We start from the raw sequence: 71,569 nt of genomic DNA on the forward strand, positions 1-71,569 counted from the left end.
TCCATGTCATGCGTTTATCCAAACCCATAGCATGTAGAGCACCAAGAGTGAACCCTCATGTAAACTATGAACTTCGGTGTAAGTTTACTGATGGTTACAAATGTACCACTCTCGTGGGAGATGTGGGCGATGAGGGAGCCTGTGCATGCCAGAGGGCAGGAGTATACAGAAAATCTCTGGATCTTCTTAATTTTGCTGCAAATCTAAAACTTCTTTTAAAATACTCTATCTTTAAAAATCTGGTGTTGAGTGTGAGAGAGGGGTAGAACTGAGGATTTTCCCGGCTTTCTGTATTAGGAGGTTAGGTAGATTTCGATGTCATTGGTGGATTTAAGGGCTCCCAGGAGGATTGTGTTTGAGCAAAAGCTGTCTGAGAGCAGGAAGACTATGAGGTCCTTTTTGGGGAGTGGGGCCAGCTGGCACCAACTCTCCCGTATAATAATGCAGTCTTCACTGATGAAGCCAGTGCCATCTTCCAGCACCTGAAGAGCTGAGATTAAAGGGGGTGAGGGAGATGGGGCCGATGGGACACTCCACAGCTTTTCCGATGTGAACACCCTGGGCCCACCGGAGAGTAAAGAGCCTTCTCCTTCCATCTGCTGCTGGGAGGAACCCACCCAATTGGTCCTGATTTCATCTCAGATGAGCAGGTCAGGCTACGGGCTCTCTCAGGCATACTTAACAGTAGAACACTGCTCTCTGCAAGAGTTGCCTGTTATTTGCTGAAAGAGAAATGACAAATTCTAGGATGTCAATTTTTCCTAAGGACCTGGTGTGAGAGTTCCAAAGCCAAATAGCATGATATGTTTCCCTGCGTGTCGTGCTTCTGCATGAGTAGAATGGGCTTGATGGGAGTCTTCACGCGCTTGCATGAAGACAGTGCCGTGTATGTGGGGGTGAGGGTGGGAAGGAGAAGCATCAGTAGGACTCCTGGCTCTCCCTTGCACTGGAGGGAAATCTCAACCAGCAGCTGTTCCTCAGTTGGAATGAAAATACAAGAAGGGCGGCCAAAAAAAAAAAAAAAAAAAAGTTAGGAATTTCCTAAGGCTTCATCCTAATTAATACAGCGCAACTGTGGGTGGTTAGGAAATCTCAGAGGGTTAAAAGCCAAGCTGAGCCCTATAAGGAACAAAGTGCTTCATTTTGTGCAAAGGTTTCTGGCCAACCTCAGAAAACAACAGAAGCATCGCAAAACAGAACAGCAAAGACTCCAGTGAGTGGTTCTAGAGGTATGCCTAGCAGATAACGCTAAGCACCCTCAGATTTCCACTTCCCAGGCCTTCGTCAGTATTGTTGGTGTTCCAAGACCAAAGGCTAGCACTGTGTTCATGTGTACTCCAGGGAGCTGGAATCCCTGTGGCACCCGCAATGAAGATCAGGCACCCCGCTTTCTGGGGCTGCAGATCCCCCTGTAACTCCACGACAAACAGTATTCTCCTCATCTCTTGTGCAGGCTCTTGCCACTATGTAAACCCAGGCAGTGCCACAAAGTGGAGAGAATGTGGACTGAAATTCCTAAAATGTGATTCTATCATAAAAGGACCCAGCTGAAGGCAATGAAATAATAATTACTTAAATTGCCGGGTCCTTCTAGCTATTGAAAATAAAAGTGATGACTCTTCACAGGGAAATGAAACATAAATGCAGAATGAAATACCACCTTGCACCCTCTAGGATGGCTATAAGGAATATAATTCGTGTTGGTGAGGATACGGAGGAACTGGAATCCTCAGACGTGGCTGATGGGAATGTCAAATGGTGCAACCACTTTGGAAAATAGGTTGGCATCTTTTTTAAGTGAAACATATATGTACTATAAGGCTCAGGAATTCTAAGAGACATAAAAACATATGTCCACATAAGACACACGCATATGTGTCACTATGCACACTATGTACAATAGCCAAAAAGTAGAAACAATTCAAATGTCCCTCAACTGAAGAGTGGATAAACACTAGGGCTGTATTCAAACAATGCAATGGAATGCCGTCATAACACAAGGGGAGCACAGTAGTGATACCTGGTACAACACGGATGACCCTGAAAAGCATTCAGTGAAAGAAGCCAGGTGAAAAGACGCTGCTATATGATTCTACTTATATGAAACGTCCAAAAAAACCCAGCTGTAGAGACCAATTAGCAATTGTCTTGGGCTGGAAGTGGGAGCATGGAGGGGATGCAGGTGAGCAGGAAGGAGCTTCCCAGATGGCAGAGACGCTCCATAGCCACACAGTGGTGGTGATGGCTGCAGAACTCTGCACAAGTACTGAGAATCATTGAATTTATGCCGAAAACACAGGGAATTTCATGGTATACAAATTATACCTCAATAAATCTGCTTAAAAATGATGATAGTCAGGCATGGTAGCTCATGCCTGTAATCCTAGCACTTCGGGAGGCCAAGGCAGGAGGATCCGTTGAGCCCAGGAGTTTGAGACCAGACTGGGAAAAATAGCAAGATCCTATCTCTACAAAAAAATTTTGTTTAATTAGCTGGGAGTGGTGGCGCACAACTGTGGTCCCAGCTACTCAGGAGACTGAGGTGAGAGGATGCTTGGCCTAGGAGGTAGAGGCTGCAGTACACTGTGGTGATGGCACTGCACTCCAGCCTGGGCAACAGAGTGAAACCCTGTCTCAAGGTAAATCAATCAATCAATTAATATATAAAAATGATGATGACTATAACCCAGTAGTCTGAAGACCTAAGGTATGGAAGATCTATGATCCCCCTTCCCTTATAAAGGAGGCATGGGCCAGGCACAGTTCCTCACATCTGTAACCCCAGCACTGTGGGAGGCCGAGGCAAGAGGATTGCTTGAGCCCAGGAGTTGAAGGCTACAGTGAGCTAAAATTGCACCACTGCCCTCCAGCCTGGGCAACAGAGCGAGACCCAGTCTCAAAAAAAAGAAAAAAGGGAGGAGGCATGAGGCTCAAGAATCTGTATCCTCTCGTCATACAGGCAGGAGCAGGAGGGGCAAGAGCTGTTGTCCTGCGTTCCTGGTTGAGAAACTTACTCAGGCCTGCAAGATGATGAGATTAAAAGCCTTCAGGAGAAAAAGAAAAATGATAGGATCCTGTGCCTTGGCCCACTCCTGTTCCTCTGCTATGGCTCCCACCCTGGTCCTTTTGGGAATCCTTATGGACATTTGGAGTGCAAGACCTCACAAGCGGCCCTGGGACTGTCCTTCGTGAGGGCAGCAGCAGAGCCAGCCCTGGCAGAGGCCGGTGGGGCAGGGCTAGTGGAAGGGAACAGACGGTGATGGAGATGCAGCATCTCCCTTTGCACAGAACCCGCTGGAGAGATCTGCCTGATGGTTTCCCTCACCAAGGAGGGCTGCGCCCAGTTTCTCCCATCTTTATATCTTGGACACCAAAGGAGAAGTGCTCAGTAGTGCTCTGGATGAATGAATGAATGAATGAACTCCTACCAAGTTCAACTTTATTACAGAAAAATGAACAAGGCTGGAAGATCACAGCAGATGAAGCAGTAAGTCTTTCAAAGTGGTCCAGTGTAGCCGAGGCTGCATCTCTCTCCTACGTCCCACTCAAAAGAGCAGCTGCAGAGACCAGACAGAGGCCAGGACTCCCATATCCAAGTCTCTTCGGGTAATTCTTCTTTTTAAAAAAGACTGCTTCACTATTACGCAAATAATGTGGGCTTATCTGAAATAAAATTAGAAAACTGACATAAGCAAAAAGAATAAAATAAAAATCACCTGCCATCCCTCTACCTGGAGATAACACTATCAACATTTTCATGCCACTTTTCAGATTGTGTGTGTGTGTACATCGCATTAAGTATATGGTGTGCTTTAAAACACCAGTATGATGAAATCACATGGAACATAATGTTTTGGAACTTGCTTTTTCTCTCATGATATCATCAACATCTGCACTGGTCAAGACTCTTTCTGTTGTAAATGACAGAAACCCAACCCAAACTTGCTTAAGCCACGAAGAGAATGTATCATTGGGTAACTGGAAAGTCGACAACTCAAAGGGCGTCCTCAGCAGTCAGTCTCAGTTCCTCCCCCTTTCTCTGCGTTGGCCTCCCCTGCAGCAGACTGTCCCCTCATGGTGACTCTTAGCCACCACCTCCTCAGAGCCTGGCCATCTCAGCCTGAGAAGCCTTCGTTCTTGGCTAGGATTGGCCCACTGGGGTCTGGGCTGCCTGAAAATGAGAAGCTGATCTCAGCCCGGGGATCTGGGGCCCACCCCGGGCTGGTGCTGCAGGTGGGGTCAGAGCTTGGTGTGATTCCCCAAGGAAGCTCTGTGCAAGGAGAAGGGGAAAAGGCGCAGGATGAATAGAAACGACAAATTTCTCCCGTAATATATTTCCTGTCAACGTACATCTCACATCACAGTTTTTATGCCGGCATCATTTCCCACCGACGGAGGACTAAGGCTTATTTCACCTGTCCTCATGGGGCACAGTAGGTAGGTTACTGCCAATGTTGCTATTACAGACTCTGTTCTAAAGAGCATCTTGATGCTAAATCTTTGCCTATATCCTACAAAACTTCCTAATTATCTCAAATCAGTGCAGAACAGCTCATAAGTTTTACAAACTAGACAGTTTCAGGGCCCTAGGCAAAACTGCAAAATAAACCTTTCTTTGGTGTCAGCCTAAGCTGCATTCTCCACCTTGTGCTACTACTTTGGCGTCCCCCCACCCCCACCCCGCCCCACTTCTTGGAGCTCTGTCCTCTGGCTGTAAAGGGCTCCCGCTGACAGCCACAGCCAGGATACCCTCTCCCTGCTAACAACCCTCAGGCTTGCCTCAGACACAAAATACCTTCTCCTTCTCTAAACAAAATTCTCACTTGAAAAAGGGCTGATCTCACTTAAGAGGAAAGCAAGGTAAGTATCTGGATAAAGGTGATGTAATTGACCTTTGTAAAGTACGGGGTGTGGTTCAGGAGAGATGGCTTGGCTAGTCCTTTAAGGTCTCTGCTTACTCTTCCTCCACCTCACTGGTGACCAGAAACTTGCTCCCCTTCTGAAAGAGGACACTATTTCTTTTTCTTTTCTTTTCTTTCTTTCTTTTTTTGAGACAAGAGTTTAGCTCTTTAGTCCAGGCTGGAGTGAATTGGCACGATCTTGGCTCGCTGCAACCTCCGCCTTCCTGGTTCAAGTGATTCTCTTGCCTCAGCCTCCCAGCTGGGATGACAGGTGCCTGCCACCACTCCTGGCTAATTTCTTGTATTTTTAGTAGAGACGGGGTTTCACCATGTTAGCCAGGCTGGTCTTGAACTCCTGACCTCAGGTGATCCACGCCTCTCGGCCTCCCAAAGTGCTGGAATTACAGGCGTGAGCCACAGTGCCTGGCCGAGGCCACCATTTCTTACACTCTCCCCACTGTGCGTGTGTGGTAGCCACTGTCCTAATGGGGCAAAAGGGGTCGCAGCAAAAGTGAGCATGAACTAAAATCTTGTTCTGATTATAACGCTTGCAAATGACTGGTAAAGTTGGTAAATGCTGGAAAATTTCTTGGCCTGGGGCAAGAAACGGCCATGACATGTATACCTTCACGTGCTCACGTCCACAAGCTCACAGAAATGTAGGAGCGTGAGCATGAATAACCCTATTTGTCTGGGCTATCCCCGGTCAGGAAACTATCGAATTTTACTTTGTCTTCCAGTGATAGCTTATGAGCAAAATAGTCCTGTTCTGCTCCCAGTCACAAGGTCAGATGTCAGGAGATGAGTTCAGAACCCATAGCTTATGAGCAAAATAGTCCTGTTCTGCTCCCAGTCACAAGGTCAGATGTCAGGAGATGAGTTCAGAACCCAGGTGGTGTCTTCAAAAGTTTTCCTGACCCTGGGGTGTGTCTGGGTCGTTCAACTTCTCCTCAGGAAATCAGAAATCAGAAATAAATGCTTATGTGTGAAAAGCACTTTCTCAAGGACAGTTCTTCAGGGTACTGGAAGTTTTCTGATCTTGCAGAGGAAATGCTGGTACCCATATTCCATCATTGATGTAGGAGACATTTGAGACAGGTGCATATGAGGTGCTGAGAAGAAAATAAGGTCCTACCCTGAAGGCTCCTGCCGGCTAATGGAGGAAATAAATGAAGAAATACCACTTTATGAACGCAAGCCAACCCTCATTACACCATGTGTCCACACTGGTGCATTTTGGCAGGTGCCCAAGACTAGGGCACAGGGGTGGGTCCTGAGTCCTGGGTCCGAGAGCCCTGGCTGCCTTTCATCTGCCTCCAGGACTGTTGGCTCATGTGGTTCTACAGAGCTAACTTTCCATTTCCTTCAAGGCAAATGAAAACTGCCTTGCGAACTTCTGTTTAAATTAACTTTGATATTTTGGTTGGAGGGATCACTATACTCAGTCATTTTTAATATTATGACTTCCGTTTTCATAGTTTTGGGTAAGGGAGTAGGGAGGAAGCCATTCTTGAATTGTATACTCTCTTTAAGGAGTCAAAGCCTATTTAGATCAACTTGATGTGACGCAACACAGGGCCAGGCCACTCCCCCAGCTCTGCCCACACCCTTCCTCTGATCTGCAAACCCCCACTTCCCATGGCTGCTAGTCATCCTGAATTATGTGGAGCCCTGCTGGTGGTAACAATGTGCAACAAATAATGCAATTATTTGTTTGTTTATTTTTTTTACTGCTCTAGGGGAATATCTTTAGTACTGAGGTATGTAAGCCACCTTTTGTGAATAATAAATTTTAAAAGCTCCATTTAGATAGGCAAAATAAAGCTGCCGCTTCTAGTCAGCTGTCCCTTTCTGCCTCCCTCCTCACTCCCAGGAAAAGGCTTGGTGAACTGAGCCCTGGTGGACTTCAGCCCCACCAGGTTTTGTGCAGTGCACGGACCATACAACAGGGAGGCAGCCTCGTGTAGGGCCTTTGGTCTGAAGATTTTATTTTCGCTCTAGAGAGTACTATCACTTCTGTGTTAAAATGGTGCTAAATATTAAAAGGATTTCTTTTTTGTGGGATTATACTTTTATTTTCTTCTGAATGCTTTATAAAATGCCAAAACAAGTATACTTAATAACAGATTTTTAAAACCCACAAAAGCAAAACAACATGTAGATCTTAATGGGGCTAATTTTGATTTCAAGTTCTGCTTTTCCCCGTAGTTTCCATTTTTATGTTTTAAAGGATAAGAGGTCACACCTCCTCCTCTCATTCTTCCCGTTCCTGCATGCCCTCTCCCCACTCCAAATAACATTCTTGGGAAAGGGAAACAACTTCACGTCAAGTTGAGATTTCTTTTTTTCCTTTTAGAGACAGCGTCTGTCGTCCAGGCTGGAGTGCAATGGTGTAATAATAGTCATCGCAGCTTCAAACTCTTGGGCTCAAGCAAGCCTCCTGCCTTCACCCCCAGAGCTGCTAGGACTATAAGCCCACACCACCATGCCCAGCTAACTTTGTTGATGATTGTAAATATATATATATATATATATATATATATATATTTATTTATTTATTTATTTATTTTTGCCCAGGCTGGTCTTGAACTCTTGGCCTCAAGCAATCCTTCTGCCTTGGCCTCCCAAAGCACTGGGATTGCAGCTGTGAGCCAGCAGCATCCTAGGACACTTTCTATGCTCCACACCTATTTTGAAATGAAACCACAAAGTTTCCATACAGTCAGCCCATGAAAATATTCACACATGGTGCTTCTGGCTTGGCTGTGCTGGGATGGATGGAGGTGGGGGAACCTTCACACAGAGGGACCTTCACCTGGCCTTACTCCTTAGTGCTCCTGAGTGAGTGACATCCAAATCCTAAAGGTCTGTTGCCTTCGGGGAATATTTGTAGTGTGCTCAAAGTGCTTCCTGGGGCTCAGGATTTGTTAACCTGATGGTCATTCCTGGGGACTCCTACCACCGAGCCAGTCATAAAACAAAGTTAAACCAGCAAGTTTGCGGAAGAGACAAGGGCAAGAAGCCAGCTCCTGTGGGACAATCACAGCACACTGTCATCAGGGCACGTTTCTATTATCTCTAAACCCGGGACCGGGTCATGTGAAATTCAGGCGCAGGGCAGGCGAGAGGGCGACCCGGGATGGGCTGCCCGGTACCGGGCACTGAATACGCTTTTGTTCGGTGAATGCAGAAGCCGCGGGGCGTGGCGGCTTTCACGGCCCCTCAGCTGTGACAGCTCCCCCGGGGCGGCGCCGCCTCCCCCTGTCTGGAGAAAGGCGTTTGGGGAGTGAGAAGCATCCCTGGGTGGGGTGGGAGAGGGGTGCTGGTGAGAACCTGGGACGCCCTGTGGGCCCGCGGCCAGCCTGCTTTACAGAACGATTGGGATGCGAACACCGTTGCCTGAGCCCCCGATTACTCCGCGAATCTGTAAATACAGATTTAGACACACGTGGTAGACGTGTCCTCCCCGGTGACAGGGAGTGTTTCCAGAGAGCAGCTCTTTGTAGCCCTGAGAAGGACGCCCGCGAGTTTTCGCAGCCTGGGAGACGGCGAGGGGTCTGATTCAGGGGTGCCCGTGGGAAGGGAAGGGCTGGGTCGTCCCAGAACTCCCTGACTGTCCTCGACCCCCGACTCTCCGAACGCTCCGGATCTCACTGCCGGGGCCGGGCGGGGGGCGGGGGTGAGCGGGGCGGAAAAACTCACGTTGGGGTGAGACTCAGTAGCGCGGTTCTGGTGGAGAGGTAAACGGGTGGGGACGGGGAGCAGGTGCGGTAAAAAGCGCAGGGGGCAGGGGCACCAGGCGGTCGCTCAGGGGAGAAGCGGGGTACAATGTGGCAATTAAAGATATGTAGTCAGAGGAACCAGTCCCCAAAGAGAAAGGGGATTCAGTTTACCAGGATTCCGTTGAAGTGGGGAGCTCGTCTTCCTGGGAAGAAAGTGCAAAAAAAAAAAAAAAAAAAGTGGGGAGGGTGGAGCAGGGGGTGCGGCGATTGGACCCCTAGCCGGCGCCCGGGCGCGCGGGGTGTCGCCGCTGGACGCCCCTCCGCCACCTCCGCCCCAGGCGCGAGGCCTGCTCCCTCCCCTCGCGCGGCCCCTCCCCCGCGCCCTCTCCCCCCCGCGCGGGCCTGAGCCGCGGAGCCGGGACGCAAGTGCGGAACGCGGGGCGCAGGCGGCGGCGGGGCCGAGGCTCCGGCCGGGCTGGCGATGGCGCGGGCGGTGGGAGAGCGGGGCCGGCGCCGGGCCGGGTGGTGCGGGTGGCACCGGCGCTGCGGGCGGGGCGCGCTCCTCGCCTTTGCCGCGTGGACCGCGGGCTGGGTGCTGGCGGCCGCGCTGTTGCTTCGCGCGCACCCGGGCGTCCTCTCCGAGCGCTGCACAGACGAGAAGAGCCGGCGTATCCTGGCCGCGCTGGTAGGTCCCGCCGCCGCTCTGCCCCGCGCCGCGCGTCTCCGGAGAGGGGATCGCACCCGTCCCGGCTCCCAGCCTTCCCCGGGGACTCGGGTGGCGGTGGCACCTGCCGGGTGTGTGGGATCCCGACACAGGCGTGGAATGCCAGAGCGCACGCCCTGGTCCCCCGAATGGGAACGCAGCCGCGAGTGCTCCGTGGGCGCGCGGGGGGTGTCTCTCCCCTTTTCGCCAGAATCCGCCCTTCCTCCCCAGCCAGCCTTTGAGTCCTACTCTCGCTACCCCTGAGCCCGAGCTCCAGAAGAAAGTTTGCAGATCTGATCCGAGTGTCCAGGTCTGCTCGAGCCTCCGGGTAGCCCCCTCGGTGCCCGCCTCCAGTGTCGGGCGGCCGGGCTCGGGGCACGAGCCAGTGCGGGGTTCGGGATCGGGGGTGCCACGTCTCTGTTTCTGGGGTCCTCAGCGCTCCAGCCCAGCCCGCGTTGTGTGATTCCACCCCAGGCTGCCAGGTCACCCCCTACCTCGCCAAGCCCACGCGCAGGGATGGTCGGGCCCCTTCCTCGGTGCGCTCCGGAGCCCAGGCTCTCCAGCGTCGCGGTCTGTGGGAACCGATGCTGAGTGCTCGCTGGCTGGCGGAGCGCTCTGCGGAGGCGGCTCAGACAGGGCGGATCCCGGGTCCTGGGGCCGAATGCTCGCACCCAGCAGCTCCTCAGCTGAGCGGGAGAATTAAGGAGAGAAAGAAACATTTGGCATTTTATAGACTGCCGCGTGCGCTGAGCTCAGATCCTGTGAATGAAATGCTCATCTTGAGTTGATTGGAAACGTGGCTAGCCGTTCCCTCCTGCGCAAAGGAGACTTGCATAAAGATGGGAGTCCCCTAAATCCCGGAAAGGGGAACATAGTAGCAACTACTCTAACATGACTTCTTAAGCGACTATTCACTTCCTAAAATAGTGACCATCTAAGCATTTGGTTTGAAAACTGATGATCTATTTTCTAAAACATTTCAAGAAACGCATGGGAAGTTTTCAGTCCAATGGCTTACATCTGGGTGGGCCTTTTGAGATTGTAGATTTTCCAAATGTGGGATCACGAAGGTTTTTAAAGTAAATGATTGTTTAAGTGAGATTGGAAATGTTTTTTAAATGAGCCAGGTATACTAGCTAAAACAAGTTATGCTCCCTAATTCACTCTGATGCGTGTGTCATCGTGAATTGAACCTATGTAGGTGAGACACTTACAGATTCTTTCCATTGACCCCTTCTACTGTTACATGTTTTATCAAGTTTGTTTGTTTATTTATTTATTTATTTTTGAGAAAGAGTTTCACTTTTGTTGCCCAGGCTGGAGTGCAATGGCACTATCTCAGCTCACTGTGACCTACACCTTCCCGGTTCAAGCGATTCTCCTGTCTCAGTCTCCCTAGTAGCTGGAATTACAGGCATGCATCACCACTCCCAGCTAATTTTGTATTTTTAGTAGAGATGGGGTTTCTCAATGTTGGTTTGAACTTCCGACCTCAGGTGATCCACCTGCCTCACCCTCCCAAAGTTCTGGGATTACAGGCATGAGCCACTGCACTTGGCCAGTTCTATCAAGTTTTAAGTCGCCAGAGCTCACTAATTTTTCTTAGTAACCCATAAAAGTCTTTTTCACTTATAAATTCCCCCCCTGGTTTTCTTGTCGTGGGGGAAGGGAGTGCTGATAGACTAATTATAGCAAACTAACATTGATGGTTTGGCTAAAGTGGAATACCTGTTTACAAATTTAATATAGTAATCCTTTAGATTAAGATAAAAAAGAATACCATTTTTCATTTCTTCACCTTTGGTTAAGTGACGAAAGGCCTAATGGAAATTAAATCGTCTACTATAATTTAAGTAATTGCTAATCATAACTTTCCCAGCATTCCAGGGTTGTAAATTAAAACCAGTTCTGTTTAGAGGCTTTATCTTCAGTGGCAGCCATATGGAATCTTTTCTAGTCAGACATAAAGCTGGAGAGATTGGTTCTGGCCCTGAAGGCCCTCAATCTTTCCTACAGCCACAAGAAGGATGTCAGAGGCCACCCCATCTCCCTAGGTGTTGATGTGGTGCTGTCTGGTGAACAGCCTTTGCCTGCAGGCCCTGTTTGAGTTCCTGACTCCTGGAACAGTCTCAGAACTCTCCCCCTGCCCCTCTTCCTGCCACTTCCCTTTCTGTCGTTTTCATCCTGAATATGTTGATGCAAGACCCACCACACAGCACCCTGGCTCAAGTTTTACCCAGGATACTCTGAGTTAGGACAGGGTTTAAATACAACCCCAATCTTCACAATCCCAACTCTGCTGGGCTGAGTTGCAAAGTAGAGGTTGGCATTGTGGCTTTCAAGGACTTGAGCTGAATTGAGCCTCTGTCTCTGCTCCCCTGGCACTTCCCGATTCATTCTGCCTGGCTTTTATCCGTAATAATAAAACTGGTTGTTATTTTCCTGATGCGCCTCCAGACTCTCATTAGCTTTCACTCTGAATACCGGAGCACAGAAGAAACCACTTTGCCAGCTGAGCCGAAGGGAGACTTTCTGGCAGGACCCAGGGAGTTGTGGTGGGTTCCCTGCCCCCCAGTAGGCTCGGCTGCCAGTGTTCCCGGGCTCCTGCCTGGCATCACAGGAAAAAGCTTAGACGCGAGTCAGGGGATGGGGGTCAGAGGTCTTCATGTTCTCCCCAAGCCCACACCCCACCTCTGCAGGGAGCTGACCAGTCCTACCTACAAGTTCCTAGCAGAGCCAACCTGAATTGTTCCAAAGGATTGAGCCCTGGGTCTTCCAGCTTGGATTATTCCTGGTCAGACCTTAAGGCTCTCCTTAATGTCAGCTTTAAGAGGAACAACGCACTGTGAAATAGGTGCACTCAGGTCTCTGGAGCCCTACTCTTCTAGTGGGCTGTGTCAGGAGGCCAAGCCAGCTGGGGAGCTAGCTTGGTGCTGGGTCATTGATACACCTGGCTTCTCATTCATTCCACAGGCTGAGCTCTTCACACTGAGGCGGAAGATGCGGGCTGCTGCCTGTTGACTCTTCCTCTGGGAATGCACTGTGCAAATCGTTTCACGGGGCTTATTTCACTGAGTTCCCTCAACAACCTCTATGAAATATTTGCTTTCAGTATCCCAGTTTCATAGATAGCAAAACTGAGCCTCAGGGAGAAGTGACTTGCCCTGCTTCACAGTTAATATGGTGAGGGGCCAGGATACGACCCTGGATAGTCTGACAGTAGCGATGACATGACAGTCAGTGGCTTCCCTAATAATGGAAACGCTACATAACAACTCATATACTTAACCCTTCCATACCATGTCATTTCTTAAGGCATGTCAAAGATATTCTCACAGACTGATATTCTGAAGGCTTAACTGGCTTTTTCGGCTAGTGAGATCTTGGTGGAATTTCATGTAGCTGTCTACATTAGAGATTCATTTTTAATAGGGCAGGCTTATGTTTCTTTGCTGCTGTGATAGAAACTGTCAAGGTCCCAATGGGACTACAGCATCCAGGGCACATACCCAGAGAGATTTTTCAGCAGTGAATGAGTGCCTGAGTGCTCAGCCACATTCCTAAAAGCAGAGAGGGGTTACAGAGTGGACGAGCTAACTGTGCTGAGATTCTGCAATGCACAGCATAGCTGCTTAGGGAGACACTAGCACTGTCAAGTATGAATGTTGCTAACTGCAGAAAACAAACACACAAAAGAAAACCCAGCCCTCAGACATGACCTTGGAGACCTTATCAACAGTTTTCTAGGCTAGAGTGGACAGGTTTTGTTTTTGCCTGAGAACCATGACATAAATTGGAGAGATACTAGGCAACAATTGCAAAGAGCACTTCTTACAAAAGTGGCACTGATGTAATGGGAAGGTGCATCTGTGTGGATATTTTCACATCCATGAGAAGCACAAATCCACTGCAAACGTAATTAATTTGGAAAGCACGCCAGAGTTAGCTGCAATAAGACCTTAACTTGTTTCTTCAGCTTATTTTTAAACCCCAATACCTGTGGATTTTATATGCATACACATCTGGGTACAGAAGTGTACCTGTCTTTAAACTGGCCTTAGGACCTCCTCCTATGCACAGAGAAGTCTGAGAAAGACTATTTTTTTTTTTAGGTGGAGTCTTGCTTTGTTGCCCAGGCTGGAGTGCAGTGGAGTGATCTCGGCTCACTGCAACCTCCACCTCCTGGGTTCAAGTGATTGGGACTATAGGCGCATGCCACCACGCCTGGCTAATTATTTGTATTTTTAGTGGAGATGGGGTTTTACCATGTTAGCCAGGATGGTCTCAATGTCCTGACCTTGTGATCCACCCGCCTCGGCCTCCCAAAATGTTAGGATTACAGGTGTGAGCCAGCGCTCCCGGCCTAAAGACTGATTTTTAAAATGGACCTACATAAACTACTTCTATTGAGCTCAATAACAACAACAACAAAACCTACGTCCTTCAACAGGACAAGGACAGGCTGCTAATAAAATATTCCACTATTATCTTTAACATGATGAAAGTTTTTGGGTTTTTTGGTCTTTCTTGAGACAGGGTCTTGCTCCGTCACCTTGGCTGGAGTGCAGTGGTACAAACAGGACTCACTGCGGCCTCTACCTCCCAGGCCAATCAGGCCTCCCGTCTCTGTCTCCCAAGTAGCTGAGATTATAAGCATGGCCCAGCTAATTAATTTTTTATTTTTGTAGAGTCGGGGGTCTCGCCATATTGCCCATCCAGACTGGTCTTGAATTCCTGGGCTCGAGTGATGCTCCTTCCTCAGCCTCCCAAACTGCTGGGCTTACAGGCATGATCCACATGTCTGGCCTGATGAAAATTTTAAATTCAAACTTGTAATTTGTATATTGACTGTTTTTTAAAATGCTGGATTAAGTCTTTTTCTGCGCTCAGCAGGCACAGACATGCAGAAGGATGCTGCAGGCTTAGTTTTACACTGGTGAGAAGGAGACAAATTTTGTGTTCTACATAAGAAGAGTAGGAATTGAAATGCCAAAAACACTTCATTGTAAAGGACATCAAGGAACGTCTTTGCCGTAACTACACTTGTATACAGATGGTTTCTGACTTACGATGGTTTAACTTGCGATTTTTCAACTTTATGACAGGGTGAAAGTGAGATGCGTTCAGTGGAAACTCCACTTTGAGGATCCATACAACCATTCTGGTTTTCCCTTTCAGGGCGGTATTCAATACATTACATGAAATTACATGAGAGAGTCAACACTTTATTTTACATAGGTGTTGCATGAGGTAATTTTGCCCTGCCAGAGGCTAATGTAAGTATTCTGGGCATGTTTAAGGTAGACGGGGCTAAGCTGTGATGCTCGGTATGTTAGGTGCGTGAAACGCATTTTCAACTTACTCTGGGGCTGTTGGGGCATAACCCATCGTAAGCTGAGGAGGACCTGCGTCGTTTTCAGGCACGCTTTGCTTTAATGTAAATGCTCTCTTAGGACAAGTGGGGTGACTGGGGTACTGAAAAGTTAGGTTATAAACCCAAGACCTTACCTGTGGAAGCTGGCAGGTCTGGTCAGGGCTTTGGTCCTGCTGCCCTTTCTGATACATAGTGTCACGGCAAGAAGCAGGCGTCGGGGAGGCAGGCTTACAAGCCAATGTGCTGATCTTCAGAAAAGCAGCCAAAAGGAATGTTTTCTTCCAAAATCCATAGGCTGGATGCCAAATTCAACAGTTATACCATTGTTCTAAACGTCTCACAACTCCTGTTTGGAATTGCCCTCAAAATTCACAGAGGCAAATCTCGTATAGGTTTATATTTTATTGATGAGGCACAGTTGTGTATTAGATATGGTGCTGTGGGGACCTGACCCAGTGCCGCACTCACATGGCCATGACTGAATGAGCCCTGGGGTAGGGGAGGGAGACAAGAATTCCACTTAGGGGTGGTGCTGGCTTTGGGGCAAAGGTTGATTTGGCCAGGCAGGGTAGGAAGCATTGAAGTCCCATGGAGACACCCTGAATGACATTTCCAACAGAGCAGCTCAGCCTGTCAGCAGGTGCTTGCTTCAACTCCGCCCTCTATTCCCAGGGCCGTTTCTGGTTCTCTGAACACACAGGGCTACTTTGAAACTCAGGGCCTTTGCACAAGTTCTCTGTGACTCAGCTGCCCTCTCCCTCGCAGATTTGTAATTCCTCTCTCAAAATTGAGCTCAGAGGCATCTCCTCCAGGAAGAAGACACCCTGCCCCCCCAACCCTTTCCTAACCAGGGCTGGAGAGAAAACTGACATTGAGCGAGCCACCTTAGGCCGGGCACTGTGTCGGGACTGTCTCCCTGTGACCTTGTTTGACTCCGTGACGCAGTACCATTATCCTCATTTTTCAGACTCGGAAGCGAGCCACACAGCAAGGCAGGGGCAGAGCCCAGAGGCAGACCCAATCTGTGCCAAGCTTAGCCTCACTGGGGCTCTGCCCTCTCACTCTCATGCCATTTAGGAGTTTTGAAGGCTGTCCCCTCTGCTATGTGAACTCCGGAGCCTGGCAGCCGTGATCAGATGGTGGCCCGTCCAGGCTTGCACACAGCTGGGCTTGCTCTGGAAAGCTGGAGCTATTGATTTGGGGGTGGCCCAGTCCCAATCCCAGTGGAGCAGAGAGGAGGTGGCTTCTTGGCCGGCACGTGTCTCTCATGGCTAGTGGCGCTGGTGGCCACAGTTTAGATGAAAGGGGTGAGGGCCCTGGCAGTCACGGTGGGTACCCTCCTCACTCTGCTAATGGAATGGGGCCCAGCGTCTCTGACACTTCTCTCCTGAGCCTTCTCTCTCAGTTGCAGCCAGGACCACGTCTCCCCGCCCGCCCCTCCTCAGCACTGTGGGACCCTGAAGTTCCCAGCTCAGAATCACAGCTCTGGCTCCACTGGAGTTCTACTGTGTGCTTTTCTTTCCTTTTCAATGGTTCTCTATGCAAAACTACTTTTGATTAAATGAAATATGTGATAACACTATAAAATTTTATGGGAGTGAATCAAACTATTTTGGGTATCATACTTGCGGAAGTTTTTTTAATTTAAAAAATCAGAAAACAATTTTTTTTGCCTTTTCTTACCAGATTTATAAAGATGTGAACCTCTGTAAATACCAGGTAAAGTAGGAGGCAAATGCCAACCAGTAAAACGAACAGCCCCTACTGCTTCTGCCAGCGACATCTTCTTGCTCGTGGGGGCTTCAGTTCCTATCATTCATCCTCACCTCACCTCTCAGGGCTGTCCTGAAAGGTCTTGGAGGAGCCTGACCAGCTGCCGTGTTCTTCCGAAGCGCGGTGTGGAGGCCACGGCAAGCAAAGCGTGCTGGACACAAAGGGTCCCATCCCCCCCATGCGCCTTTCATGACCGCATGCCTTGCAAAGAGTGGCCAGGGTTAAAGCCAAAGAATGACATTTTACCACGATTCTCTTGAGTTAAATTCCAAGATGAACACAGCAGGTGCACAATATGTTTAAAGCAGCTGGCGAGTGTATGTTAATACAGCTTCCTTACAGGTGTGGGTTTCCAAAGACGCAAAGCCCCAGGCAAACAGGGTGGTGTCACTAGCTCCAGGGCCAGGTTCATGGGTTTCTATCTACTCACGATAGAAACTCTCTCACTGGCATCACTGTGCTGGCCAAGCAAGACCCCACACCCCCAACCCAGGGCATTATAGAGAGATCCAAAATGCAGTGACTGGCAGGAGCACCCCCTTCAGCTGGAAGCCAGGGAGCAGCTCAGACAGCTCGGCTTTGGCCTTTTGGGCTGTTGTACTACCTGAAATAGTCCTGACAAATATCTAGATACTTCTTTTAAGCACTGGGACTGTTTCTTTTCAATAAGCACTTTGAACAATTAGCCTGCAGTGTTTATAAAGGCCCCCAGTCCCTCCCTTATCAAATGTTTTGGGGCCAGGTGTGTTTCAAAATTCAAATCTTGTTGAATGTTAGAAAGATCATATAGTACCTTATATTTTGCATATGGGGCAGTGCCAGTAATCAAGTTAATAATGCTGTAGTAGAATGTACGCAAGTTCATACCGCGTCAAACACACATAGATACAAATAGGCTCACATCTTTTCAGCTGGGTTTTGACACCATGTAAGGTCAAATGAGTCATGAAAAACTTGTAGTTTTCAGAGGTCGTTGATTTTGATTTTTTTTTTTTTTTTTTTTTTTTTTTTTAAGACAGAGACTTGCTCTGTTGCCCAGGCTGGAGTGCAGTGACACAATTTCAGCTCACTCCAACCTGCACCTCCTGGGTTCAAGCGATTCTCCTGCTTAAGCCTTCTGAGTAGCTGGGACTACAGGCATGCACCACTATGCCTGGCTAATTGTTGTATTTTTAGTAGAGACAGGGTTTCACCCTGTTGGCCAGGCTGGTCTCAAACTTCTGGCCTCAAGTGATCTGCCAGTCTTGGCCTCCCAAAGTGCTGGGGTTACAGGGGTGAGCCACCATGGTAAGTTTGATTTTGGAATTATTTATATATCTAGGCACTGGAGGTCCAGCTTTTGACTTCAAGGAGCTGCTTGTAATCTGCTTGGGATGGGTAAAGCTGACCTACCCGGCCACCTGTGAGGCTGGGCAGTGTCTGGTTAGGAACCCAGGGCTGTTCCCGGGCCTCTTCTGTTGCCTGGCTCGTGCATATGCTGTGGCGTCCACACACACTTGCCACTTGGCTGGTACAATTACCATGCAGGGAGGCAGGGGCACGACGCAGGGAAGGAATGTGAAGCCTGGGGCAGGTAAGGATGTGGCAGCATGGCTGGACCATGGAATCCAAGCTCAGGGGCTCTTGGCCCCATCCTTTGTCCCGGCACCATGCTGCACTTTGCTACTGCTGAGGCTTCAAGGTCCTTTCTCATAAATGAAACGGGGTGAGAACATGAGCTTTGGGATTTGGTATTTCTTATGAACTTAGAAGAACTAGGGTAACTCTGTGGTTTCATGTGCTGTAGAATTTCCAGGAAGGAAGAGAGGCCTTTATTTGCTGATGTGGAGGAAGATATTTGTGGGGGAAATGGGTGGGATTAGGAAATATACTCAACCCCTAATCAAAATGGTCCAATGGTTTAGCGTTTCTGAAAAAGAAAAGAGAGAAGAGGATGACAGTCCTCTCCTTCCTTCTACTCTGCGCCTCTTCCTTCCCTCCCTCTGGCAAGATTGTCAGGCTGGACCAGCTTCTTAGGGAATTTGTGGTGTGGTGGGGAAGGCTGCCAGGTGCCCTAGTGGCTCCATCCTAGGTCTCCTGGAGTTTAGAAGACATACCCCATCTGGGGGCTCTTGGACAGCCTTGCTCACTATCGCCTGAATGCAAACACACCCAACTCTTCCAGAATGCATCCTGCATGGGCCCTCCTTGGTCCCTCTCCTCTGCAGCTCACCAGCCGTGAGCCCTGTTCTCACTCGTGTATCCTCTAGACACTTCTCCTCTAAACATCTGCAGTTCTCCAGCCTGCAAGCTTTATAGACCACTCCATTTCACGTGGAAAACAGCAAGGTCAAGGAATGTACCTGCAGGACGGGTCATTACTGTGGTCAAGCCCGGGGGCAGATAGGGCTCCCGGGGTCCTCTCAGCTGAGACCTGACCTTGCTGCTTAGATGCAGGAGTCAGAAGCTCTCCCAGTGACCCTAAAGTGTAGCCAGAGTCAAGAGCTACACCTGGTCCAGCCCCTTCCTCTGTTGGTTTCCTGGTCTCTGGCTTTCCCAGAGCCACCCAGCTGGATGATGGGAAGTCAGCTTCCTGGCTGCAGGTGTCCTGATTCTGCAGACCTGTCCCAGGCCTGACTGAGTTGTGTAATGACTGTGAGCAGCTCCTTTAACCCTACCCTGAATTACTCACTGGCTGGGTGGCCTCTGCGGTCCACAGGGCTAAGATTTCTCTGCACAGCTGGATTATCAGTGTCCTGAGGGCAGACCCAGGCTGTCCCTTTCTCCGACCCCCAGCCGAGAGATAGACCTCTCCATGGTGACTGACTGTCCCCTTCCTTCCAGTGCAGGGACTACCGGGGCGGTGCGCTGGCTGGGGACCTCTGCGAGGACCTGTGCGTGGCGGGAAAGCTGCTGTTCCGACGCTGCCTGCACTACAACAGGGGCAAGAAGGTGCTGCAGGCCGACTGGCGGGGCCGGCCCGTGGTCCTCAAGTCCGAGGAGGAGGCCTTCTCCAGCTTCCCGCCCCTCGGCCTGTTGGAAGGGGAGGGTGGCCAGGATGTCCCCGAGGCGGAACTCCTCCTGATGGTGGCCGGGGAGGTTAAAAGCGCCCTGGGCCTGGAGCTGTCCAACAGCAGCCTGGGGCCGTGGTGGCCGGGCAGGCGGGGCCCGCGCTGGCGGGGAGAGCTGGCCAGCCTGTGGGCCCTGCTGCAGCAGGAGGAGTACGTCTACTTCAGCCTGCTTCAGGACCTCAGCCCCCACATGCTGCCCGTGCTGGGCTCCTGCGGCCACTTCTACGCCGTGGAGTTCCTGGCTGCAGGCAGCCCCCACCACGGGGCTCTCTTCCCCCTGGACCGGGCCCCAGGTGCCCCTGGGGGTGGCCAGGCCAAGGCCGTCAGCCACATTGCGCTCAGCTTCTTGGACATGGTGAACCATTTTGACAGTGACTTTTCCCACCGCCTCCACCTCTGCGACATCAAGCCAGAAAATTTTGCCATCCGGAGTGACTTCACAGTAAGTGGTGCAGGGCGGGTGTGTTTATGTGTGAAGAACGGAGTTCTCGGGTCTGGTGGGAAGGAAATGAGAGGGTTTCTGAGCTCCTGGCCTGAGTTAGCAAACCACTGTCACTTCTGTAGTCTCAAAGAACTCAGAGAGCTCCCACTCACCAGACCACTTCCTCTCGGATGTTAGCAAGGAACAGATGCATCTGGAGTGAGGATTTGAATGGACGGAGCCCACAGTGGGAGGCAGAGGGCCAGGCCAGGTTCGTCCTCCCAGAGGGCTGTTCTGGTTCCTTCACCTGAGCCCTGTAGCTGCTTTGAGTAGCCTCTCTTGCGGGTCTGTTTAAGTTGAGCAGAAAATAGTCCGCAGGAGGCGAGGGGCTGCAGAGGGTGATGAGGGAGGGTGGCCTTGTGTTGGGGTGCTGTTCTCAAGCTGCACACGCTCTGTGACCCGGTGGCTTTTTTCTGGAGAGGTTCCAGTTAGTTTCCATTCCCTATGTAAGACTTCTAGAGGAACAAATGGAGCTTTCATGCATTCCGCAAGGGAAAGACCTGCCCAGGTAGAAATATCTGCCACTGCGCCATGGGGCCCATGTGTGTTCATCTCCTGCCCTGGGGCCGGCAGCCGCGTGAGAACAGCAGGAGCGGACAAGCAGCGGTGGGAGCCTCAGTGTCTTCGTGTAACACAAACCCCTCTCCCTTTACCTGACTGGGCGAACACTGATGTGTCAGAGTAATGCTGCTGCAATGATCCCAGTGCCCTCACGCTGTGCCAGGCGCTGGGACCCTCCGACAGGAAGTGGTAATAGGGCTGGCAGGGATGCCGCGGGTGCGGGATGGGTTTGGGGAAGGCGGCGTGCTCTGCTCCCCACCTGCTGTAACAAGTTCATTCCTACGCGGTCAGTGCCGCCAACCGAACAGCCAGACCAGCTTAGCTCCAGTCTGCTGGTCTGCGGGGCCTGCTGGTCACTGTGGGGCCTGGTTCATGGTAGGGTCATGCTCTTCATCATGGTCGTAACATAAAGGGACAAAAAACAGGCACCGTTACTGCCAGTCATGGCCTCCAAGGCAGGTGACACAGGAGTGGCATGGCCTTCTGAAAGCAGCTGGAAAACTAAATCTGCTGCCAGTGTAAACCCTTCTCCAACCATGCCCTCAACCCTGTGAAGGGCATCATACATCTCACCTTCAATGCTCTGTCCTAATGCCTCGGCCCCTGCTGCCCTGCCGGGGCTGACAAGCCAGGGGTGCCTCAAAGTGTGGCAGGGAATGAGCTAGGAGGTTCTGGGAGGTTCCAGGGGGTCTGTGTGCTGGGCTGGGAACTCCAGGGGAACTCAGCTCCGTTTGCAATACTCTGAGTGCCATGTGCATCTCCCAGACACTGTGCTGATATGTGTGTGGCGGGGAATGACCCACAGGCACACTGAGGCCTTGGGGAGGAAGTCAGGGAGTATCCACGCACAACCCCCCAGCTCCGGGCAGCTGCGGGCCAGGGGGGCCTCTCAGTCACCCCCTTCTTCCTCCGGCAGGTATCAGTAAGCATCAGTGAGTGGGATCCAGCAGGTGCCATAATTGTTGAGGGAATTTCGAGGATATTGAGGGAATTTCGAGGCTATCTGCTTCCTGAAGGAGCTGGGTCTCATGGGGTCTGTGAGGCCGAGTGTGTGACATCAGATGCTTTTATCTACACGCTTGTCGATTGTCCAGTGACTGGTTTGTGGGAACCACCTAAGTTGTGCCTCCAATACCTTGCACACCATTGGCACAAAACATCTGCTCAATGAAATAATGACTATGTGGCCTATGCCTAGCCCTGGACTGTGTTTTGTTGGCTGGTGCTGCACCGCTCAGGGCTGTTACCGCCACTGCAGCCTTGGCATGGGTGAGAATAGGGAGGGGAGGACAGGAGTCATCCCCTTCATCTGTCCTGCTGCTCTGGACCCTTCTTGCAGACCCTGGGGTTCAAGGAGTTATTTTACCCAAGCTTTTATAACTTTTAAGTGAAAACGAGCAGTATCTGCATCACCAGAGAGCTCATTAGAAATGCAAATTCTCAAACACCACCCAGACCTACTGAAGTTGAAACAACGGGGGATGGGAGCCAGCAATCCCTGTCTTAAAAACAAGCCTCCTAGTTGATTCTCATGTGGGCTCAAGTTTGAGAGATGGTGAGCTCAGAGTCCGGCAAGTGGGTCCTGCCTTTGAGCCCAGGTTGCTGGGCTGCCCCTGCGGAAGGAAGGGGCGCCTCCCAGCGGATGCCCACTTGCAGATCTTGAGGGTGTGCCCAGTGTCTGTAAATGAGTAACTAGGAACCATCACGACTTCATGATCCTAAACTGCTGCCCCCAGTACTCTTTTCCAGCAGATGGTACCGTTTCCTACTCCAGGGCCACGCTTTTTGGTGAAGAATGAAATAATTCTTGTTCATTTTCCTATTCTGATGCCAGGAGGAAGTTTGAAGAAGATGAGGCAAGTTGGGTAATTTCATGCAGGAAGGATTTTATGATTCTACTGATATTAAGAAACATGATGCAGGTTTTTCTGTTCTTTTTTTTTTAAATACTGTTCTTATTTTAGGTGCATAGGATTACGTTTATAAGAGCTGTAATCCATTGTAGACCTCATACACTAAAAATTAAGAAATAAATCTGGCTCTCCTTGAGAGATGAGAAGGAAACTATCAGAAATGGGAAGAAGTTGCAAGAAGCTAAAATTCTAATTAGGGGCCCAGGGGAGGCTGGGGAGTGTGCCAGAAACTGCAGAAAGAAGAGTCGTAGCCCCAGTAATGAATTATAAAGACGGGAGAGTCATTAGCATAGCGCTTCTTCATTCTTAGTGTGTTAACCAGGGCAAATAATGAAATCAGCTATTTGTTTTGGCTAAATAATGGGATAGGAAAGATTACAATGAGAAGTTGTAGCGCCCGAATTAGTAATTAGGCAAAACCCCTTAAATAGAGAAAAGGCCTGTATTGTTTATTTTCATTATTCTCCACATATTTTGAAATACAACTCCATTTTACCAAATAATCCCCAAGAAACTTCATTGCCTTTAGCATCAATCCTGAATGGAAAACTAAAACTAAAACCCAAACCAAAATGTGCCTCCCAAACTGCATAGAACTGAGGAGGAATGACCAATGAATGAAACGCTGTTTGAAACACTCCCAAAGGGAGAAGGAAAGACTGCAATTTCGATGCTGACCTGTGAAGGCTTGTGAAATGCCACCGACTCCATCAAATCCATCAACTTTCCTAGTGGCTGTTTAACACCCGAAGCTATAAACGGCTTGATTTGGGCAGATTCCAGGTTTTTTCAGGTTTGAGCTCATCTGTTTGTGTTGTTGCATCCAGGTGACAGAGGAAGAGCTGCATATTTTAGAAGTTCTTCTGTTTTTGAAGTCTGTTTGGTTCAATGCCAGGGAGATAAAGCTGAAGTTCCAGGGGTCATCGGGTTCTCACGACGACAGTGAACTCAGGCGTCCCTCCTGTTCAGGTCCTTTGCATATCAATCTTTTTTTTTTTTTTTTTGAGACGGAGTTTCGCTCTTGTTACCCAGGCTGGAGTGCAATGGCGCGATCTCGGCTCACCGCAACCTCCGCCTCCTGGGTTCAGGCAATTCTCCTGCCTCAGCCTCCTGAGTAGCTGGGATTACAGGCACGCGCCACTATGCCCAGCTAATTTTTTTGTATTTTTAGTAGAGACGGGGTTTCACCATGTTGACCAGGATGGTCTCGATCTCTTGACCTCGTGATCCACCCGCCTCGGCCTCCCAAAGTGCTGGGATTACAGGCTTGAGCCACCGCGCCCTGCATATCAATCTTAATTCGAGAACTTTCCTCCACTTTGTCAGTCCCAAACCAGCTGACTCAGGTAACAGACATGCCATGAAGAGAACACAGGCACTGCCCACCTGTTTCTCCATCACACCCGGAGACCTGCCTCTGGAATGTGGATTGCTTGGATTGCTTGGATTCACAAGGATAGATTCTCAGTATCTTACAGTTTTACAGTCCTGACTCTCGACGGTCAGAGACCAAAGTGATAAAGGAGCGGAGGGGAATTTCATTTACAAGACATCTCAGAGATCCTACTGGCAAAGCTGAGAAAATGTCTAAAGATGAAAAGTGATATTTGTGGTGACAGTTCCGAATCCTGGGCTTTCACCAGTGGCTGCAGAGCTTCTTTTTGCAGTTAAAGCCTTGCAATAACTATGACAGTTGCCTGTGTAAAAGAAAATGCATGCAGACACTTTAGGGGAGCAGTCCACTCCCCAGGGCATGGCTGGGGCTTTCCTCGTGGCTCGCGGGAGTTCTGGGATCACCTGTGACCTGGACAGTGGCACCCGCACGAGCTGAGCAGAAGCTGTGAACAGGCCCCCTCTCCGCGGAGCTGACCTGCAGCCCTTTGATAGCCCTGTGCTCTTTTGATTACAGGTGGTGGCTATTGATGTGGACATGGCCTTTTTTGAACCTAAAATGAGGGAAATCCTTGAACAGAATTGCACAGGAGATGAAGACTGCAATTTCTTTGACTGTTTTTCAAGATGTGATTTGCGAGTCAACAAGTGCGGAGCGCAGCGTGTCAACAACAACCTGCAGGTAAGCAGAGGCCGCCAGGGCCGGGGGAGGGAGGGTGCTCTCCCGCTGTTCCTGCCCTAGCACTGCAGATGCCCTCTGTGGAGCTCAAGGGCAACCTTTTCAGGCCGTCCATCTGGCTCAGTCGATGTGGTCAATAAAGGCAGGACCGCGGGGATCGTACAGTCACGTGCTCTTTGTTGCCCGCCCCCAGGGTTGTTGGTCAGGTGACCCAGGGGCTTCTGCTTAGGGGCGCGCCCTGCAGAGCTGGCTGCTGGGCTTCCTCTTGCCCAGGCCCCACCCCACATATCAACAACCTCTCATGGACATGGGCACACACACGATGAGAACCCAGAGACTAATCCACCAAAGACAAGACCGAGAAGGGTGCAAAGCAGTCCTGAGACACTGGCCTCACTAGAGGTTGGACAGAAAGCACCATCCAGACAGGCCAGGAGTCAGGACCAGAAGGTAGTTTAGAGTGGAAGAAATGAGCCGAGTCCAGAAGATCAGCCACAAGTGGAATGCACGCAGGACTCGGGCATTCAGAGGCAGTGAGCCTCAGGCTCCCCGTCTGGGGTTGAAGCATATCCCCTCTTGTGGCAGAAGTTGTTTCTTTCTGCCCTCACTGAAGCTTTCATGGAGGGTGGATGCACCTGGGCCCACAGGTGCTCATCATAGCCGGAGGAGGCCCCGCAGCGTCCAGGTGGACTCCCCGTGGCCTGGTTGCATGTGATCGCTCACGAGGCTCTGGCTTCACACTCTCCAACCTGCTCCCCTAGTGGGCCTTCCACTGTAGCTGGTCCTCCTCCTTCCTTGAACCTGAAAGGCCAGTGTGAGTCCACTGCAGACCCAAAACGCAGGTTACGTAGGAGCAGGAGAGAGGAGCCCAGCGTGGTGCTGCATGAGCCGTGATGGGGATGATTTGGGAAGGCGGGGACAGGTCTGCTGTTAACCTAGTGGTCCCAGCCAGGCCAAACAAACACCCCGACTCTACCACCCCAGAGTCTACAGAAACCTTCTGGGCCAAAGAATCACTGAGTACTTCCCCTTTCAGGAAGCCTAGGAACGTGGTGGCCTTCAGAGGCATCTCCAACCCAGCCTCTTTAATGTGGACTCACACCCTTGGTGGAGTCTGTCATGAAATCATTCTTTTTGAGCTGTGGGAAGAAGATAATTTTCACCTGAGCATCCGCTGCCTTGTGATCCCATCCCACAGAATGGGAACACAAACACCTGCTCTTTGCACTATAACGAGAGGCTGAGTTTACACCTTTATGTAGAAAGGGCTCTTACTGATTCATTAAGGGGCGGGAGGAATACAAAGAAAATTGACCGAACAGTCACCAAATACACAAATGATGAAATCCAAATGGCCAAACAACTTGGAAAATTAGTTTGTCTTACCATTCAAAGACATGCAGGTTAAAATTCAATGATAATAAATTTCACTTACCAATCGGGAATAGTCATTGAAATGCTATTAATTAACAGTTGAGGCTTCAGGGAAATAGAGAAGTGTGTATATTGCTAAGGTGATTGTGAATCACTTCTCTCTTGAGGGTGTGTGGCTGTTAGACATAGCCCTGCTCTTTAGTTGAGCAATTTTATTTGTGCACATATCTGATTATTGACTTTAAATAAAGTCCTAGAAATGAAATTACACTTTTTATTAGGATATGAGAAAATATGAAGCATTAGGTGAAAAAAATGCAGGTTACAAATTAGTCTTTACAATACCATCCTATTTTTGTTAAACAGTATATGATCCCTTATATACCAAAATGTCAAATATACCTTTATATCTCAAAATGTCAAAAGCAAGTACTTCTGGAAGGTAGGATTACAGATAATATTCTTTATTTTATATTTTCTTAGTTTTTTACTTTTTATTTCTATTTTATTTTAGAGACAGGGTCTCGCTTTATCACCCAGGCTAGAGTGCAGTGGCACCATCAATCAGCTCACTACAGCCTTGAACTCCTGGGCTTAATTTTCTACATACCCAGCCTTACCCAATTTTCTACATTTTGAATCCAAAATACCCAAAAAAATCTTGCTCTCTATAAATTTACAAATCAATAACATGGAATAAAAACTGTCTCAGAAATAGACCTATGAAATACAGGTATTTAGCCTCCAATAAAGGGGGCCTTTTAGACCAGGGCAGGGAGAGCTGGATTGCCCAGTGAGCAGTGCTGGTAAACTGGCTGGCTGAGCACGACAAACACCATGTTAGCTCCCTACTCCTGACCTCACACTAGATTCCAGATGACTCAGATACATGAAAAGATGAAACCCTTAAGGTACCAGAAAAAGCTGGGCGAGTTTCAAATATTATTCTAGTGTAGAGAAGGCCTTTGCAAGTATGAGACAAAGCCAAAGAGGAACCGTTGATAAATTTAATTATCTTTCAGAAGAAAATCCATGTTGGTGTAAACAAAATTACACACACACAACAGAGCAAATTTAAAACTTATATGAGAAAATTTGCAAAGCGTTTGTGGTTCTTCTCATAGACCAGGGATGCAGAGGTTGGAAGGGGGCTCCTTCCGGCTGCTGGGGCTCATTCTCCCAGGACTGGCTTCACCAAGGGGAGACCCACTCTCCAGAGGCAGCATCTAGTGATTGGTTCAAGAGGGTGAACCAGACACCAAGCCCCCTGTGCCTCACTAAGGGTCAACTCCACAGGGACCCCCCAGCCCCACACATTTGCTTCTTCCTCAGTTCCATGGAGTGTGGTTCCCAAGGACAGGCCTCAAAGAATCCCTGCCTGCAAACCTCCGTCTGCAAGTCGACTTCCTGGGGAGCCTACCTAAAGCAAGGGCAAGGTCCTTAAAATATAAAGAGCATCTACGAATGAACACAACAAAGGCCAAAAGTAGAAACTCAACCGTTCATTGAAAAGGAAGCACCAATAGCTCTCTAACTAAGAAAACTGCAAATGAAACCATTTTCACCCGTCTGTTGGCAAAACGAATCTGTGACACTGGTGCTGGAGAGGCTAAGGGAGGACAAACATTCTTGGATACGTTGCCAGGGAGTAGAAATTAGTAGAAATTTTATGGGGTCAATTTAACATGTTTATCAAAACAAAAACGCACATGCCATTTAACCTGGAAATTCCATTTCTAGAAATGTAGTCACATGCACAAAATGCAATAGCATATATCTGCAAGACATTTATTGCAGCATTGTTCATAATAGAAAATGTTATTATGCAACCTCAATTCCATCAATAGGGAACTGGTTAAATAACTTATGATACAGGCACACATTTCACAAGTGGCCATTCAATCACATGGAATATCCTCATAAGAACCGATTTGGAGGGAATGGCTGGGCGAGGTGGCTCATGCCTGTAGTCCCAGCGCTTTGGGAGGCCAAGGTGGGTGAATCGCTTGAGCCCTGGCATTCAAGAACAGCCTGGGCAACATGGCAAAATCCTGTTCTGTACAAAAAATACAAAAACTAGCCAGGCATGGTGGCACACGCTTGTAGTCCCAGCTACTCAGGAGGCTGAGGTAGAAGGATGACTTGAGTCAGGGAGGTCAAAGTTGCAGTGAGCCAAGATGGCACCACTGCATTCCAGCCTGGGTGACAGAGTGAGACCCTGTCTCAAAAAAAAAAATCAATTTGGAGGGATCTCCCTCATATAAATGGGGGTGGAAGTTTGAGAGCAGCGGGTGTAATATGCTACCTATGTGTAAAAGAAAAAGAGAATATGCATGTCAAAGACTGTCTCATTCTCAGAGCGGGAGCTGAGCGGCGGGGTGGGGTGGAGCCCAAGACTGCAGTCTGGCCTTAAGAACATTTTAGATTTTGCATATGAAAATGTATTCTCTATTAAAAAAAAACACACAATTAGGTTTTGAAAAGAATCCTTGCCTTTGCAGGGATTGCGAGATGGAAGTTGAAGTTTTTGTCCTCTGTGAAGCAGTAGCTCTCTACAACAGAGCCGTTTGTTAATGAATCTGATACCGAGTGTGATACAGAGAAGTCAAGCAGGAGGAAGCATGCAGCTCCCACGCATTTCTCCCCAGGGCGGGCAGCTGGAGGAGCCATAAAACAAACATGCTTACACTGAGAAATTTCAAGAGATCCTCAGCATCACTGAATTTCATACCTGATTAGAATGAAAGAGAGTGGCTAATTCTTACTTCTGCTCCTAGAATGACATGTTTCACAGAGCCTTAGAAAAGCCTTATGCCTGCAGCCTGTTCCCTCAAATATACCTTTATTTCCATGAGCCTTAAAGTGCGATACAGGCAGCCACTCAAGTTCACACACTTCTGCCTCACACACTGTTTGGCCCTTCAGACGACCTGGTCGGGGGTCATCGTGGTCACTAGGACCAGCTTGTGGATAAGAAAACTCATCTCCAGGTGGTGACGGCAAAGCTGGCCTCCCTCAGGCCTGCAGAGGACAACTCTTTCCACAGCAGTGACTGCCTGTGACTTCTGCTTCCCGTCCTCCCTAGAAATGTGTCCAGTCCTTTTTCAGTGTCGCCCAGGACTTCCTCCATCTGCTGGGGGGCTGGAAATGGAACTTTCTGTCTCATGCCAAGGTTGGCTTCTCCTCTCGGAGGTGTTATTTGTTCCTGGTGCTGAAAGGTTTAAGCTGCAGAAGTGAACGCATGTTTCAGAATCGGATGGTCTCTGAATTGCGCTCCCTGAAGGATGGGGGTAGGGTGGGAGAGAAGCCGAGATCTGTTTCAGAACCCATCCTGGGCTTGGGAAACTTTCAGGAGGATTTGCTGCCCTAAATTAACTGCCCACCCTTCTTTCCCTCAGGTCATCTGTGACAAAATATTTCGCCATTGGTTTTCGGCACCTCTCAAGAGCTCTGCAGTCTCTTTCCAGCTTCAGCTGCAGTTACAGGAGGCGGTGCAGGAATGTGCAGACCCTGTGGTCCCCAGCAGGAACACCCAGACAGCAGCCCCCAGCATGTTCTGGAAGCTTCGCAGACTCCTCCAAGCCACACTGAGGGAGCTGCAGGAGGCAGAGAAGTAGCCACTTTCTGGCCTTAAACAAGCTCACACAGGAAAAAAGAGACCTTGATGGATTTCTTCTGCCATCGTTTTAAAGATGAGCCATTTCCCTGTGCAAACCAGTGATCTCTGGGGTGCTGTTCTGGCCTCCACAGTGTGGAGTGCCAAGTGCTGCTGCCAGAGACGTGCCTCCCTCGCTCTGGTCCTGCCCTGGCCTCTGACCTGTTGCCTGGTGTAAAATGAGATGAGGGAGGGGGTGGGCTACAGAGCGTTTTACTGCAGGGCTCTCTGTCAGAAGACACAAACCTGTGTGCAATTGCTCAATGCAGAGAGCACTTGGACCTGGTTATCCCAGCAGAGTTCCAGCTGTTCTTTAAATCGTTACCACATTAAAGTGTGTGTGCATGCAAATGAACGCGTATGCCTGTGCCTGGGTGCAAATGAGCACGTGAGCATGTGTGTGCACACATGTGCCCATCAGTGTCTGCATGTGTGTGTGTGCACAGGTGAGTGTGCTCGAGGCATATGTGCGCCTGTGTGAATGTGTATATGAGTGTGAATGGGTGTGCACATGAGTGCAAGGTGTCAGCATGTGTATGTGTGGGCACATGTACATGTCTGAGTGTGAGCAGGTGAGTGTGTTGGGGATGTGTGTTAGGGTGGGGAGTGGTGCTTTCTCTAGTGTGTCCTCTGGAACAGCTTGTCTACCTAGCAAAGAAGTGTGACCTTTCTTTTGGAATACAATAAAAAAAATACATCTTTAGGGAATGTAGTTTGCATTGCCGAGTGTGTAATGGCTGGCAGCTTATAGTATTTTTCATTTTGTGGAATCCACCAAGGTTACGGATGGGGCTTGGGAGCCACGTATTTTATACACCTTCCCCTGGGCAGGAATTGTAGGTTGGCTTGATGCAGCGTTGTCTTCCCACTCGAGAGAAAATCTAAAGTAGAGCGAATGCTGAGGTCAGCTTTGACTCCAGGCAGGACCAGAGACCCGCACCTTTCTTTTGATGGATTGCTGACGAAGTGATAGGCATCAACTCATACTGCAGCATGATACGCGCATCAGTGGTCGTTCCAAGGAAGCTTTCCCAGCAAAAGACAGACGGGCATGGTCACGCAGAGCCAGCAAGCTTTCACTTAAAAGGACCTGGTTTCTACTTACACCTGTGACCCACGAGTGCTCAACAAACCGACTGATCACTCCTTTTTAGAAATCCCATGAAAAGGGAAATTGAGAAAGATGGGAGAATCCGGAAATCATGTTGACGGGTTATACATTGGAGAAGACATATTAATCTGATGTTTTAAAAGTCACAAATCAACACATTCTAAATGATCTCTTATCCTGGCCTGCAACCCCTTTCCAAACCTGAGAAAGGGGAGTGCCTTCTTCCGCACTTTGGGATCACCTTTACTGACTCTGCGCCTCAGGGCACTCTGAGAAATGATGTGTGGGACTAGGTTGATCAGAGGCCCCAGCTGTAAATTCTGCCTTCCCCAAGGACCTGTTGGAAGGCCCGCGGCCAGCCGCTGTTCTTATCCATCACCACTGGGGATCTTCCAAAGGACGCCGAGTTCCACAGAGGACCTCCTCTCATCACGGACAGGAAGACTGGCTTTGCAGTTGTATTCTTGTAAGAAGAAAAAACCCACGTCAGCCACCCTGTGGCACAAGTAAATGAAAACCAAAGTTCCAGGGCGAGGCCTAGGACTAGTGGATTCCACAGGAAAGGGGGCTCTGGGCTGTCGGGCGGAGGCTCCTTTTCTTTCCCGAGCTGCGCTGGGTGTGTTGCCATTCTGTGGCGGTCGGGGCATACTTTGGGTGATGTTCACCTTCTGGGCAGGTTCTCTACAAGCAAAAAGGTTTACAGGAAGATGGGTGTGAGATGGAGGGAGGGAGGGAAGGAGGGAAGCCACCCGGCGTTGCCCTCTGTGCCCTTTAAACAGGGGGTTTTGCTCTGGGAGGTCAAATGGGTCTCTCCTGGGTGGACTCTGGGATGCCAGCCATTCGTTAGTGGCCTGAGCTCACTGACCAGGCAGCAAAGCCAGCCTGGAAAAGGGAAAAAGTTAGTTTTCCTTTCAACCAAAATGGAAAGACATGTTTTTGTTTACTATGGAGACTCTGCAACATATAATTACCCAACACAATTGTGGTTTTATTGCTGAAAGGGAGCTGTTTTATCTCCCCTGTTATGTTTGGCTACCAAGTTATACACACACACACACACACACACACACACACACACACACACACCCTTTTCCATCCCTGCCTGGGAATTCCCATTAGGGCAGCAGCTCTTAAATTGTGGTGAAGCTTAGTTTGGTTTTTAATTTTGAAACCTTGCAAAATAATGCTTTTATATAATGTAATAAATTAACACTGTGTATATCAATATCTAGTATTTCAAATATGGCAAATGAGTTTTCTTCTGGCTAATCTAATTGGGCAACAACCCGACTCATAGAGGAAATGTCTCCCTAAATGATTTCTTTGTTTTGTTACAATAACACATGGTAGACAGAACGCTCTCAGAGACACGTCGATGGGATCTGAAAAAGATTATAAAGTAAACTTATCAAGCTCAGGCTATTTCTCTTTAAGTTTTATCCAAATGAAAGCAGATGGGGCTTTATTCATCTCCAGCTCTTCATCAGGATTCCTTTGCCACAGTTTACCTAGATAAATTGTAGTTAAAACGTCATTTGGTGAAAAGAAAGATTTCCATAATTGTATAATCTATTGGCTTACAGGTGACAAACCCTAACACATTGTGGTTTGTATAGAAATTGGAGGTGGCTCAGGCTACTTGCTTGTGGATACCTGGACTGATCAACAAGTCAGTTGGCCGACATCAACTGGCAATGTCACATAACATCACAAACGTTTACAAACACTGCCAATATTGCTAAACCCTCCTCTCAATTCTCATCTCATATGAGGCAAATAAAAGCTAAGAGTCCAGAGACATGCTGCCTCCTAGAAGCCCACCAGGCTTAGCCTCCCATGCCTCCTGGCCCATCCTGAAGCCCAGCCTGCTCAGCCCTTCTGGAGTACCTCAGATGAACATCCAGGACATTGCCTTAAATGATTGGAAGAATGACTATTTTTAAAACTTGATTTGGAAGCTGTTCTTTGAATAGCGGTAGGTGGATGAGTTTGGTTGAAAAATTTTTAAACCAATGACGGCATGAAGATGCTCTTGTGTTCACCACACTAGCCCCTGTGGTTGGCAAACAAATGCCACTTTGGCTCTAACATCTGTTAGTTCAGGGAAAACAGAGCTATGGAAAGATGTGCCCCCACCTGGTTCACCTTCACGTGCTGCTTCTCCTTAAAACCGGCCTTTTACTCCTGTACCTTTAAAGAGCAATCTCTTACAGCTGAAGCTGATGGAGTTGGTTATTGATTTTCATTTAAAAACCTACCTCCCAGAGTCCGTTCCTTACCTTCTAAATTGGGGATAACCACCTCGCTCACAACCTGTTGTGAAGATTTAAGGAGATGATGTGCACCAAGCTCGTGGCACAGGGCCCGGTGCAGAAACAGGCACTGGAATCTTCCACAAATGCCAATGGGACTCCAGGTAGGGGACCAGCTTCGGAGTCCCACTACACCAGCACTAGCTCAGGAAGACCCAGCGCTGGGCTTTAACTCTGCACCCAATTGTGCCTGGAGCCACTCTCTGCGGATGCTGGTCTTGGCTAAAAGGTTCGTCCAGGTTTTCCTTAATGACTTAAAGCAGCCGTCCCCAGCCTTTTTGGCACCAGGGACTGGTTTCATGGAAGACAGTTTCTCCATGGACAGGGTGGGGAGGGGGTTGGCTTTGAGATGATTCAAGCTCATTACATTCATTGTACGCTTTACTTCTATTATTACCTTGTAATATATAACGAAAAAGTTACACAGCGCACCATAACGTAGAGTCAGTGGGAGCCCTGAGCTTGTGTTCCTGTAACTAGATGGTCTCATCTGGGTTGATGGGAGACAATGACCCATCATCAGGCATTGTATTATCAGGAGGAGCACGCAACCTAGATCCCTCATATGTGCAGTTCACAATAGGGTCCGCGCTCCTATGAGAATCCAATGCTGCAGCTGATCTGACAGGAGGCGAAGCTCAGGTGGTGACGTGAGTGACGGGCAGCAGCAGTGAACACAGACGAAGCTCCACTCACTCGTTCACTGCTCACTCCTGTGGTGCAACCCAGTTCCCAACAGGGCCCAGACCAGTGCTGGTCCATGGGGAGCTGGGGGTTGGGGACCCCTGAATGAAAGGAGACCAGAGAGTGGGCACAACTGGACGCTGCTCTCAGTGGACACTGACATCCTCAGCCAGCTTCTGTTGCTGGGCCCCAGCACGTTTTAAGGCTAGGTGTTGACAAATCACAAAAATCGGATATTATGGGTTGATTCCATTTCTGCCTATTTAATAGGAGTGGGAGACATAGATCTTATGAATTCGCATTTCCACGTCACTGGTGAGGCTGTGCTCGTGTATTAGCTACGTGTCTGCTTTTGTGGTGAATTGTGCACATACTTTGCTCATTTTTCACTAGGTCATCTTTCTAAAAAAAAGATTAATCCGGTATATATGCTGCAGATCTTTTCCAATGCACGGTCTGTGTAATTATTGACTGCCACTGTCAGCGACTTCGGACGACTGAAGCTGGCTACTCTTTTCTAAAAACTACTTTGTTTTCTTTCACTGTTGAGTACACTTTAGGGTAAAAGGCTGTCTGACCGCTTTTTCCCCCAAGTCTAACGGCTTTCAAGTTTGCTTTCTAAAATGCGTCCTAGAGAGCTGTCTGCTCCTGAGCCGTGCCCTCTCCCAGACTGGCCACTTTTGCTTTGTGATGTGAGAATACCCAGGACCGATCTGTCCCATCTTTTGGATTCTGAAACCTGCCTTGAAGGGCTTTGATCCCCAAGGTTGGCCTTCCTTCTGCTCCTTGTATTTCGCCAGTGGGGTGTAGTTCGCTCTTCTTGTGTGTTGCTGAGGCTCAGCCTTTCAAGAAATCCTACAGGACACTTTGAAGAGCAGAGAAAGGTGTTTGCTGGGCTCCACTTTGAGTGTCTTGTTTGAGCAGCTGGCGTGGCCCGTTGTGCTGGACCCCTATCAACTGCGGGAGGGCTGGCAGTAAAGCAGCTACATTGTCTGGGGTCTATATCCTGGGGTTCCTTGTCCTGCCAGGAAAATTTAAGACATGGGCACACACGAGAAGTTTAGGAGCAGAGGTTTAATAGATGAGAGAGAGAAACAGCTCTCTCCGTAGAGAAAGGGGTCTCCGAGTGGAAAGGACCAGCTGCTGGCCAAGGCGCCAGTTTTTACAGTCTGGTTTGAGGGGGTGGTGTCTGACTCACCTCGGACTCAGACTGGCTGGATCGGGTATGGCGTTTACATAGTGCATGGGGGAGGGGGAAGGCTGGTCACCTCACCCTAATCTTATTAGGCAAATGGGCTTTCCAGTGGATCGGGCCATCTTGTCTGCTCGACTGTACACGTGGCTGGCATCCTCAAGCTGTCTAGTCCCTAGTTCCCGCCAGCATTCACTCATGCAGCCTCCCAGCTTGCTCGTCTCTGTCTGCAGCTTGACTTTACAGGCTGCTCGTTGCTAGAAAATGATTTGGGGCTGTTTTTCATTAAAAAGAAAAGCCTTACTGAGGACTCCCAGGCCCTCACTATCTGCCTAAGTAATTGCTTCTTAGCTCCTGTATCAGCAGGTTTGGGAGGCTGAAGGCAACACCCAGAGCCAGCACACCAGGCATAGAGTTCATGGAGGGATTTTATACAGAATGACCCAGCAGTGCTGGGCTGGACAGGAGAACAGGAGTCGCTTGCAAAATGCATGCAATTCATAGAGCATCTTCAGTGAGCGCCCTCCCATGATCACCTTCTACCCAGCAACCTTCATTTAACCTGCCACAAAGGGCCTCTATACCTGCTATCGCATTCTGTGGTGTGGGCTGGGGGCGCAGATGTTCCTCATAGATAAGGAATGAGTCTCTGGGATGACCGCTCCCAGATTTCTTGGCTCAGAACAGAACGGAGCTGACATCATGCATCCATGGCCATTCTCAGGGTGTGTTTAAGTTATCACTGTCAAGTGTGTCTGCCACATGTGGCCAGGAGTCCAGGAGCTCACAAGCAGGGCACTTCCTTCCTGTCTTCGGAAGGCTCCATGCTACAGAAACTCACCCTTCTCTGCTTCTCCTGCCTCTTCCTTGGGCTCAGACTTTTTCTTTTCCTCCTCTAATGTCACTGGCAGGCTGGGCGAGGTGGCTCATGCCTGTAATCCCAGCACTTTGGGAGGTGGAGGCAGGTAGATCACCTGAGGTGAGGAGTCCAGCCTGGCCAACATGGTAAAACCCCATCTCTACCAAGTATACAAAAATTAGCTGGGTGTGGTGGCACACGCCTATAATCCCAGCTACTCGGGAGGCTGAAGCACAAGAATCACTTGAAACTGGGAGGTGGAGGTTTCAGTGAGCTGAGATTGTGCCACTGCAGTCCAGCCTGGGCGACAGAGTGAGGCTCTGTTTCCACAAAAAAAAAAAAAAAAAAAAAAAGAAAATTGAAAAAATTGAAAAATTAAAGTTACTGGAATCCATTGTATTTCCCACATCTGGTGGTTGAAACATGAGCTCTGAGATGAAAACCTGAAATCTTTTCTCAGCAGCACCATCTAGCAGTTTAGTGACACTGGGCAAGTGACTTAACCTCCCTGTGCCTTAGTTTCCCCATCTGTAAGTGCATTAGTAATTTTAATTGCCCTATCTCACAGGGCTGTTGTGAGGATTTTCTGGGACAGTGCACATGTAACTGATTACAAGCTATTTTAAGCCACAGGGTTGGCTTTGGTGTGGGAAGCAGTCTCTCCTGCTTCTCTCCTGACCCCTTCTCACTGCATCCTTAAACTCCTTTCTTGGCACAGACCCTTTGTTCAGTGATCTCACGCTGCAGTGACAGCCCCATCCCCAGCCCTCTGGAAGCCACATCACACAGGGTGAATCCAAACATGGGCTCCAGCTGATGCAGGAGGCTCCTCAGCCAGCAGTTTGGGCCCCACCTCCCATCTCAGGGAAGAGAGCCTTGGGGGTGGGGGAGCCTGGCACATGTCTTTCTATCACATTCCACCGGTGATTCTGATGCACATCGCCTGTCTGGGACCTGGCTGAGCTTCCCTACCTGAGAGCATGGTGGGCTGTGCTGTGCAGTTGTGCGCCTCAGAGAACCTTCTGGCTGAGCAGCTGAGAACTGAGTCAATGCAGGAACTCCTGGCTCCTGCTTGACCTCGAGCAGCTGAGGTTAGCAGATGGGCAAAGGCTGTGGTTCCTCTCAAGTGGAGGAGGTTGCTTGTTGTAAATGCCATTAGCTCTGTAGGCAAGAGCCAGTGGTCCCCGATCAACTTGGGCGGCAGAGTGGAGGGTTTCCCTGCAGAAGGGGCTTCGCCAGCCTGCACTCACTACGTTCATTTCTCTCTCCCTCATCTCCTTGTTGGGCCACCTTGGCTGCTCATCCTTGGAGATGGGCAGGAGGTCGATGTCCCACAGTGATCACAAAGCTTCATCACTCCAAGCAGGTTTAGAAAGATGTTCCCAGATGGGCTCAGGGAGGGAGGACCGTGGGCTGAGGCCTTAATACATGAGATGGACCAGAGTACAGTTGTGGGAGAGGCCTTGGGGTACCCGATAGAGACCCTGCCCCTGATATGAGGGGGCCATGGCTCCCAGATTCTGTTTGGAGGCCAATGGGAGCCACATGCCGGTGAAGCCCTGTCTCATTAGGGAAGGTGCTGACTTTGAAAGAAAAATCAATACCCCTAAACTCATTAGCCAGCAACGTCATGAACATTTAGAACAAGAGGCTTCAGCTAACAGCTAGTGTGGAAAGGGCAAACAGGGAAACCTATTTATGAAAACTTAAAATAGTTCACCTGAGTTGTAAGAGCTATGAACTTCAATTCACTGTGGAGGCTCAGAAATCCCGGAAAAGAAAAGCAACATCTCTACTAAGAACATTTTATAGGCTGGAAAAAATAAATAATCTTCTGCTTTTCATAATAACATAATTTATGCAGTCTCTTGGGAGGAAAATGGCCAAATTCTTAAATGCTTCTTAATAGTATAATTTCAGAAGTGCTGTAATCTGGATCGTTGAGGGGTATTTATAATCCAGTTTGCTAAGGGAAAGAGTGTAGCAAAGGCTTGGTTGGGTCTGTGGGTATCCAGGAGCAGGCTGACTCTCACGGGCTCTGACCAAGAAGGTTTTCTTTCTTGTTCGTGATCAGCAGTGGGACCACAAGGCCTGGCTGGACCGGGGCATCATCAATTCCGAGAGCATCTCTGTCAAAGTGCTCCAGCCCGTCAGCATCTGTAGCATTGCCTCTGGTTCCCTCCGTTCTGCTCCTGCCGGAGTTAGAGCCCCATGTGCTCACTCCAGCCTGCAAGGCATCATCCTGCTCTCTGCTGACACCAGGGGAAGGGGGAAGCAGGCAGAGAACCCAGGCCTGCGCTTGACTACTTCTGGTTAAGAAGCCACCCTCAACCCCAACACACACACACTCACATGCACATTTATACATACAGACACACTTGTGCAAGCCCACACATGCACACACACCATCACATTCATGCACGCATCCTCCCTCTTACGTGTATGCTCACACACACACACCATCACACTCATTTACACATTATTCCTCTCACCTGCATGCTCACACACACCCCATCACACTCATGCATGCATCCTCCCTTTCACATGCGTGCTCACACACACACCCCATCACACTCATGCATGCATCCTCCCTTTCACATGTGTGCTCACACACACCATCACACTCATGCATGCATCCTCCATCTCACACGCAGGCTCACACACACACACCATCACACTCATGCATGCATCCTCCATCTCACACGCATGCTCACACACACACACACCATCACACTCATTTACACATTCTTCCTCTCACCTGCATGCTCACACACACACTATCACACTCATGCATGCATCCTCCCTTTCACATGTGTGCTCACACACACACCATCACACTCATGCATGCATCCTCCCTTTCACATGTGTGCTCACACACACCATCACACTCATGCATGCATCCTCCATCTCACACGCATGCTCACACACACACACACCATCACACTCATGCATGCATCCTCCATCTCACACGCATGCTCACACACACACACACCATCACATTCATGCATGCATCCTCCATCTCACACGCAGGCTCACACACACACCATCACATTCATGCATGCATCCTCCATCTCACACGCAGGCTCACACACACACACACCATCACATTCATGCATGCATCCTCCATCTCACACGCAGGCTCACACACACACCATCACACTCATGCATGCATCCTCCATCTCACACACAGGCTCACACACACACACCATCACACTCATGCATGCATCCTCCATCTCACACACAGGCTCACACACACACATACCATCACACTCATGCATGCATCCTCCATCTCACACACAAGCTCACACACACACACCATCACACTCATGCATGCATCCTCCATCTCACACGCAGGCTCACACACACACCATCACACTCATGCATGCATCCTCCATCTCACACGCAGGTTCACACACACACCATCACACTCATGCATGCATCCTCCATCTCACACGCATGCTCAGACACACACACATCACACTCATGCATGCATTCTCCATCTCACACGCATGCTCACACACACATAATCACACTCATGCATGCATCCTCCCTTTTACATGCATGCTCACACACACACACCATCACAGCCATGCACACATCCTCCTTCTCACACACATGCTTACACACACTATCACACTCATGCACATCCTCCTTCTCACTTGCATGCACACACACACACCAGGAATCTAGTCCCACAACTGCTACTTGCCTCTGTGGCCCTACCACCATCGGGATTCCATGAATCAATGGCCCCCATCCCATTCTGCCTCTCTCCTTCCCACATCATGAATGATACCTGTTTACCCTTCATAACAGGACTGGTACCCATTTCACTTACACAACACTTTGCCCAAGTCACTGAAGGTTTTCTGTCTGTGGAAAAACAAAGGAAACCTACTTTTGAAAATTGCAGATGGTGGAGAGTCACCACAAAAATGAAAGTCTGAGTTTTCTCTAGTACAAAGCAACGGTGCAGTCACGCATTCCGGAATAATCAGCCCTTTACAGGATTTGGGTGGGAAACTAATAACATTAGCGTCCAGGATCATTGTATAGTTCATGACACGTCGCCCTCGTCTGTTTCCCTTTGGGAGCACTCACCAAGCTGATAGCGTGCGGTCACTGCCCATCCAGGTGGCACCTACAGACCCCCAGGCTCTCACCCCATCACTGCCCATGAAGTCCTATTCCATGTTCAAGGTGAAGCCAAGTGTAATTTTATTTCCTAGTCCCACCCCCAGTCCCATGAGAATCAATCTTCCTTCTTCTTTGGTTCTTAACAGGCTTCACAAACTCAATTCTACAAAATGGAATGCATCAGCTCCCTAAACCAGGGGCTTCTCAGAGCTTCCAGACCCCTGTGCCCCATCCTGAAATGGAGGATCATCAACACCATCCCTTCCCCCTCATGCCCAGTCCCCCCCAAGCCCATCGGTGCTGTCCAGTCCACCTGCATTCATTCACCTCCGCCTGCTCTGGCCCAGCCCCACTGTCCTCTGGTACCCGGATCCATGTGGCAGCCTCTTCGGCAGCCTCCACAAACCCGTTCTTAGGCAGAGAAGTCCAAGGCTGTGTTCACAGCCTCCCCAGCTTCAAATCTCATTCATTTCTTCCACACATTTTTATCGATCACCTACAATGTGCCCAGCACCCTGGGGACAGATCAATGAACAAAACGGGACAAAAATCCATGTCCTCAAAGAGCTAACGTTCCGAGGCAGGGGGATGGGTGGGCAGAAGGCAGGTGATGACTAACAATGTAACTAACAGCAGGTTATGTTGACCTTCAGCTAAAACGCGCTGAGGGCTCTGGGTGGAGGCAGAGCTGGGTGGCGGTGTAGGCGTATTGCCCAGGGAGAAGAGCGTCCAGGCCGGGCACAGCCTGGCAGAGGCTGTGAGGCTGGACTGTGGAGGTATGAGCGGTGTGGCAGAGGAGCTCTCTGGAGGCTGGAGGCCAGAGATGAGCGGAGGATGATGAGGAGGTCGGGGGAGCTCATCCCACAGGCTGGGCTCTGATTCTGAGGGTGGGAAGTGGAGTGGGTTTGGAGGTGTGTCGAGAACAGGCCTGGGGGAGGCAAAACAGGAAGACTTTGGCGGGGGCTCCTGGGCATGGCTGGGCCCAGCGAGGCCCCGTGGGGGAGTGACAGCCTCTGCATAGAATCTGCTGACATGGCCAAGAGAGGACTCTGGCAGCACCCCATGTTTTGTGGCCACTGCAGTGAAAAGACACAGCAGTTCTTCACTGAGACCTGGTGTCGCTGGGGAGATCAGGACCCTCGCTGAGTTTTCAGCCAGGCAAGTGTGGGTGTCTGTCCACCACCGAGGCAGAGGTATTGAGTAAACTGAGGGGTATTGCTAGAGACACCAAAAGTGGTCAGCGGAGGACAGCGTGAGTCCCCAGCTGTGACTTGCCCATTGCCCCAGCACTGGACCGAGACAAGCCCTCTCTGTGTTACACTTTCTACCGTAAACCCCACTCACCTTCTCCATCCTCTCCCTGGGCCCACCCCCCCACCCCAGGGAAGTTCTCCCACGCAGCAGGCTTAGCTCCTCTGTCCAGGGCGGCCTCAGCTCTGACGCTGCCTCCATAGGACCACACCGTTGGTCACCACTTACTGTAAGAAGCCACGCCAGAGCAGGAGCCACGTCTGTTTGCTTTTCTTTATATCCTCCCACCAGGCACGAGGCCTGGCCCAGAGGAGCTGAGCAATAAACACAGTGGCTAGTGACTGCGATGAGGAACCTGCGGCAAATGTCTCTTCCCAAGATCCATGAAACTCAGGAAAGTCCCTTGCTAGGCTCAAAACAGGCATCGAAATGTTCCCTCCCTGATGGGAAACTGACTTGCAGATGGGTGATTTCTAGGCCTGCACGCAGCAGAACGGGGCAGAGGGACGCAATGTGAGGGGTACCATGATGATTTTCATAATTTCAGGATGGCCGCACAGTTTTCACTCCATACCTCCAAATGCTGCTGCTTGCGCCCCGTCCTGTCTCTACTCTGCAGACTTCTTTCCCATTTGAAGCCCGAGTTTGTCCCACAGAAGGGGCTCCCCACATGACCACAGGGTTCAGGAGGCTGTGATTTGGGGTTTGCCCTGCCCTGTTTACAGGGTCGCTCTGCCTCCGGTCTCAAAGGTCGGCGTCTCCTGCCAGCTCTCACTCTGTTTTAAACTTTGTTTCTTGGAGCCCAAGGAGTTTGAGCAGGCATAGGGAGAAAAGGGGAAACTGAGGCCAGTCTCTGCGCCCCTTCATCCTATTTCAGCCAGAACAATTTTTCCGATGTTTTTGTTTTTAGATAGAGGTGGCCCAAGTCAGCTTTTACTTGAAAAGGGATCTTTCTGTTTTAAAATAAAAAGTTGGAAACCACTTTCCTAGAGCTTGGAGGCCCACTCTCCATGACTGAATCTGAGGCTGGAAGCTGCCTCCTGAGGCCAGCTAGGCTCTCCTTGTCCACAGAGTCGTGCCATGCTCATCCTGTCCCATACTGAGGGACCCAACTCCATTCCAGAGACAGACTTGCCCAAGTCAAGAAAGCCACACGCACAGGAGACTCACTGCTGCATCTCACAATCAATAGCTTACTCACCCCCTGTGAACTGTCCCTCAGCAGGAGATGGGTAAGCAGGGGGCCATTGTCCCAGCCACACCATGGATGGGAAAGTGGGGCCTCCCAAGAGAAAGGGGACACAGAAATTGAAAGACGTCCAGGATACGTCATGACATGGAAAAAGCAAGCCGCAGAACAGTTGGTAAATTCCAGTTCCATTTTGCTAAGGAAAAACAACGTCTGTCGGTGAGTGTGTATCTATACAAATAATCTGTCTCTATAATTAAACCCCGAAAGAGTTTACACACCAAACTACTGATTCCAATTGTCTCTGAGACAGAAAAAAGGGTGACTATTTACTTCTTAAGTCATAATCTTCCATATTGGAAATTTCTGACTTTTTTGGTAATTGAAAATTGATAATAAACATTTTAAAAGTCAGTGTTTTCAAAGATAGGAGTCAGTTTTTGAAGTTTCCCAGGGAAACTTATTTTGAACTGTTAAATTTAATAAGATTATGGGGCAAGGCCTTGGGAAAAAAGTACAAGTCTATAAAAATCAAGCTTATTTTTTGCTCATATCCTTGGTACAGAACTGTTCTGTGAGTTGGGAAGCAAAGCAATTCTGCTCTCACTTCCAAAATATGCACTACTTATCTCTGAATAACATCAGAAGCACGTTCATATTTGTGTTCATGTAAGAGGCTGGATTTCATGTTGTCAGGAATATAGAACTTGTATTTGTGACTATAACCCTGAACAGACACAGCTTCTATGATGTACTATGCTCATAGTTGAAAAGAAAATTCCATTATTTGAATCTACTGCTCATTCTCAAAACGTTTTAAAGGCACTATTTACTCACATGTTGTCGGGATAGAATTTGACTTGACTTCTGATGTTGCACTTTCTTTATGTTGTGCAGGTTTTTGGATGTAATTAATTTTCTGTTTTATTTCATTTTTTTGAGAGAAAGAAAAGCAGGTAACAAGGATAAGTAGGCTATGTATCTGAATATAAGTAGAGACAAATGATGTGTCTTTAAAGTCTCTTTCTCTCTCTACGAAAATGGGGTAAGTCTGTGGTTGCAGCATAATTGATGAAGGACATTGGATCACTGCAGCCTTTTTTTGAGACTCTAAAGATACAGATAGGAAAAAAACTGAGATGTGTCAGGCAAAGAAAGTAGGTTTGTAAAATGTGTGACAGTAATTTGCTAAAATCTCTTTCGAGTCTTCATTTCTTCCTTTTGCTTTGGTTTCATTTTAATTTTTCTTCCTGAGGATAATTGAGAAAATATATTTACTCCTAAATTGTGAACAAGGGCTGTAACATAGTGATCTATCTTAAATCCTTTTTGGACTGAGGAGAGGGATGACTAAACACATCCTTTAGGTCCAGCATGAGCCGTGTAGAGGAGCCTGTTGGAAATGTGCATAAGCACATCTGTGGCTTGGCCTTACCTTTTGTTCTTGGATCCATCCTTGTGACTCTGTTCTCCAAATCTTCCTGGGACTGTAACCGCCACACAGGGGGACCACATGGGAGGGGCTCATAGGAGAGCAGGAAGCACCATATGGCAACTTGGAAAGTTTATGGCAGGGTGGGTGAGGAAATTTCCACTTGAGGTCAATGGTGCAACTGATTTTCAGGCCCATCGGCAAGGACCTCAGAAGACAGCTGTTCCTGCTGCTGCTTCCAAGGGTCCATATGGGCTCATAATAAATTCTAACGTGGCTTTTCCTTGGAACATATATGCCTGAGATTCCTCATGAAGTTGTCGATGAAGTCGTCTCCTCCCCAGCTTGATTGAATAGCTGAGTCTGAAGATTAAAACGGGGGGGCCCATTTTCAACTAATGAGTAGTCAGAAAGTTTAGGTACCTGCTCTAAGGAAATAGCTGGCATGTGTTAGCTTTAGAGAGAGAAGCTACTATCTTAGCTATCCACCTATCCATCCATCCATCATCCATCCATCATCCATCCATCCATCATCCATCCATCATCCATCCATCCATCATCCATCCATCCATCATCCATCCATCCATATCCATCCGTCCATCCATCCATCCATCATCCATCTACATCCACCTATCATTTAGCTGTCTTATGACAGTATTGACTTAAAAAGACATTCCATAGAAGCTCTCTTATTATGAAAAGAAAATATTGAGTGAGATGGTACCATTTTTGAGAATTAACATCTACAGTGATGCTGAAAGTATACATGACATAAATTAGTATAGAAATTGGAAACCTTTCACAGTTGGAGTTCCAAGTCTTCATAAGTGTAGTGGTGGAGCCAATATGCTGCAAAGCTTGCAGAACACTCAGTATTTCTGGCAGGTGACAGAATGGGGGCTGGGGAAAGCCACCCTGACCCCTCTCCCCTTCACGGAAGTTTCCTTTTAAAATATACCACCCCCCTCCACTATATATAAGTGAAAGAAAAGTTGTGTTCCACCCTCAATTTCCCCCCTTTTTTCCCTTTTCCCCCAGGTGAATAGGATGGCCTGTGTTTTCCAGGCTTTTGCAAGCAGTCTTTTTAAAGTTGTACCTGGGTCTTTGTGAGGCTAGGAAAGCAGGCAGAGAGCTCAGACATGATCCCATTTTTTAACCCCTAACAGGCCCAAGGAAACAATCTGAAAGGGTTTGGGGGCTGTCTTAGTCCCTTTCATGCTGCTATAACAGAATACCACAGGCTGGGTCATTTATACAGAAAACAAATGTATTTCTCATAATTCTGGAAGTTGGGAAGTCCACTACCTAGGTGCTGGCATCTGGCAAGGGCCTTCTTGATGAGACATTCTGTGACAGAAAATGCAAAAGGAGTGTGTTTGAGAGAGAAGGGAAGAGGGCTGAACATGTCCGTTTACTGGGAACCCACTCCCATGATAACAGCATTAATGGGCTTTGCCTTCATGACCTAAGCACCACTTAGAGGCCCTGCCTCTCCACTGTGTTGCATTGGGGTTTAAGTTTCCAACACATGAACTTTGGGGGACACATTCAAATCATAGTAGAGAGGGTGGTGGTGACAAAAAATAACGTCTGCCCAAGATGAGTAATGTACCAGCTCCTAGATAGCTGAGGAAATAGCTGGAATGTGTTAGCTTCAGAGAGGGAAGCTACTATCTTAGCTATCCACGTATCAATCCAGCCATCATCCATCCATCATCCATCATCCATCTATCCATCATCCATCCATCATCCATCCATATCAATCCATCCATCATCCATCCATCATCCATCATCCATCCATCCATCATCCATCCATCCATCATCCATCCATCATCCATCCATATCAATCCATCCATCATCCATTCATCATCCATCATCCATCCATCCATCCATCCATCCATCATCCATCCATATCAATCCATCCATCCTTTAGAACAACTAAAGGGAAATAAGTGATTGAATAGGAAGATTTTCAGCTGTGTAGTGTAGGAAGGCCTCCATTGTCCAAGGGGAATGTGATGGCATTCAAGATCTTGCCAATTTTGTTCTTAGGAGGATGTTTGTATTCTTCCAGATGCTTCTCATGACGTTGAACTTGGGAGTGTGTGTGTTTCACCAATTGGTACCAGATTGATGTTTGGAAGAGACACCCATGGGTGAGGAGATGTGGGTGCCTCCTGGCGAGAACCCACACCAGCCCAGACTATTCTGGCACCAAGGGGAACATCCTGAACGGGAAACCCCAGCAGGGGAAGGTGCTGCTGGTGAGAACTGCATTGTCTCTGGGGCAACTTTCTGGGCAAGAAGTGGGATTAAGCCTGCTGAGGTCTTGGCCTCTTTTAGTGCTGTTCTCTGAATTAGCCAGGGTTCTCTAGAGGGACGGAACTAATAGGATAGATGTATATATGAGGGAGTTTATTAAAGAGAACTGACTCACAGCAGGCCGTCTGCAAGCTGAGTAGCCGGGAAGCTAGTCCAATTCCTAAAACCTCAAAAGTAGGGAAGCTGACAGTGCAGCCTTCAGTCTGTGGCCAAAGGCCCAGGAGTCCCTGGCAAACCACTTGTGTACGTCCGAGAGTCCAAAAGCTGAAGAACTTGGAGTCTGATGTTTGAGGACAGGTAGCATCCAGCATGAGAGAAAGATGAAGATGGGAAGACTCAGCAAGTCTGCTCTTTCCATCTTCTCCTGCTTGCTTTATTCCAGCCATGCTGGCAGCTGATTAGATAGCACCCACCCAGACTGAGGGTGGATCTGCTCCTCCTAGATTGAGATTTGGAAGAGACACCTATGGGTGAGGAGATATGGGTGCCTCCTGGTGAGAACCCACACCAACCCAGACTGTTCTTCTAGCACCAAGGGGAACATCCCACACGGGAAATCCCAGCAGGGGAAGGTGCTGCTGGTGAGAACCACATTGTCTCTGGGGCAACTTTCTGGGCAAGAAAGTTGCCCAGACTCAAATGTTAATCTCCTTTGGCAACACCTCACAGACACACCCAGGAACAATCCTTTGCATCCGTCAATCCAATCGAGTTGACATTTAATATCAACCATCACTTTCCCCTTGGACTGTGGAGGCCTTCCCACACTACACAGTTGAAAATCTTCCTGTTCAACCACTTATTTCCCTCTGGTTGTTCTAAACCCTTCAAGAAAATCTTATTCAACATCACATGGTCTAGAGGATGAAGGGCTAGGGCTGAAAAGGCAGGGCGCCCAGGCCACTGTCATCCTCTGCTCTGCTGGGTACCAAAATGAGGACATGGATTCTGGAGAAGAGGAGGAGGAAGGGGCAGCAGCCATGGGGGTGTGGGGGCAGCCCCTGGAAGGTGACTGGATTTCATGTTTGGAGTGGAACCCACCTAAGATGTCTTCAGTCGACTCATAAGGAACCCCAACAAGTCAGTTGGCAGCTGTAAATAACATACAATGCTGAGCAAACTGCTGAAATGGGCAGCGGAGTCATCAATTTAAAATCTTGGAGAGGGAGACGTGCTGATACACGGTTGGCGGAACAAGTCACTGAGGTGCATCTTAACAAAGGGACCACATTTCTGGCGATGTGATAATGATCTTAGTGGATAACAGGAAGGAAGTGAACTAGGCACCTTTCTGCCTCTTTTAAGCACTTAAGCCTCTCCATAAAAATCTAGCTTGGGGAAAACCAGCTTATTTTATATCCACATATTGTAGTTCTATTGGCTCTTATGGTTTTCCTGGTGAAAGCATATACCAAGTGATTATTAATAGCTCAATGTCAAGTCAGGAGGAGGTATTAATCTAAAGAAAGCACTTTTCTCAATTGCTACCAGCTTTGGAGATTGAAATTGACATGAAGCCTTCTAATTCCTTGGAAGAAACAAATGGAAATCTATAAAAGAAGGTTTATTGGGGACCAAACAAAGAAATTGGTTGGGAAAGAAAAACTAAAACTGTAAATGAAAAATAGTGGAGACCTACATTTTCATGGGCAAGAGTATGCCATGGAGGAGGATGAGGAGCAGCCACAGATCCTTTGTGGACGCCTGATGCAACAGGATTGGAGTTTACCACTCATTCACGAGGGACGGTGAAGTCTTTAGCAGCCACAGATGGGTGCTGTTGTCATGGACATCAGCTCTAACCTGAAGTCTTCTTGATGGAGCTTCGCCAGTTCATGGATGGGACTTGTCCGTGTTAATAACACAGCACAGGTGGGCTGCTTCCTCTGCTCACAAAAGGAGGATACCTGGGGTCAACCTGGCAAAGTTTACTGATCAGGGAAGGTAGACTGGTGTTTTCCTGAGGTCTGGGATGGAATTCTGCTGGTTCAGGAATGATTTGGGAGCAGTGAGGCAGGAGGGGACTGTCAGAGGCAGGAATAGGCCTCCTGAGACCAGGGGGTCTTTGAGTGAGGATTTTACAGACGCTTAGGTGTTACTGTGGCCATTTGAATAATGAAAACTGAGATCACAAGGACATCCATACTCCTCTTTCACCTCTGTGCCTCTCCACATGCTGGGATATTCTTCCCACCTCCTCCACCAGGCAGGGGCCCACTCATCCTTCAGGGTCCTTCACATTTCTCCCTTTCCCCTTCTCTTCTGAGAAGACCCCTGGTCCCTTTCTCTACACTCCCCTTAGCCTTGGCACATAGCTTCGTCATTGTGGACACAATCAGCACATGTCCTTCCCCGAGGCTGTGAGGGGACCCCCATGTCCCCACCACTCAGCTTAGTGCCTGGTGGGTGTCAATGAGTGACCTCTGATCAGCATGGCATTCTCACAGTTCCCTTACCATCTAGGAATAAGGAGAGCTTAGAGATGAATGCAAAGAAGAGTCATGAGGCTAGTAAGTGGATTGGGTCAGGGATGGACTGGAGGACGACCCAGGAAGAAAAGCATGTGTGTCAGAAGGGGGTGATCTGGTTTAGATTGGAAGGGCAGGTATTTTTACCTGTTTAGTTCACTTGTATATGCCCAGTGCCTGGCACATTACAAGTGCCCAATGAATGTTTTGAATGGATATGTCCAACTTACCCTTCAGAATAAAGAGTTTAAGTTGAGTGTGATGAAGGATTTCCTTGCCACAATTATTTCTGGGCTCTGGAAATGATCATGAAATTCTGTCTCTGAAGAAAGTCAAGTCCCTGGAGGCAGACCCTGCTTAATAAACATTTCCTGAGGGCTAGAAAGGAAATAGTTTCTTAAACTTCGGGGCACTCAGTGTGTACAGCTCTGTCTCCCCAAGCTGGCTAACCATGAGAACTCCCACAGAAGCTTTTCAAAATGCAAATATGCAGGCTCTATCCCAAACCTCCTTAATCAGTATCTCTAAGGATGACTCCAGAGTCAGTATTTTTTTTAAGAAAAGCTTCTCATGCCATTCTGATGATCAGCTATGTTGGTTTGCCAAATTTTGGTACAGAAAAATAATCATCTAGGACATTTTGCAAATTATCCAGTGCTAATCTGACCAACTAATACAAATATGCTTTTGGTATAGTTCTTCATGGCCGGGGGCCAATGTTACACTAGTAAACTGAGGCATGGCCAGCTAGAAGTGAGTGAAAAATGTCCGTTTCACAAATCTATCCTTCAGTCTGCCAAATACTCCAGAAAGTGCATATTAATTCCCAATACAGAGGACTCCCCTCTACAAAAGCAAACATTGCATTTCAGGGAGAGTCAGCTGTTTTATAATACACCTAGATTCATTCCCCATGGCTGTAACAAATCACCACAAATTTGGCGGCTTAAAGCAACAACAGTTTATTCCCATACGTTCTGCAGGCCAGAGCCAAATCAGGTTCATGAGGTCATGGTGTCAGAGGGCTGGTTCCTTCTGCAGGCTCCAGGGAGAATTTCCTTCCCGCTTCTTCCAGTACCTGGTGGCTGCCCCTGTTCCTGGGCTTGTGGCCACCTCACTCCAAGCTCTGCCTTCGTGGTCACACCCCCTTCCCCCTACAAAGACACTCGTGATGACTTTTAGGGCCCAGCTGGACCATCTCAGAATCCTTACCTTAAATGCATCTGCAAAGTTCCTTTTGCTATAGAAGGCACCGTCCACAGTTTCCGGGATGAAGATGTGGGCATCTTGGCGGCGGGGTTGGGGGGTCATGATCAGCGACCACTCACCTTCCTCTGGGTGGATGAACCATGCAGACACTTGGCAAGTTACCTGCTCTCCTAAATGTAACTAAAATCAGCTTCGGGGAGTGAAGGGGCATTTTTGTTCAGAGAGAGAGAACTGAAGAGCAAGGAGAGCGAAGGATGTAGCTCCTGTGTCTGCCGGAGGCGAGTGAACCCCGGGTGGGGCCTGAGAAGCAGAGCAAGGCAGCCTGTGGATTGCAGGAAAGGGCAGGAAGGGCCGGGCAAGCTCCACCTGCTCCTGCGGGAGGCTTTGTGGGGAAAGGTTAAGGATTCCACACCTGCCCGGCCACCTCTGTGTCCAATCGTGAACACTTTGTTGTGGAGGAGACTTTTAGACATGTGTTAGTAATTAACACCATTGCTGTGACCTGTGCACAAAGACTGTGCCCATACTGAGGTCAAGTTCCCAAAAGGAAACACTCAGTTTTCACTTTGTTTATTTTATCGTTTTAACCTAAAGCCACGCTGTTCCGAGAAACTTTCTGCTCCTGCAAAGCAAGATTTCACTAACGCGAGCCTGAGAGTGTTTCTAAGCTTCACAGCTGCAACTATTAACTAGTGGACACTAGCAGATTACAAATCACCCGGAGCTTCTGGCAAGGTCTTGAAGGAAGGGGGTATTTTTTAAAGTACCTCAAGATTCCAGATAGAAAGTTCCTAAACTTAAATAACAGCATTTTTTAAAAATAGACATTCTTTTCCTTAAAGCACAAGTGAATTATGTTTTTGTGTTTGCCACCAAATGAAGTCATTTAAAATGAAACACTCTTTTGAGCTGCTCACACTTGGAATGAGCTTGTTCCCCTCCCCTGGGTGTGTGGGAACGGGTTCTTTCTTTGTGAGCCTTCCAATGGGAGAATGAGCCCTGTGACCTGTGGCAGGTGGCCAAGAGGAGGGCCCCAGGGATGGTGTCGCCCTGCAGGCTCTGGAGAGCACAGCAGGATCTCAAGCCACCCTCTCCCATTGGGGTCGAAAAGGAAAATGCTGGGGCGGTGACACCTGCAGCCTGTGCCCTGGGAGCCAGGCTCCCCTCCCTGCCAGCATATGCCTGGCTCTGCTGGCCTCTGCCCTTCAATGTGGGAGCCATGGTGCCGGCGTGGGGTCTGTGCCACAGCACAACTTCAGATGGAGAGACCTGGGGAAGAGCCAGCCTCGGAGGCTGACAACATACAAGACACATGGACTGCCGGTGGTCAGTGGTTCTCCTTGGCAGAAACACAGACTCCTGCATTTCTGAGCTTCTGAGCTTTGTATTTTGTTGGTTTTTGCTTTATTAAGTAGGATCAAATGCCCTCAAACTTCACAGGGGCCTGGAGGCAACAATGCATAGTACTGAAGGGCACAGGTGGTTCACGCCACACCGTCACCACCTAGTGCATGTGTGCCTCGGTTTCCCTGTTGTGGGTCAGATGTGGTCAGCTCTCAGGCACTGGGCACAGTACAGTCAGTGCCTGTGTTTGCTGTTCTTTCCATTGGGACAGAGACTGGGTCTTATTTGTTCCTGCATCCTTAGCACCAGATGCAGTGCCTGCAATCGTTGGTGCTCTAATGAGTGTTTATGGAGTGACTGTGTGACACTGCTTTCCTAACTAGAGCGCTCTGAGATTGATAGAGAGAGGATGACGCTTTGACGATTGCAGCTCAGAAAAATGCTGTGAGCGTTGACAGAGCTTGACTCTCCTGTTTAGGGATGAGCAGTATAAACTTATTCCATGGTTACATGGACAGTTATTCTCTTTACACGACACGATTACATGAGAATCATGAATTCAACCCAAACTACTGCAGCTGCTATGGGAGGGGCGAGGCAGTGCGGAGACGCACCAGCCCTGATTTGGCTCTGATGTGGGAGTACTGGACTCTGGGCCTCTCCTCCTGGCTGCCCCCTCTGCCCATCGCTCTGGCTCAGTTCTGCCCTGGGGAATCACTTGAAGGGAGCCCTCACACAAGGAGGGGTGGCCATGGCTCCAAGGCTGAGATATTCTGGGAGATTCTTGCAGTGCGAACAGGACTTGAGGGGAACCGGCTGCCCTCTGGCTCAGCAGGGGGGCTGTGGCAGCTAGAAAGCAGCCTTGCGGCCACACACCAAAGACAACAGCAGAGAGGGCCCTGGTGTGAGGTGTGACTCCTGCCTGAGACAAGCAACCAGAATCAAGGGAAGGGAGAATAGAAGAGGTGAGGCTGCAAGGGTCGCTAGGACCCTACGGAGAAGAATGACATTTGAGGGCTTAAGTGGTAACCATCTGCATCATTGAAAAGGAATTTTCACCAATAGCAGGGGTTTAGCAGAGCCTGCAGGGCCTCAGCAAGGCCCTGTGTGTTACAAATGAGTGTGACTCAGGAAGAGCAGGACTCTGCCTACGAGTGCTTTGTGAGTAGTTCAGAATGTTGTCTATACCTGAAAGAAAGAAAATCGTCTGCAAATACAGACAATTTGGCTTCCTCCTTTCCGATTTGAATATCCTTTATTTCTTTTTCTTGCCTGATTGCTCTGGCTAGAACTTCCAATACTATATTGAATAGGAGTGGTGAGAGAGGGCATCCTTGTCTAGTGCCAGATTTCAAAGGGAATGCTTCCAGTTTTTGCCCATTCAGTATGATATTGGCTGTTGGTTTGTCATAAATAGCTTTTATTATTTTGAGATACGTTCTGTCAATACCTAGTTTATTGAGGGTTTTTAGCATAAAGGGCTGTTGAATTCTGTCAAAGGCCTCCTCTGCATCAATTGAGATAATCATGTGGTTTTTGTCTTTGGTTCTGTTTACGTGGTGAATTACACTTATAGACTTGCGTATGTTGAACCAGCCTTGCATCCCCGGGATGAATCCTACTTGATCATGGTGGATAAGCTTTTTGATGTGCTGTTGCAATGGGTTTGCCAGTATTTTATTGAAGATTTTTACATCTATGTTCATCATGGATATTGGCCTGAAGTTTTCTTTTCTTGCTGAGTCTCTGCCAGGTTTTGGTATCAGGATGATGTTGGTCTCATAAAATGATTTGGGAAGGATTCCCTCTTTTTGGACTGTTTGGAATAGTTTCAGAAGGAATGGTACCAGCTCCTCTTTGTATGTCTGGTAGAATTCAGCTGTGAATCTGTCTGGACCTGGGCTTTTTTTGGGTGGTAGGCTCTTAATTGCTGCCTCAACTTCAGACCAGGTTATTGGTCTATTCAGGGTTTTGACTTCTTCCTGGTTTAGGCTTGGGAGGATGCAAGTGTCAATGAATTTATCCATTTCTCCTGAAACTGATAAGCAACTTCAGCAAAGTGTCAGGATACAAAATCAATGTGCAAAAATCACAAGCATTCCTATATACCAATAACAGACTTAAAGAGAGCCACATCAAGAATGAACTGCCATTCACAATTGCTACAAAGAGAATAAAATACCTGAGAATACAACTAACAAAGGATGTAAAGGACCTCTTCAAGGAGAACTACAAATCACTGCTCAACGAAATAAGAGAGGACACAAACAGATGGAGAAATATTCCATGTTCATGGTTAGGAAGAATCAATATCGTGAAAATGGCCATACTACCCAAAGTAATTTACAGATTCAATGCTATCCCCATCAAGCTACCAATGACCTTCTTCACAGAACTGGAAAAAACCACCTTAAACTTCATATGGAACCAAAAGAGAGCCTGCATAGCCAAGTCAATTCTAAGCCAAAAAAACAAAGCGGGAGTCATCACACTACTGGACTTCAAACTATACTACAAGGCTACAGTAATCAAAACATCATGGTACTGGTACCAAAACAGACATATAGACCAATGGAACAGAATAGAGGCCTCAGAGGCAACACCACACATCTACAACTATCTGATCTTTGACAAACCTGACAAAAACAAGCAATGGGGAAAGGATTCCCTGTTTAATAAACGGTGTTGAGAAAACTGGCTAGCCATGTGCAGAAAGCAGAAACTGGACCCCTTCCTGACACCTTACACTAAAATTAACTCCAGATGGATTAAAGACTTAAACATAAGACCTAACACCATAAAAATCCTAGAAGAAAACCTAGGCAAAACCATTCAGGACATAGGCATAGGCAAGGACTTCATGACCCAAACACCAAAAGCATTGGCAACAAAAGCCAAAATAGACAAATGGGACCTAATCAAACTCCACAGCTTCTGCACAGCGAAAGAAACAGTCATTAGAGTGAATCGGCAACCAACAGAATGGGAAAAGATTTTTGCAATCTACCCATCTGACAAAGGGCTGATATCCAGAATTTACAAAGAACTAAAACAGATTTACAAGAAAAAAACAAGCCCATTCAAAAGTGGGCAAAGGACATGAACAGACACTTTACAAAAGAAGACATACATGAGGCCAACAAACATATGAAAAAATGCTCACCATCACTGGTCATTAGAGAAGTGCAAATCAAAACTACATTGAGATACCACCTCACGCCAGTTAGAATGGCAATCATTAAAAAATCTGGAGACAACAGATGCTGGAGAGGATGTGGAGAAATAGGAACAATTTTACACTGTTGGTGGGAGTGTAAATTAGTTCAACCATTGTGGAAGACAGTGTGGCGATTTCTCAAGGACCTAGAAATAGAAATTCCATTTGACCCAGCAATCCCATTACTGGGTATATATCCAAAGGATTATAAATCGTTCTACTATATGGACACATGCACACGAATGTTCATTGCAGCACAGTTTACAATAGCAAAGACCTGGAACCAACCCAAATGCCTATCGATGATAGACTGGACAGGGAAAATGTGGCACATATACACCATGGAATATTATGCAGCCATCAAAAATGATGAGTTTGTGTCCTTTGTAGGGACATGGATGAACCTGGAAACCATCATTCTCAGCAAACTGACACAAGAACAGAAAATCAAACACCACATGTTCTCACTCATAGGTGTGTGTTGAACAATGAGAACATATGGACACAGGGAGGGGAGCATCACACACTGGGGTCTGTCAGGGGGAAATGGGGAGGGACAGTGTGGGGTGGGGAGTTGGGGAGAGATAGCATGGGGAGCAATGCCAGATATAGGTGATGGGGAGGAAGGCAGCACATCACACTGCCATGTGTGCACCTATGCAACAATCTTGCATGTTCTTCACATGTACCCCAAAACCTAAAATGCAATTAAAAAAAAAAGAAAGAAAATCGTACCTTGGAGGGAAAAAATCTGTGATACACTGATGCTCTGCCCAACCAGGTCCCGGAATGATGGACCTCCACTGCCCAGCACACTCTGGATGGCACAAGCAATACTTAAAACTGGGATTTATAGAGGCTGCTTCCCCCAAACACCCCTCAACAGCCTGCCAGGGGCGTCTGTGAATTTCAGTCTCAATCCTGCTCTGGTGTCTATGAGCCTCTGTCTTTGAAACACTTTCAAAGGCTCCGTCTCTGCACCCTTCCTCCCCCTCCCTCCTGTCTTCTCTTTTTGGCATTTCTAAGGTGGGCTTGAATTAAACACCGTACAGAGCCCAAGAGGCCTGTGCAGCAGCCCCTCTGCCTCTCAGCATCTGTGGAGCACTGCTGGTTCTGTGTGCTGAGGCCACCGTCTCCGCGAGCACCCACTGAGTCCAGGAGCCTCCCAGCTCTGGGTGACAAAGGCGAAGAGACTGTCCTTGAGCTCCAGTACCTCCTGGTGTAACTCGGCTGAGCTGGGCCGTGCTTTAGGAAAATCTGTGACCCAGAAATGATTTCTCTCAACACTATGACCTCCCCCAGACCAGGAGCACACCCTTGGTTATAAAGCAGAAGGAAGATGAAGATGCTTTGTGTTTCTTGTTTTTGCTTTGCCCAAGCCAAAAGGTGCTGACATCAGTTACCCATGCGCTGCTCCTGTCCTTGGAACCATGCGTGAGACGGGGTGTTGTCATTCCTTCCTTCTAGTCTGTGCCAGCGCTTTGATCAGCGTGACACAGGAGAGCTCACTGGAATGCGGAGAGCTTAGGCTGGTGCGGTGGCTCATGCCTGTAATCCCAGCACTTTGGGAGGCTGAGGCGGGCAGATCACCTGAGGCCGGGAGTTTGAGACCAGCATGGCCAATATGGTGAAACCCCATCTCTACAAAAAAATACAAAAGTTAGCTGGGCATTGTGGCGCACACCTGTAATACCAGCTACTTGGGAGGCTGAGGCAGGAGAATCTCTTGAACCTGAGAGGTGGAGGTTGCAGTGAGCAGAGATTGTGCCATCGTACCACTGCACCCCAGCCTGGGTGATACAGCAAGACTGACTCAAAATAAAAAAAAAATAATAAAATGAGCAGAAGGAGAGGGTTCAGGATGTAAATACCTGTACACAGCCCGAAGAGCGTTCTCCAAAGCTGAAGATGCTCTCCGTCTGGGATGAAGTCGGCCTTTCGGGGGTTTAAATCCTCTTCCCACGGTTAATCCTTGGATGTTAATCCTCGAATCCTTCTGCTCATTCCAGGGGGAGGAGCTTCCTTGGACAAAAACCACTGGATGGTCGATGGCCTTCCCTTTGCAGGAATGGCGCCTGGGTTGTGTGTGAACACCCGTGCCTGTGCAGAGGATGGCCTGGAGCCACACTGCTTCCAGCCGGCCTAGCTGGGAGCAGGACCAGGGCTGCTAGGGCAGGCATCCCCCAGGGCTACAGAGGAGAACCAGGTCCTTCCCCACTGTCCCCGGGGCGATGAAAGCAGCAACCACAGCAGAGACTGGCTCCTAATTCTAGTTCTGTTTTCCTTCAAGGCCTTTGTGGACAGCTGAAAAAGAGGACTTGATGAGTCAGCAGAGGCGTTTCTGGTGCCGGTAGCTGGGAGTCGTTGCTCTGTTCCTCGTCCACTGCCCTCTGCGGGTCCAGGGTGAAGGGGAACAGCTCAGAGCCACCGAGATGAGGGTCCTGGGAAGGCCAGCGGGTATCCCAGTGTGAAGGCCCCTCAGGAGGAGGGGACCTGCCCTAGGGTGAGGACGAGACCAGGGCCCTGGGAAGGCCAAAAAGCCAAAAATGAGACCAAGTTGGGACAGATGGGGTGAGGAGGGGCACAGACCACTCGCTCCAGCCAAGACCTGTCTGTCCCCAGCCTTGGGGATGGACTCCCTCCTCACACAGAACCAGGGAACTCAGCTCTGAGCGTGGCTGAGAGAAACTGCCAGAGCTGCACCTGGCACCCCAACTCCTCAGTAAGCAGGGGGCACTGGAACACGGGGCCTGGCCCCACGCACCCTGAGTGCCAGCAGCTCTTGCCTCACTCTTCCTGGACAGGGATGAATTCGTGGTCAGCACTGCAGTGGCAGAGAGCTCCTGCCGCAGCGGGGGAGGCCGATCCAAGTCCCATGTTGGAAAACACTTTCAAAGCCTCTGCCTCTGCACCCTCCCTCCCCCCACCTCTCTTTCTTCCTCTCCTGGGTTCTCTGCTCACTTCAGTGGCCTGATGAGCTGCTCCCCTCTCCTCCCGGGTGAGCTTGTGAGACTGTCACGTGGCAACAGGCAGGAGCCCTGCAACCAAAGCTCTCATTAATCCTGACAAGGGGGGACCCGCCATGCAGTGCCCACTGTGGAAGAGAAAAGGCGTCCCGGGCGCACAGCTCGGTAACTGGATACCCTCCACAAAGGCTGGCCACCTGCGGAGAGTTACTTGAAGCTATTTGGGTCATCAATTAGATGAAATGGGGCATTATAGTCCAATGAATGGCAGACTCTGAATAGACAGAAAAACAGTTTTGCTGGAGCCCCGGAATGGATGGTACCCAGGGCCGGCATCTAGGCCACGCTTAGCTGTGGCAGGGTCCTCTCTGCCATGTCCCTGCTGGGTCATCCTTTCAGGACCTCAATTCTTCAATGTCTGGGAACTTGCTGCCCTTCCGGGAGGCGCACTGGCGTCTTTTCCCCCGTGCCTTCCGTTTCCACCCGTTCATCTCCTCTCACCACTGAGGTCCTGCAGAGCAATCCCCTTTCCTCCTCTGCGCTCGCTTGAAAGAAGCCACCGTGTAGGAGCCACGAAAGTGTGGGCTGTGGACACAGACCTCGGGCAGGAGCCCGGGTTTGCCATTTCCTAGCAAGTGACCACAGACAAGCGACTTCATCTCTCTGGGTCCCAGGCTCTGCACTTTAAAATGCGGATTCAGTACGTACCTACTTCCAGTCAAGGTCAGAGAGACAGAAAGTGCAGCGTGGATGCCGGAGCAGGGAGCGGGAGGGGCCCCGGGCCAGTGTCAGTTTTACAGGGTGGAGAGCGTTCTGGAGATGCACAGGGGTGAAGGTCGCACGGTGTCGTGAAGGTATTCGATACTGAAATGTACACTAAAATGATTAAGGCGGCACATTCTATTTCCAATATATTTTAGCACAAAACAGTCAATTTTAAAAAGGAGCAAAAGCCATAACATGTCTACTTGAAAAAGTTATGAGAATTAGAGACAACGTCTGTGAAGCGTGAGCAGGGGGCTGCCGTCTGCCACGTGGACACCCAGGCCGGACCAGGCACAAGGTTGGATCATAAAAATGCAAGGAGCGGCGGAGATGACCCCTTCCACGGTCCAGGGAAATGCAACAGCTTTCAGGCTGGAAGCGCCAACTGCTAGCACCAGGACGCAGTGTCCTTGGGTTTTTCTTCCAAGCTCAACCTGGTTACATTATTAATTGAGAATTCCAGTTCCACCCCCATGACCTCAGACTTCTGGTCAGCGTGTCATGGTGGATGGAGCTGAGATGGAGACCAGCCCCTCACAGAGTGGCCCTGCTCCAAACACATAAATATGCTCCATAAAATAACAAAACACGTGGAAATTCAGATCCCTGCTTGAAATTCCCTAGCGCCAGAATGAAGGCAACTCGAAGCCACAGCTGAGAACCAAGATGGGAACTCAGTGGACTGCGAAGCTCTCAGAGCTCTGCCTCTGCCTGCCTGGAGGAAGGAGTTGAGCCCGCAGGTGTCCTCTGTCCCCTGCCTCGTGCCCCACACTCAGCACAGAGCTGGGAGTTGTCATTCACGAGGGAGCTGGGAGGATCACCCCAACTATGAGAGTTGGAACAATCTGCCCATCTGACGGGGGCCACAGCTCAGAAGCGTCCCCTCCACTCTATGCCAGGCGTGGAAAAAGTGTTGGCAGATTTCTAGGCCAGTTGAAGGTGTGACCTCTGAATTCACACCACCTATGAGCTGAGAAAAGAACATGGGACACTGGCTCAGAAATGAGGAAACCTGGGGGCCCTGTGGATGTCCCACGCCCAGGGCAGGTGCACATCTGCATATGGAGGTAGCCTATGCTAAAGCCAAGTACTACACCTCACATAGGGAGCAAACTCCTGGGCCAGGGGCTGGATGTAGCAATGAGGCTAAAGCAATCTGGAAGCAATCGGGAAGAGATGTCAACAAAACTGTGCTTGAAGTCTTAGGAGAGAAGAGGGGATGAAAAAAGCACAGGCAAAATTAGGAAGGAACCAGCAGGAATTCTATGAAGAATCATGGTTGTGATGATGAAAACTCAACTGATGTGCCATACAATAAGCCAGCCGCCACTGAGAGCATAGGCCAGGCGGGAGGCAGGTCTGCAGAAGCCACCAGGAGTGTGGGATGGGTTGTGGAAGACAGATCTGCAGGGGCCACCAGGAGTGTGGGATGGGATGTGGAAGACAGATCTGCAGGGGCCACCAGGAGTGTGGGATGGGATGTGGAAGACAGATCTGCAGGGGCCACCAGGAGTGTGGGATGGGATGTGGAAGATAGGTCTGCAGAGGCTACCAGGAGCGTGGGACAGGACATGGCAAAGGGACCCGCAGGAGGGACACGGAGCAGCATGGAGCACAAAAGGAAAACTTCCAACACGTGCCCAGAGGAAATGTAAACTGGCTTAGACACCAACAAACCCACGGAGCTTCCTTCAGAGGGAAGGCGTGAGGGGAATGGGGGAGACAAAGTATTTGAAAAATTAAAGGCTAAACATTTTTAGAATTTTTTTTCTTTTTTTGAGACTGAGTCTTGCTCTGTCACCCAGGTTGGAGTGCAGTGGTGCAATCTCAGCTCACTGCAACCTCTGCCTCCCAAGTAGCTGGGATTACAGGTGCAGGCCACCATGCCTGGCTATTTTGTTTGTTTGTTTGTATTTTCAGTAGAGACAGGGTTTCACCATGTTGTCCAGACTGGTCTTCAACTCCTGGCCTCAGGTGATCCACCCACTTTGGCCTCTCAAAGTGCTGGAATTACAGGTGTGAGTCACTGTGCCCGGCCAAGTCTTAGAATTTAAGAAAGACTTAAGTCGTCATGTTGAAAAGCACATGATGTCCGAATCAGGAAAAACAGAAGCAGCCTCACACTTAGACTCATCATAACTACAAAATATGAAAGGTGAGCCTCAGAGGAAAATAGCACTTCTCTTACCGTGGAATGATAATGAGACAACACAGATTTCTCAGCAGCGATACAGGCTGAGCGTCCCTTATCCATGATGCTTAGCACCAGGACAGTTTCAGAGCTTGACGTCTTTTGGACTTTGGAATATTTGCATTATACTTACCCACTGAGCATCCCCAGTTAGAAAATCCAAAATCCTCCAGTGAAGATTTCTTTGAGCGTCATGTCAGCACTCATAAGTTTCAGATTTTGGAGCGTTTCAGATTCTTGGCTTAAAGATGTTCAACCTATATTAAACACATGCAAATAACATTTTTCTTTTTTAATGAGAGAAAATAACTCTCATCCTCAAATTTTATACTCAGCTAGTTTATCCTTCAAGAATGAGGGTAAAATAAAGGCACTCACAGTCTAAGATGTTCGCCAGGCCATGCCCTCTGAAAGAATGACCGATGGTGTATCCAGGAAGGGGACCGGATCCTGGGAGCACGGTGAGTGACAGGGGCACAGAGGGAAAAAGGAAGTCAATAATATATGGTAGGAGACGTAGATAAGTTTTAGCTCTTAAAAATGACTAAATTAGAGAAACTTAAGAACGAAATGGAGCTAAGTAAAGAATAATGTGGAAAGTGGGAGAGAATTTGGAGGAAGACATTCTAAGGGAGGGATTTTTTGCAGAAAATAGTAGAAATTTTCACTAGCTTTAATTTTGAGTGGGAGGAAGCAAATCCCAGAGAATTCAATGGAGACCTGTTCTCCAAAAGGAGGGAAAGACTTTTAGCTTAGCTAGGAAAATCTGAAGGAGCTAAGTTAAGAAATCCAAGTAAATTAGACTTGGGAGAAAAGCCAAGCTGTCACCCATTATCAAAATTAAAATGCCATCCTTTTCACGGCTTGTATGTCTTCTGCTTCGTCAAGAAATATCCAAATGGTTCTGACCACTTGGATGCCATTTTAGGGAAATGTGAGTTGTGTTTATTTAGCTTAGCTAAGGAGATTGGCAACAGGAGTGCTCATACTCCCAGTATTGTAGTGGTGGGCCGTGGGCTGCTCGCTAGATGCCATTTGAAGCTAGGAATCTGGCGGCGACTCACTAGGGGCCAATACCTGCCACCCAGGTGTAGGTAGGTATGGTGACCGTTGAGTAGGAAAAGGAGAAACAGCTGCGACATACACCTTATCAATAATCTTAGGTGGAATCGGTGATGAATAATAAATCACATACAAGAATTAATACATGCCAAATTGTCTTAAGCCTTTTTTAACATGACAATTTGGGAAGAAACCCGGAAACCAGAACCCCTGGACTGGAAAAGTCTGCTATTCCTGAAGTCTTTTCATCCAGAGCAGTTTGATCCAGCGCTATCGGGACAGAATATTCTAGAATGTTGAGCCTGCCCACAGGGGCAGGTATGTAGGGGCTTAACATTTAGAGGTTTTACAATTAGGAATGTATGTTAAAATAGAAATATAAACTGTAACTTTCTAACAAGGAGAGAAAGAGGAAAACGAGAAACCTTGATAAATTCAATTTTTGAAAGAGGAAATGATGAAGAAAGGAGCCAAATACAGAGCAAAGCAAATAGAAAACGTAATGCCACAGAAATCCTCACCGTCCCGGATGGAAGTCCCAGCCGACGCAGCAACGCAAGAAAAATAAATAAAAGTGTAAGTACCAGAGGAAAGAAAGAAAACCGCCATTATTTTTTGAATCATACAATTGTCTAAGTAGAAAACCCAAAAGAATTTGTTGTTCAGAAAACTCACTGAGTGAACCTGGAGGACATTACACTGAGTGAAATAAGCCAGGCACAGAAAGACAAACACTGCGCGACCTTCTTACATGTGGAATATAAAGAAGACTCTGAGAAGCGGAGAACAGAATCCGGAGTTAGGAGGGCTGGGGCCATGGGGAGATGTTGGTCAAAGAGTACAAAGTTTCAAATAGGATGGAAACATTTAAAACAAAACCCCAAATGATTAAAAAGAACAAATTAATTGTAATTTAGCAATTTTGCTAGAAGCCACAAGTGGTTAGAAAATGTAATTGAAAGAGTTGCCATTTATAATAATAACAAGAATAAAGTAGCAATAAATTTAAGACAAAATGTGGACATCCTTTATGCAGAAAATTACATTAATTTTGTAAAAGGATAGAAAGGAGCCGGGTAGCTCACATCTATAATCCCAGCACTTTGGGAGGCCAAGGCAGGTGGAGACCAGCCTGGCCAACATGGTGAAACCCTGTCTCTACTAAAAATACAAAAAATTAGCCAGGCATGGTGGCGGGTGCCTATAATCCCAGCTACTCAGGAGGCTGAGGCAGGAGAATTGCTTGAACAAGGGAGGTGAAAGTTGCAGTGAGCCAAGATCGTGCCATTGCACTCCAGCCTGGGCAACAAGAGCGAAACTCTGTCTCAAAAAAAAATTAAAAATAAAGATTTTAAAAAAGGATAGAAAAGAGACTTGGGTTAATGCAAAGACCTGCAACATGTATGTATTTGAAGACGTAATATTATAAACGTGTCAGTTTTTCATCATAGTTGCCACCGCTTTGTAAAAAAATCACCCAAACTTACATAAAAGCAACCGATTTTTATTATGCTCACAGATTCCGGAAGTCAGAGTCTGGAAAGCCTGCGGTGGGCACGCCCTCCTTCTATGTTTGAGTCTAGAACAGATGAGGCAGGAGCATCCGCTTCCAGCATGGCCTCTTCCCTCCCCGGGCTGCTCCCTGGCCTCAGCTAACTTAGCTCAGCGGGGAATGTGGCCTGAGCATCTACGTGTGATCTCATTATGTGGCTTGGGCTTCGCACGGAAGCCACTGGGTTCGAAGAGGGAGCTTGCCGGATGATACTTGATTCCAAATGAGAAGGTTCTTGGTCTGCGTGGAGCAAGAATTGTCTTATTATTGATACTTCATCTCTATGATCCAAAGAAAAATCAAGCAGTCCTAGACAGCAAAAGAGAATGCCCTAGTTATACCACTCCCAAGTAGGTGGTGGTGAGGGAGGGAGTTTTGGGTGGGAGTTTCGTTTCGTTTTATTTTTTTGAGATGGAGTTTTGTTCTTGTCACTCAGGCTGGAGTGCAATGGTGTGATCTTGGTTCACCGCAACCTCTACCTCCCGGGTTCAAACGATTCTCCTGCCTCAGCTTCCCAAGTAGCTGGGATTACAGGCATGCACCACCATGCCTGGCTAATTTTGTATTTTTAGTAGAGATAGGGTTTCTCCTTGTTGGTCAGGCTGGTCTCGAACTCCTGACCTCAAGTGATCCACCCGCCTAGGCCTCCCAAAATGCTGGGATTACAGGTGCGAGCCACCACACCCAGATGACCTCAATTTCTTTGCCTGTAAAATGGAGATAAAAAGTAATACAGATTTCATAGAGTTGTTGTGCGGATTAAGTGGGCTAATGCATGTTAAATGCTTAGCATAGCAGCTGGCACACAGCAAGTGCTATGTAAGTAGGGACTGCTATTATCTTCCACACCACAGGATTGCCACAGCCAGAAGCAGCAGTTTGAAAAGCGCCATTCAGTTTCTGTTCTTCGATTGTCGCTCCACTGGAATGTCCTTCCCCCTTTTACCTGGTGGACTCTCACACGTGCCTCAAGGCTCAGTTCAAATACTGCACACCTTCCTCTGGGAAGCCTCTCAGAGCTCATGCAATCCGAGTCAGCCCCACCTGCCTTTATGATCTCAAAGACGTTTTTGTATCTCTTCACTGCAGCTTTGTCACACTTGTAACTCACGTAGGGATTTTTGGGGTGTCCCTCTTGCTTTTACTCCAGTCCCATTTGTAGGTTGGACTAAGTGAAGCAGAGACTGTTCGGTTGGACTTCAATGGCCATTCTCTTCTTCCTTAATACCAGAATCCTAATTTTATTTGGAGGGTTGGTACAGCCTTTTTGCCCTTCCCCCTTCTTTCTAGCTTTCTGGAAGGCAGATGTGATGACTGGAGCTCCAGCAGCCATGTTGGATAAAGAGGTTTCCTTAAGTATGGAAGCCACTGCTTAGATAGTGGAGCAGAAAACTTGAAGGAGTCTGGATCTTATCATGGACCTGCCATATCAGCCTTGGACTGCCTTTACATGAGAGAGGAATACACATGCCATTTAAGCCACTATTATTTTGGATATTTCTGTTATACATAGCCTAAGTGGAATCTTAACTGATAGACTTAGCATATCCTTGCAACTCAAAATGCCCTCCACAAACTCCAGAAGCATGGAAAAGTCGTGTCAATTTTATGAATACGTCTGAAAAGATGGAGAAGGATATTATATTGCAAACCACATTTCTAAAATCCGTTAAAAAATGTTTCTGTTCTTTCTCCAGGATACTCTTCCCTAGGGCAGCTGTTTAATTCCTATTATTTCCCTCTATGATCCTCCAAATCTCCTCTTAAGCAGAAGCAACCACTTTCTTCCCAAGATATCTTCAAAGTTTTGTCAACTTGCACACTCTAGCCAAGCAGTCTGCCGAGCAAGACAAGACCACCAGTTGCTCACCAAGTATGTTCCATGGGGTCTCAAGTTATTCTGCCACACTTTCTGTTATAAGTAATTGCTCACACCTTCCTGGATGCTTCACCTCCTTCCCCTCTACTCCATATGGTGGGGTCCTGGAGCGCCCAGAACTGCTTCTTGCACCTTCGTATCCTGTTACCTGGCGCTGTTGGACGAAGGGTTTGTAGAGTTCGACCCGACAACCCCTAGTCCTCTTTCCTGTGGTTACACTCCCCATCACAAACCCCAGAGTAAATCAAGTCTTGGATCTCTTTGGCAAATAAAGAATCTGGCTGAATGAAGGATATGCTCTGAGCCGCCGGGAGTCTCCACTCCTCTGACCTTGGGGGCTGGATTTTCCCTCCTTTTTGGTTTCTTTCTAAGTAGGGTGCAGGACAGGGAGGACCAACTTCAACTGGTCTGTTAGCTACAAAGTTCAAAGCAAATGTGCATCTAGGCTCCTGTGTTTCTGCGGGCTCTGCTCCTTGCTTTCACTGGCTTTATCCCAAGCTTATTGGGCAATTATTTTTGGCTCATACAGTGAATGGCTTTCAGTCAATTTCTTCTGTTTTAAGTGCTTAATGTAGGGCTCATCCTCATGTACTATAATATTCAGAATATTATTGGAAAGTGTTTCTTGTTAATGAATCTTTGTGTTCCACTTTCCTGTTCATGGGTGCTATGTGTGGTCTATCTGCTCACTTTGGTGAAGAACTCTAAGTGGGTTCCCTACTGAGGAGCTGCTTCTCAGATCCTGCATATGAAAAATACTGTCCTAGAATTTCCACAATATTTCACGTAACCAGAGTCTTTAAAGATGGGTGGTCAGCAGTGGGGGTGAGGAGAACCCTGGCCGAGGCTGCCTGCACTGCCCTCGTAAGCCAAGGTCAGAGGCTCCTGCTGGTAGCTGGGGAGAGGTTGCTGCACCTGGGCCTGGGGCAGGTGCACTCAGCCTTGCGGCAGACACACGGGACACTCAGGCTCATTCCACATCCTCTCTATGTCCCCGTCCCTCTATATGGTTTTTTATGACTGCTGTTGCAAATTACCACAAACATATTGACTTAAAACAATGCAGGTTATGCCCTTACAGTCCTGGAGGAATCTAAAGTGGGTCTTATGAGCTGAAACCAAGGTGATGGCAGAATTGCATTCCTCCACAGGCTGCAGGGGGTTATCTGTGAACCTTGCATTTTCCAGCTCCCAGAGGCTGCCTGCCCTCCTTTGCCCACGGACCACCCCTCCAACCCTCAGTGCCAGAAGCGCTCCTTCTTGCTGGCTCCCTCCCTCGGATCTCTGCTTCTGTTGTCTCAGCTCCTTTTCTGGCTCTCCTCCCTCCCTCTGTCCTTAGAAGGACACTTTAGAGGACATGTGCCCACCCAAATATTTCAAAATACTGTTCTCACATCAGGACCCATTACTTATCAGTACCTGATGCCGTGTAAGGCAACATGGTTGTGGTTTCCGGGAACTGGGATGTGCAGCCTCCCTGTGGGGGCCGTTATTCTGTCTGCTACGCCTTCCCAGTGCTGCGGGACCCTCAAAGGCAAGGCCTGTGCTGACCCCTCTAGAATGCCCCAGCCCCCAGCCAACATTGCACTCCATCTATAATGGCTGGTCAATTTTTAATTGATTGAGTCTGATCAGAAGCTTCCTTTGGCTCGATCATTGATTTCCCCACACAGAATGACAGTTGCGCTGTTTTGGAGAACCCATGCACCCCCTTCACATTTTTTTGTTTGTTTTTATTTTGACTTGTCTATTATCCTCTTGCAAGTCATTTTTCATGTTCGTCGATTGCATAAGAATCCTTCCAGAACTTACGAGAGGAAAAGGAAGAGGAGAGCCACTAAGCACAGGGAAATGTTTCTTCTGGCTCCATTCCCCAAGTGCAGCTGTGCTGGAGGGAAAGGAGGTTAAGTGGTAAATGGGGCTGTTTGGAACCGGTTCATCTGAAGCACGGAAATGTGCTAGGACTTTAAATAATCTCTGTGTCTGTTGGCTTTTTCTGCTTTTAGACTGGGTTCTTTAATATTCCTCTGCTCTTGCCTTTAAAAATAGCAACATTTACACGTATTCCATGGCTGGTAAAATAAGATAAGCTCAGAGGTTGTAGAAAATGGGAGTCTTCGGATTAGGAAGCAGAACGAAGTACAGCTTCACCTGCGTAGCTAATATTCTCAGCAGGAACGCATCCGCACTGTTCCGTGTCAAAGGTGAGACTTTCAAAGCCTAGGAAATTGCCTTTAAAGACAACACCAAACAGTCAATACTGTTTTTTTCTACATTAAAAATCGTTGCTTTCCCCTTAACTGATTTAGCTTAGTCACTTTAAACATTTATTATGGACTAAATATTTGTGTCCACCCCAAAATTCACATCAAAATCTAATCCCCAGTGTGGTAGTGTGAGGAGATGGAGCCTTTGGGAGTGATCATGAGGATGAGGCTCTCAGGAATGCCATTAGTGCCCTCATACAAGAGGCCCCCAGGCCAGGTGCTGTGGCACTTTGAGAAGCTGAGACGGGTGGATTGCTTGAGCCCAGGAGTTTGAGACCAGTCTGGGCAACATGACAAAACCCCATCTCTACAAAAAATACAAAAATTTGGCAGATGTGATAGTATGTGCCTGTAGTCCCGACTGCTCAGGAGCCTGAGGCAGGAAGAGTGCTTGAATCTAGGAGGTTGAGGCTACAGTGAGCCTGACCATACCACTGCACCCCAGCACGGATGACAGGGCAAGACCCTGCCTCTAAACAGACACACCAAAGGGGCCCCCAGAGAGCCCCTAAGCCTCCTCCTGCCATGTGAGGATGTGGCTGGAAGGCAGCAGACCACACCCTGGAGAAGCGTCCTCCCTAGAGCCTGGCCATGTGGGCACCCTGGCCTCAGACCTCCAGCCTCTGGAGCATGAGGAATAAATGCCCGTTGTCGAGTCTTGCTGTGTCACCCAGCCTGGAGTGCAGTGGCACAATCTCGGCTCACTGCATCCTCCACCTCCCGGGTTCAAGTGATTCTCCTGCCTCAGCTGCCTGAGTAACTGGGATTACCTGCCACCAGGCTGGGCTAATTTTTGTATTTTTGGTAGAGACAGGGTTTTGCCATGTTGACTAGACTGGTCTCAAACTCCTGACCTCAAGTGATCTGGCTGCCTCAGCCTCCCAAAGTACTGGGATTACAGGCATGAGCCATCATGGCTGGTTGCCAGTCAGTGGTGTCCTGTTACAGCAGACAGTAAACAGAAAATACGGATGGTATCAGGGGAATCGCAGCACACATCATAGTTCAGATCCAGTGTCTGGCAGCACAGTGAGTCAGAGAAGCGTGGCTTGGATGCTCCTTATTAGGTACAGCCCAGCGGCTCTCAGAGTGCCTGGACCCTAGACCAGCCTCAGGAGCCACCCCCAGGAACTTGTAAGAAATGCGGGCCCCACCCCAACTTATAGGAGATTCTGGTGAACATGAGGCTTTGAGAACCATAGTCTTAGAGTACATCTACAGGGCGGCTTCCACTGCCTGAGCTGAGAGACTGGGACGCAGGATCCCTCTTCATCCCCCTCCCCACTCCTGCAGATACCTGAGATCCCACGATGAGTAAAGTAACACATTCTTTTCGTTCTTTCTTCTTCTTTTTTTCTGGAGTCTCACTCTGTTGCCCAGGCTGGAGTGCTGGAGTGCAGTGGTGTAGTCTCGGCTCACTGCAACCTCTGCCTCCCAGGTTCAATCAATCCTCCTGCCTCAGCCCCCTGAGTGACTGGGACCATAGTTTCATGCGTGCCACCATGCCCAGCTAATTTTTGTATTTTTAGTAGAGATAGGGTGTTGCCACATTGTCCAGGCTGGTCTTGAACTCCTGACCTCAGGTGATCCACACACCTCGGCCTCCCAAAGTGCTGAGATTACAGGTGTGAGCCACTGCACCTGGCCAAGTAACGCATCTTTTATGTTAGGTGCCACCTCCCCTTTTAAACACAGGGGAAACTGAGAAGCAATTTCACTGAGGTTGTGCCCTTTCTGAGGCCTGGCTCTGCAACCCCTCAGACCATCGGCTTTTTAGATTTCACAATTGAAGACAGAGACTCGTAGTTCCTGCACTTGACATTTTATTGCTTAAAAAAAAAAAAAAAGTTCTCCTAAAGAGCATTATGCTGATGTGATGGAATGAGATGAAAAAGCTTGAAGAAGTTGGGATTTACCACGTCAGAGAAAAATCATACAAGTGATTTGTGCATTCTGTGTACTGAAGTTCGCTAGGGTGAAGGGTTCCCTTTTCTTGGGTGCTAGTGGGGTGGAAGGCTGCAGAGAGCAACCACTTGATCGTGGGGATTAGACCCAGTTCTGTGCTGAGGAAGTGCCCCCATAAGCTTTGTAGGAGCAGACAAATCTGGGCTTGAGAACGGCGAGAATTCTGTCTCCCACACGTATGTGCGATGACTTTTTGGAATGGCCTAACAAACTTTCTGGAATAGAGCCACCTTCTCACAGGAGAGGGATTGGGAAATAATGGCTTAAAAGCATTTAAAAGTTCCTTTTGCACTTGCAGGGTGCTATCAGCCGTAAATGCTTGCTAACCACTACTTCCCCAGGCTCCTCATTTCTACAGGTGCCAACGAAATCCAAGATTAAGTGAAACATTAGCAAATACTTCGAGTGCCATGTTTTAAACATAGATACATTAACTGTGGTATTTCCAGTTGGGAAACATGAAACCGTAATATAGAAATTGGACTCCTGAGTGCCCAAGAGTGCTCTCCCAGGGGCTTTCAATCGCTGGAAGTAGCAGGATTTCTTGAGAACATGCCCAGAGATCTGAAAATGGGCAAAGTTTTCCAAGTTTAAGAAAATATTAGGTTAGTGATAGTCTGGAAGCATTTTTCTTCCCTTCATTTTCTCATAGTGTTGGGATTTGTCCCTTTTTCTCTCACAGCGTGAGTCTGATGTGAGCCAGGTTGGTCTGGAAGCCAGTGCCTGGGTGTACGCTGTGTGCCTGAAGCTGGTTCCCGGAGTGGAGTGAGGCCCCGGGCACACAGTGGGGAGACTTGCTTTCTGGCCCCTGCCCTACCAGTGCCGCCCTTAGGGGTCTCGGGCAAATCCCAGTTCGTGAGGCTGACCTCCAGGCGCCGGCCTCCCACTCTGCATGTGAGGAGCAGTCTTGATGCTGGGAAGGTTGTGAGGCAAAGGGATCTCCGGGTGAGGGAGGCTTTTGGTGGCTGGCCGTGTGTTGTCTGAGTGGACAGCAGACCGTCAGCACAAATCCCTCACCTCATTCTCCTTTGTTCTAGTCCTGCATTTTATATTCTGTCAGGAGGAGTGTGTGTGGGGGGGCAATAATCAGACCTGTGGATTTATTTGGTTAAGTTTTATTTGTCATACAAAAATAAATTTTCAACAAACTGTTAATTTTTGTGCAATTTCCTTCCTTCTGTTTAAGCAAATTCGATTTTTTAAAGCAAAACCATGAAAACCCCAGTGCTTAATCACTTTCCTCAAAAATCTATAATATGCTAAATGCAGTGTGGCAGCATGGATTGGATCCCAGAACAAGGAAAAAAAAAAAACTAAGTGGAAAACTAATCAAATTCAAATAAAGTCTAAAGTTTAATTAGTTTAAAAAAAGAGCAAAGCAAGGAAAAACAATTAATGTACAGCCAGATATCTGGGCACCCCGTGGGCCATATAAAATAACTACCACAGGGCCTCGAAAATGTTTCAAGAATAGTTGAAAGACCATGATCATGGGAGTCAGGCACACCTGACTTTGAGTACCAAGTACCAGCTCTGCTGCTGGTCAGCAGTGCTCTTTAGCCTGTCATCTGGAAAAGGAGGTGGTGACAATGTCTCCTTTTCAGAGATGCTGGTCCTTGTTCCCAAAGACCCAGCCCACAGGCCATGAGCCAATCTCAAAGGTCCACACACACACACACACAACCAATCTACCCAATACGATTTCTTCATAGTTCCATCCTCCTTCCAACATGAGACCACCCAATCACATGACCGGGTGATATGATTTGGCTGTGTCCCCACCCAAGTCTCACCTTGAGTTGTAATAATTCCCACATGTCAAGGGCAGGGCCAGGCGAAGATAACTGAATTATGCAGGCAGTTTCCCCAACACTGTTCTTACGGTGGTGAAGAAGTCTTACGAGATCTGCTGGTTTTATAAAGGGGAGTTCCCACGAACACACTTTCTTGCCTGCCGCCGTGTAAGACGTCCCTTTGCTCTTCCTTTGTCTTGTGCCATGACTGAGAGGCCTCTCCAGCCATGTGGAGCTGTGACTCCATTAAATCTCTTTCCTTTATAAATTACCCAGGCTTGGGTATGTCTTTATTAGCTGCGTAACAACGAACTAATATACCAGGTGTGGAGGAAGAGTATTGAGAACACTAGGATAAATTTATTTTCCTAACCAAAATTTGCCCTTTTCCCTCAGAGTTCCCTGCCACCTTCAGCCTGTGAGGTCTCTTATGTCATTGAGGTTAACACCTGCCTCCAGATATCGATAAACCTGTGACTACACACCTTGGTGCTTGAGTCCCACTCACAGTCAGCGCTGATAAGTCATCAGGCTCAGCGGAGTGTAGCTCTGACCAAGCAGCTAGAGGAAAGGTGAAAAGCATTCTAGAATGGGGACAGGAGATGATCCCCTTCGGTAAGACGATGGGTTCTCCAGCTCCTCAGGAAATGGCAACATTGCCTAATCCTCAGGCAGGGCACACTCCCAACTGTGAAGCTCCTCAGGTTCCACGCTGTCACCTGTGCCTCCACAGTGGTAAGATTTTAATGAAATGGTGACATGCTACAACTACTCAAGGGTGTGCTGGTTTTACGACAGCAATAAGTCACAAATATTTATTAGCC

General features: G+C 48.4%; 1 protein-coding gene and 1 long non-coding RNA gene across 2 annotated transcripts; one reads left to right on the top strand and one right to left on the bottom strand.

Annotated features, from left to right (window-relative positions):
- Positions 1 to 3,392: 3,392 nt before the first annotated feature.
- LOC135276049 (uncharacterized) lies at positions 3,393 to 8,848 on the bottom strand. Its single transcript, XR_010343600.1, has 2 exons — positions 8,795 to 8,848; positions 3,393 to 3,663 (listed from the first exon to the last, which is right to left on the bottom strand). It is a non-coding gene; the product is annotated as an uncharacterized LOC135276049 (long non-coding RNA).
- A 207-nt stretch (positions 8,849 to 9,055) lies between these two features.
- DIPK1C (divergent protein kinase domain 1C) lies at positions 9,056 to 30,290 on the top strand. Its single transcript, XM_012465412.3, has 4 exons — positions 9,056 to 9,308; positions 19,297 to 19,965; positions 24,388 to 24,552; positions 29,322 to 30,290. The coding sequence occupies exons 1-4, from the start codon at positions 9,105 to 9,107 to the stop codon at positions 29,538 to 29,540; spliced, it is 1,257 nt and encodes a 418-aa protein (XP_012320835.3). The 5' UTR covers positions 9,056 to 9,104; the 3' UTR covers positions 29,541 to 30,290.
- Positions 30,291 to 71,569: the final 41,279 nt, after the last annotated feature.

The sequence above is a fragment of the Aotus nancymaae genome, unplaced genomic scaffold (assembly GCF_030222135.1).
Source record: "Aotus nancymaae isolate 86718 unplaced genomic scaffold, 86718_ANA_hifiasm-v0.15.2.pri h1tg000020l, whole genome shotgun sequence".
NCBI classification, from domain to species: domain Eukaryota; kingdom Metazoa; phylum Chordata; class Mammalia; order Primates; family Aotidae; genus Aotus; species Aotus nancymaae.

Excerpts from the sequence above, each read along its gene's own strand:
- DIPK1C (XM_012465412.3), top strand. The coding sequence starts at position 9,105 with ATGGCGCGGGCGGTGGGAGAGCGGGGCCGGCGCCGGGCCGGGTGGTGC. Across the intron at positions 9,309-19,296 it reads GGCGTATCCTGGCCGCGCTG|TGCAGGGACTACCGGGGCGG; the intron begins GTAGGTCCCGCC and ends CCTTCCTTCCAG. Across the intron at positions 19,966-24,387 it reads CCATCCGGAGTGACTTCACA|GTGGTGGCTATTGATGTGGA; the intron begins GTAAGTGGTGCA and ends TTTTGATTACAG.